General features: G+C 32.3%; 6 protein-coding genes and 1 pseudogene across 7 annotated transcripts; 1 reads left to right on the top strand and 6 right to left on the bottom strand.

The window, feature by feature from the left end:
• Positions 1-8,150: 8,150 nt before the first annotated feature.
• On the bottom strand, positions 8,151-11,181 carry LOC130969059 (delta(24)-sterol reductase). Its single transcript, XM_057894632.1, has 3 exons — positions 11,092-11,181; positions 9,187-10,444; positions 8,151-8,824 (listed from the first exon to the last, which is right to left on the bottom strand). The coding sequence occupies exons 2-3, from the start codon at positions 10,423-10,425 to the stop codon at positions 8,369-8,371; spliced, it is 1,695 nt and encodes a 564-aa protein (XP_057750615.1). The 5' UTR covers positions 10,426-10,444; positions 11,092-11,181; the 3' UTR covers positions 8,151-8,368.
• Positions 11,182-30,469: 19,288 nt separating this feature from the next.
• On the bottom strand, positions 30,470-31,498 carry LOC130965401 (isoflavone reductase homolog; annotated as a pseudogene).
• Positions 31,499-32,078: 580 nt separating this feature from the next.
• LOC130969775 (uracil-DNA glycosylase, mitochondrial) lies at positions 32,079-36,633 on the bottom strand. Of its 2 annotated transcripts, XR_009081915.1 has the most exons (8): positions 36,167-36,633; positions 35,875-36,089; positions 35,158-35,316; positions 34,764-34,794; positions 34,440-34,575; positions 34,058-34,141; positions 32,954-33,526; positions 32,079-32,203 (listed from the first exon to the last, which is right to left on the bottom strand). XR_009081915.1 is itself a non-coding variant. In XM_057895660.1 (7 exons), the coding sequence occupies exons 1-7, from the start codon at positions 36,555-36,557 to the stop codon at positions 33,460-33,462; spliced, it is 1,083 nt and encodes a 360-aa protein (XP_057751643.1). In that variant the 5' UTR covers positions 36,558-36,633; the 3' UTR covers positions 32,936-33,459. The 2 variants fall into 2 exon arrangements, 1 of the variants encoding a protein (XP_057751643.1); XM_057895660.1 differs by lacking the exon at positions 32,079-32,203 and having other exon boundaries at positions 32,936-33,526.
• Positions 36,634-37,667: 1,034 nt separating this feature from the next.
• On the bottom strand, positions 37,668-39,752 carry LOC130965744 (60S ribosomal protein L7a-2). The gene is made up of 6 exons (XM_057890505.1): positions 39,593-39,752; positions 39,223-39,475; positions 38,479-38,648; positions 38,256-38,384; positions 38,050-38,142; positions 37,668-37,957 (listed from the first exon to the last, which is right to left on the bottom strand). The coding sequence occupies exons 1-6, from the start codon at positions 39,593-39,595 to the stop codon at positions 37,826-37,828; spliced, it is 780 nt and encodes a 259-aa protein (XP_057746488.1). The 5' UTR covers positions 39,596-39,752; the 3' UTR covers positions 37,668-37,825.
• Positions 39,753-43,311: 3,559 nt separating this feature from the next.
• On the bottom strand, positions 43,312-47,265 carry LOC130970393 (uncharacterized). Its single transcript, XM_057896469.1, has 6 exons — positions 47,005-47,265; positions 45,945-46,238; positions 45,758-45,824; positions 45,073-45,188; positions 44,089-44,312; positions 43,312-43,719 (listed from the first exon to the last, which is right to left on the bottom strand). The coding sequence occupies exons 2-5, from the start codon at positions 46,203-46,205 to the stop codon at positions 44,091-44,093; spliced, it is 666 nt and encodes a 221-aa protein (XP_057752452.1). The 5' UTR covers positions 46,206-46,238; positions 47,005-47,265; the 3' UTR covers positions 43,312-43,719; positions 44,089-44,090.
• A 4,182-nt stretch (positions 47,266-51,447) lies between these two features.
• Positions 51,448-55,823, bottom strand: LOC130967383 (transcription initiation factor TFIID subunit 15). Its single transcript, XM_057892212.1, has 8 exons — positions 55,656-55,823; positions 55,259-55,428; positions 54,555-54,910; positions 54,247-54,438; positions 53,060-53,143; positions 52,675-52,753; positions 52,469-52,595; positions 51,448-51,911 (listed from the first exon to the last, which is right to left on the bottom strand). The coding sequence occupies exons 2-8, from the start codon at positions 55,376-55,378 to the stop codon at positions 51,700-51,702; spliced, it is 1,170 nt and encodes a 389-aa protein (XP_057748195.1). The 5' UTR covers positions 55,379-55,428; positions 55,656-55,823; the 3' UTR covers positions 51,448-51,699.
• Positions 55,824-63,675: 7,852 nt separating this feature from the next.
• Positions 63,676-65,972, top strand: LOC130965400 (elongation factor 1-alpha). Its single transcript, XM_057890166.1, is given in 3 exon segments — positions 63,676-63,680; positions 65,589-65,644; positions 65,647-65,972. Coding segments are annotated over 3 exon segments (387 nt in total).
• The last annotated feature ends 796 nt before the right edge of the window (positions 65,973-66,768 follow it).

Raw genomic sequence — 66,768 nt, 5'->3', positions numbered from 1 at the left:
AGGAAGTGAGAATGATCCTTTGTCTCAAAGACAAATAGATCAAAGCAGCATAAAAAACTAGTGGAAAGCATGTAATTTTTGTTTCTAATACCGGTTGCTTTTATCTTTTTTTACCTTCTGCTTCTAATTATGTATATATTTTTTTTTAGAAGAAAAGCCATTTAATGTTTTATTCAAGAAAAAAAAAAGACAGGAAAAAAAATCAAAAACTACAACTACGTAAGTTTTCAAAAAACCAAGCCTGTATAATTTTTTTAATGCTTCAGGTGTATTTTGACTTTATTTGGGTGTATTTTAGGTTGAGTCTGGTAGAAGAATCAGCCAATGACCCAACTCAACAGAACATGATGGTTGTGCGGATGGAGACACGTTCACAAACTGAAGGGTTTTCAATGTGAGTTTTACAACTAAATTTCAACCTTATAATCATGAATTTTCACGGAATTTCTTAACTTTATATTTTTCTCTTGTTTAGAGTTTCGATTCAAGTTTATGTCCTTGTGTCCCAGACAACCCCTGTGCCAGCAATTGAACCAGCCCCCGCAAAGTCTCCAAGAGAGAAAATTAGTGAAGAAAGAATAGAAAGGTAAGGAATAATATTTGGGTGTATTTGGTTATTATTTGGGTGTATATTGTCCTTATTTGGGTGTATATTTTCACAATTGATTTGTAACTAGTTTTTTTATTAACATGATTTGTTTTATCTAACCCTGCAGCACTCTACAACCCCCGAAACTTGATGAAAGCACACCCACGGTTCCACCAGCTCCATCTAAAATGTAAGTTTAGCACAATAAAATTTGGTTTTCAATATCATTCGCCTATTCTTATTCTAATAGTATGTTATATGTCAACACGCAGTAATCCAGCCCCAGAAGATACTGCTGCACTGATGATGATGGCCCGGACAGCATCCTACATACCTAAAGAAGGTCCGATGCCATCATTCACCATTGGCTTGACTTATTCAAGCCAAGAAGAAGCATCGACACAAGAGGGGCAGAGGGCAAAAAGTTCTAACACACCAAAACTAATCGAACAATTAGAGAAACTGGTGGAAAGAATTGCAAACAGTGGGGTGAAAACAGCATTGGATTATGCAGAAGGTAAAAGTCCACCGATTGAAAAGCAGAGTGGCGAAGAAATTTTTAAAAAGTTTGAAACTCCTGTGAAGAGCAACGAGATGTCGACTGAAATGAAAGAGAAATGCTATGTCCGGGCCACACGTGTGAAAACATACGGAGATGGAAGCACTAATGAGTATGACCTGGTGTACACACTTAAGGCCCAAGATGGATTCATTTTGTCAAAAGTCCACTTTGCATCTCTGAAAGCTACTACACATATAGAAGCTGAGGTAATATTAGAATAACATTAATGATTTTATCATGAAATGTAACTAGAATGTTGATTGATGTAAATTGATTTGGGTTTTTTTTTAGATTGTCACTGCCATGTGCCTGATCCTTAACAAACAACATTAAAAGATTTCAAGAAGAAATATACTGTTTCTCCTCTGATATTGTGGTAAGGTGTACTTCAATAAAATTTGGGTGTATTTCTGTAATCTATTGGGTGTATTTCTGTAATCTATTGGGTGTATGAAATATTTCATTTTGTGTTTCAAAAATGTTGCAAAACATGGTCATTGAAAATCATCCAAATGGGGAATTCTTATAGCTTAAAACCAAAAAGTCATTTAGGGTCAAAGACTACTCAATGTTTATACCCTTTTTGGATCTCAAAAAATTAGCATCACATCCATATGTAAGTTTTTGTTTCTAAAACTTCTTATCACAATTCTTTGCTTATGTGCCAATTAAACTAAACCACTGCTCAATGTGGACATGCTTTAAATTTTTGCACTTATTTGCTATTTAGAGAATTGGTGGATATGAGTGGCTGATGTAAGAAAGAGAAATTTTATATACTTGACTCGTATCACAAGACGTGTCCCTCCGAAGGCAGAATGAAGCTAAATATATTCGTTGTTAGTTGTTTCTGTGTTTTGTATTTTAATATTTAGGTGTATTTCTGTTTAAAATAAGGTGTAGTTTGTGCTCATTTGGGTGTATTTCTTTATTAATTTTATTCTTATATTTTGCTTTGTTTTTTGTTTTAAGGGATATGTAATTTCGAGAATGAGAGTATATGCTGGAGGAGCACCTCTCAGGAAAAAGGATAATGAAATTGAACCACCATACATTAAAATCTCAGGCCAAAAAATAAGGTATAAATCTTTCACTCTGAAAATTAATCTTTCTTATATTAATTTGCTAATTTATTTTTTTCAGCTATGATTGTGCTATTTATGTAATGAAATGACTTGAAATAATTCAGCCTGAAAATATTAAAAGGGAAAGTATGAGTGAGACAATTAGACTTAGGTAACTGTGTTTAAAACTATATAATTCTCTATTACTTTACTAAATTAACATAGTTGATTAAAAACAATATTCTTTTAAACTATAGGAGGAGGTGGACCACTTTAGAGTAGAATTTGCTTCTCGGATTCTATTCCATGAAATGAATCAAGACAGAGCTGAAGCCATTAGGGGAAGTGATGCAGTAAGATTGTCCAAGCCATCCTCACTATTGTTGAGTCCATATTGTCAGATAGATTCATATGATATTGAGAGTGATTAATCTAACTGTTATGTAGTTTTGGAATAGTTTGAACACTTGTTGTAAAATTTTGCGAATATAATCCAGTTTTATTATAAATTTTTTTTACATAATTAAGCTGTCTCTGCTGTATTCAAAAGCTCTATATTACAGGTTCTAAAAAATGAAGGAAAACAACCCCAAACCTACTATACACCCAAAAAATAGAATTTTACACCCAAAATTCTATCCCTTGACGCTGGATCCCTAAAATCCTAAAGCCCTAAACCCTAAACCCTAAAACCCTAAACCATAAACCATAAACCCTAGACACTAAACCCTAACCCCTAAAACCCTGAACCATAAACACTAAAACCTAAAACCCTAAACCCTAAAACCCTAAACCATAAGCCCTAAACCCTAAAACCCTAAACCATAAGCCCTAAACTCTAAACCATAAATCCTAAACATTAAACCCTAAAACACTAAACCCTAAAACCCTAAACCTTAAAACACTAAACCCTAAAACCTTAAACCCTAAAACACTAAACCCTAAAACCTTAAACCATAAACCCTAAACCCTAAATCCTAAACCCTAAACCCTAAACCATAAAAACTAAATAAAACACTAATTTTTAACATAAACAGCAGCATCTCAAAAAATATTAAAAAATTGATTTTTACACCCAAAAAAGTAACTTTTACACCCAAATAATTTCAATATACACCCAAAATTCTATCCCCTGACGTTGGATCCCTAAAATCCTAAAGCCCTAAACCATAAACCCTAAAACACTAAACCTCTAAACCCTAAAACCCTAAACTCTAAATCTTAAAATCCTAAATCCTAAATCCTAAACTCTAAACCATAAGCCCTAAACCCTAACCCTTAAACCATAAAAAGTTAAACAAAATAATAATTTCTAACATTAAACAGCAGAATCTGAAAAATATAAAAGTAAAATGTCAAACAGAAGAAAATTCAGAAATACACCCAAAACACTGAACATTACACCAATATCTTGTTACTATACACCCAAAAAACTATCCCCTGCTGCTGGATCCCTGAACTGATATTTCATAACATGTTCGTGATATTGGCTGGAATTTGGTTGCACCACTGATGCAGCATCAAAAAGGTTTCACTGGAAATAATAAACTCATATATTAGCAAAACTATTAACAAGAAAATTAAACTCAATCACTATCTATCTAAAAAACATCACTTTTATCTCGTTTAAAGCTTTTGTTTTCTTCTTCTTTAAGGCATTTACAATCTGTTTGTCTAACTTTGAACCTAACCTATTTTTTGGACGTCCTCTTGTTCGAACCCTTTGAGGGCTTTGAAGCTCGTTAACAGATTCCAAGTTGGCATCTTCGTGAGATAACGAACATGTCCCCTTCCTTTTGACTTTTAGTTCTTCCATCTCAACCATCACGTTATCGTACGCACGGTGCAAATGGCAGTAAGCTCCTCAAATTCTGATGTAAATTCGCATATATTTTGCGAACGAAAGACCAATTCGTCAAACCTCTTGCTTCTTGGCTCCAACAGTGGCTTGTCGTGGCTGCTCTTGATGTGTGTGTGCCGCCTCTTTACCTTCTTGCTCCATTGTTCCAATATATATCTCGGTGACACTTGGCTTACTCGTTCAAAGCTTAACACGCTTAGGGCGTGACGGCACAATATCCCTCTTGACTTGAATAATAAACACTGACATTTTACTTGGGCTACAACTAAGTTGTAAGTAACCACAAACTTGTTGAATATTGAGCAGAAAACTTGTTCTCTAATTTTTTATACTAAACAACCTAGAGTAGAGTTCGTTAATCTTGTAATGCAATTCGCCTTGCCTCTGAATTGTGCTTGGACTTCCCTAAACTTTTGGTGAGTGTACACATGTTGAAACTGAGCTTCTATGGAGGATTTTGTTGCACATGGTATGACGGTGTGAAAACCTGCAGTACCAGATTCTCTCTCTCTTTACTCCCTGCTTCCGAGGCAATTATCGTATTGTTTGACAAATTGGATAAGTGAACTGTTCCGGGTAATGAACTTGTTAAAAAATGAATGCATGCTCTCACTCCTTTGTGTGCTTCTCATCCCGGCCCAGAAGTGGTGATCCAGATAAATTGAAACCCATATATGACGGTCTTCGTAAAGATCTGCATAATACACCCAAATCAGACTATATTACACCCAAAAACATGCAATTTACACCTCTGCTACAGAATTTAAACATCATTACCTGAAAGCCACTTGTTGTCCACAAGACCATACTTCAGCAGAAAATCATTCCAATTCCTATCAAATGAGTCTTTAGTATGAGAGTTCCAAACAACTTGACTCATTTCTTGTTTGATTTCTGCGTGTCCCTTGTAGCCGTTTAATTTGCTTGGAATCTTTTTCGTGATATGCCAAATACACCGACGGTGAATTGTTGTAGGCATACAAGCCTTTATAGCCCTTTTCATTGACACGCATTGATCAGTGAGAATCCCTTTCGGAGCATTTCCTCCCATGCAATGAAACCAACATTGAAATAACCATTTGAATGATTCAATATCTTTGTTTTTCATCAAAGCGCATCCAAGAAGTGTTGACTGACCATGGTGATTCACCCCAACAAAAGAACCACAAACTAAATTATACCTGAAACAAATTACGAGAAAACAGAATTAAAATCATTATATACACCCAAATAATGATTTTATACACCCAAAGACATCCAATATATACCTTTGTAGCAGATTAAAAAAACAACACACAAAACAGAATTAAAATCATTATATACACCCAAATAATGATTTCATACACCTAAAAAATCCAATATACACCTTTGCAGTAGATTCATAAAACAACATTAATTTAGCATCATAAACAAGAACAGCATATTACCTGTTTGTATTGTAGGTGGTGTCGAATAAAATAACATTTCCGAAATACTTAAAAGCAGCTCTGCTCCTTACGTCGGCCCAAAATGCCAGCTTAATCGACTGATCGTCCTCGAGTTCAAGTTTGAAAAAGAAATTCTGATTCTTCTCTTTCATTCTTAATAAGTATTTTCCGAATTCATTTGCATCTTCTTATTCCAAAACATTCCGCACTTCCCTCGTGATGTAATTCCTGACATCTTTTTCGATAAAATTTAACTCGCGGTGACCCCCGGTTGTCACAACAAATGATTGGTAAATTTTGCTTGGTCTGATACCGGCTTCCTTGTTATTCTCTATTGTACGACAGACAGACATGCTTAGTTTTTTGTGCTGTTTGAGCATCTCTGCTTGAGCTGGACAGTAAGGATGTGAATGATGCAACACGACCTTCGAATTGATCCAAGCACCAGCATCCTTCAATGTGTGTATATAAATTCTTGTAAGACAATTTAAACCAGCTGTTGGATTTGTCTTCTCGGTCGGAGATATTTAGATTTCCATGTTCCCTCTCTGCTACACGTAATCAATTGATTCTTAATTTAGTTTTCCTTCTTATTTGTGCTCCAAACTCTTGTAGAAAAATCTGCAGCCTTCGAACAGTCCTAGTAAAATTTTGCAGCATCTTCAAGGGTGTTAAAAGTCATTCTAACCTTGGGAACAAACTGGTCATGAACAACACAGAGGGGCTGCAAAATAAACCATGTTAAAAACAAGGATATACTGTAGAGTTTCTGCACGTCATAAAAAAATAACAATTCAACTAAAATACACCCAAATATTCTTGATCTATACCCAAACGACAACAACTCAACTAAAATAATAAGAAAAGTCATAAACTATAAATACACCTAAACTTTCCTAAAATACACCCAAATAATTCTGATCTATACTCGAACGTCTGGTATAAAATGCACAAAATTAATTAAAACTAGTACATTAGATTCAATTCACAGTCAATGTTCACGCATTAATTTCACAGTCAACGTTCACGCATTATTTAGCTAGACAATCATAAACAACTAACTGCATCAAATTCAGATTCAATAATTAACTGAAACTAAATCACACCTTAGGAACTTCATTCGATTCAAATTGAAAATCCACGTCGCCCTGGTTCAGCTAACAATCTGAAGTTGAATCATCCATTATCTTCAAAATAATTTCAAAGCTTGATTTCAGAAACTATGAAAATCGAGAAAATCGAAGCAAGAAAACAGAGAGAGAAACGCACGTATATGATGAGTAAGAAACCAGTGAGAAACGCACGTAAAGAACGAATGAAAAGGCAAAGAGGAACACACGAACAAGATCGAACAAAAAAGGCAAAAAATTCAAAAAAGGAAACGAAATCCTTTGAAAAAAAGAAATTTATATATTCGCGCGTTAATTGATTTAAAAGTCTGTTAAGGGACGTGTGAAATACACATGCCACAAGAGGCGCGTTTAAGGATAAAGAACTTGTAAGACTTGTAACAGAGATTATTCGTTAATAAATATATATTAATTTTTTAAGTAAATTATTTATAAATAGTATAAAGTAGATTAAATATACGACCCACATAACACCAGACTTTATACTAATTTGAATATAATTAAATAAAGATTTTGGAATTGGATCACTAAGTTAAAGTCAGAGAACCACTCATCAACATCAGAAAACATTTACCTTTCATTGTTTCTTCTAGTAGACATTTATATAGTTAACTTTTTATATGCTGTGTTGGAAGCAGTGCACTTATCAAATCTAAACCATTTAGGTTTAGGCTTTGTTAGAATGCTGTTAGTATAAATAAAATAGTTGTAATGCCAATGAAATTCAGTATATAGTAAATATTATTTTTGTCTCTAACGTATTTTTAATATTTAAATTATTTTTTAAAAATTTCTTTTTAAAATTAGAATACAAATAATTTATTTCAGATAATAAATCGTTAAAAATTAAAATTAATCCCGTGAACATAATTAACAGCGGGATAACATTTAATTACTTTTATAAATATTAAGAATGCAAATAACATTGAATTACTTTTATAAATATTAAAAAATGACTTACTCTAGACGTTAAGAACAAAAAACATATTTTATTCTACAATATAAAAGTACAATATATATAGAAATAACTGTAGTAATTAAATTAATTTCATCTTAATTGTATTTAAATTCTTTCTATCAGGAATGGTTTGTTTTTTCTGACCCACTTCTAAATTGTAAGATTTTTAAGGACCATATCAATTCAGAGGCACCGAAAAACTATGTATTGAGTACAATACATGTGAAACTATGTACTGAGTACAATACATGTGAACAAAAGCCATTCCAAGTATCCATAAGACCAAAAATTTATTGAGTACAATACACGTGAATGTAAACCATTTCAAGTATTCATAAGAATAATACAAAACATCCAAGTTTTTTTTGCTAACTAAATCCAACAAGTTTTTGTTAACTAAGTCTAACAAATTAGTCTAACATAACAAAAATCAGTTATGACTCGTATTATTATAAATTTTATTGTTTTGGACTTAGTTTATAACAAAATTTGGATGTATAACGTTACTCTAACTATAAATGCATAATACAATGGATTGGTAGAAAAATGGATCAAATGATATCACACTCAAGCAGTTATAACCAATTTAGTCTCAACTAGTTAAAACAATAATATTAAGTCCACACCTTAACCAAAGACATTGAAAAATCTAGAACAAGATCAGCAACTAAAGCAATAAGAAAATGGATAATAAAATGCCAGGAGTGGCAAAATCCTTAATAAAGCAAACATGAAATAACAAAACCTACTCATCAAATGATCCAAAATTTAAAATCATCAGTCTGTTGGTTGATCAACTTCAGCATAAGCATTTTCAAGGTGTGCTTGCTCGGCTTCTTGTACTTCCTTTTCGGTCTTCCGACCCTTTTTTGATTTGTAGTACACACTCATGAAGGTTCCAACAGCTCCATACTTCCTCCTACAATGCTCATAGAGACCAGCATCAAACATCCTCCAGAAGTTCTTCTCGTTCAGCTCGGACACAGCATATTGCGGCTGGAAACCATGATTCTCGATCAACCATGCCTCCATCTTGCGAACAGCTTCAGCGCCATCAAATACCTCGCCCCTCAAAACAGGACCTGGTGCATAGTAAACTCCCACGTCTGTGTACATTTGAGCAGTTTGTGTATCTCCTTGCCTGCGGTGTAGTTCAAAACCTGGTTCCGGATAAACCATAGTTTTCACAGGCAACTTGTACAGTTTGTGTGGACATAGCCAAATAGGGTAGACCTAATGTATTGACAAAACATAAGAAACAAAATAAGCAGTTAAACCAATTTGATTTATTCAAGAAAATGTGAATTCCTAAGATGATGACACGATCATCTTGAACTGAGATAAAATAGAGCACTATCTCCAATAAATTGCTACTTATCAAAAATAATAAGAGTACCTGTAAAACTCACTCCTCAAATTTTCTAATAAGATTCAACTTCATAGTTTCAAGAAAATTTTAATTCTTATTTTCGTATTTATGAGATAAAGTGTAGGACAAAAACACAATCTTTAATTACTTTATCTAGAGTAAAACAATTTAATTGGCAAAATTCATGCAAGACATTATTAAGGTTGGGAAAAGAGGAGAAAAGTACCTCCATCTCACGGTGAACCCATTCTAATGCATTTCCAACTTTGTATAAAGGAACAAGCATGTCTTGAATGACATGCATGTCGTGGTAATAGTTCCTTATAGCTTCACCTTGAGTTGCCTTGAGCAAAGACACTTTGGGTGGCATCAACCAACCAAAGAGAAACCTAAACCAAAATTGGTCAGCAAATGGGAGAATAAGCTTTCCCTCCCAGTACAAACACCTCGTATGTCTGTGGTAATATTCCCTAGTGGGAATGTATTCAACAAATGTTCCTTTCTTCAGTGCCGTCTCTGCATGTTGATAGAACCAGGGTTTAAACCACCATCCTACACTGTTGATCTTATTCCCCTTTTTCTTAGCCTCTTCTTTTGAAGCATACTTCCCTGTCATGCAGACAGCTTGGGTTGGTGAATAAACCATTGTTTCAACAAAATCTGGCACCTTCTCCTGGTCTCCATCTCTCGGTGCTAAAGAATCGGCATATGCCTGTGCAATGTCTTGCAGATTACCAACAACAGGTTTGTAAGTTAGTTTCATGTACTCCTTAACAGGAATAAGCCTAATTTCGGCAGCAACAAGAAGCCCAAGTGTTCCCTGAGACCATGGAATAGCATAAAACAGATCAGAGTATTCATTGTCTTTGGTGGCTCTAACAAGCCTTCCATCTGCCAAAACAATTTCATAGGCCACAACAGTGTCAGAGAACAGGCCATATAAATGGGAGCTTCCTTCAATTCCATAACCATTAATAAGGCCACCAACAGTGAGATCATCAAGCTCAGCAACAACTGCAAGCGAGAGATTCATTGGGACTGTTGCTCTCGAGATCTGGCCCATGTTGACTAGGGGTTCCACTCTTGCAATCATTCGCTCCTTGTCGATTTCAAGAATGTTTCTGAAAGCAGATAGATCAACTTCAAAATGACGAGCCCTCTTATAGTCAACATTTCGCATCCCAACTGCAATCCATGGTTTACGAGCTGTGCATACGAGACCATCCTTGGATGGATTCCTCTGCTTGAGACGTTTGATGACCTTCTTTACATTCTCATCGTGCTCCTTCTGGCGCGTCTTATATGACTTCCACTCAGATCTCACATCTCCAAGGTATATAAGAAAATAAATAGTGAAGGAAATGGGAAGGACTACGAAAATGACAAGAATCCATCGAAACTGAACAAGATAGTCCACCCAAACCTTCTTCCTCTTCGGACGCAAGGGAGCCTCAAGATCAGACATCACTTTAGACCGTAAACAGCTTCAATTTGAAAGAAAAAAAATATAAGTACACTAAATTTGCACAAATAGAACTCACAAGTATTAAACAGTTACAAAACACTGAAATACTAGAAGTAACATTTATGAAAAACAAATTAGAAGATAACAATAACATAGATCTAATATAAAAATTTATATAACACCATAAAGCAAAACAACAAAATACTCAACACAAATTTTCAGCTCAGAGGAACTGCTTTACTACCTTCTCCTCAGAAGAAAATAAGAAAACAGAATCGTTAACGATTCTTCATTAAGTTACCCTACTTAAGCAAACTAATAGGTATCAAATCTCTACACATATATAAATAATTCAAGAGAAGTTTTAAAATTAAGCGAGAAATAGTTGCATGTGTCCAGAACAACCAATATTTAACAAAATCCAAACACGAGCTATAAAGATCTGAGATTTTACGATAGAAAATATAACCAAAATAAGAACAAACTAAAATCATGCAACTACTACATTAACAAAAATAACTGTTTTTTTAAAGAGTTTTAGATATTTCTCAGTAATACATTAGAAATTCAAAACAAAAAATTTCAGATTACATTGAAAAAATCAGAATTATAACTACACTAGGAGTATATGGAGTGAGAACAAGAAGAGAGAGAAAGAGAGAGTACCTGAATAGGCGACGAAGTGTGTGCAAGTGAGAGTAGATTGTGTTGGGGTTTTAAAGCGAGTTAGGGAGTGAACGAACAACTCATTCTCATTGACATTGAGGGCGAAATTTTTTTCCCTGTTAATAAAAAAAATTAGAGATCTATCATTAATTATTATTAGACTATATATTATTATTTATAAAATGATCAATTAGTTAGCTTTTATTTTCTTGTTAGCACCTGGATACATGTATATAATGTACTCTTGTGTACTCCTTTTCAAGTTTTTAATATAATTTTTTTATTTCCCAAATATTAATTTAAAAATATTAGTTACAAGCAAAAAACATTCGTCAAAAATAGTTATTATGTATTGGTATATAAATATATATTTTATATTATAACATATATTTATATAAATAATTGATTTAATAGTTAATTTTATATGTATATCTTGATTGATATTAATACTAAATATACAATAATTTTGTGAAAAATTTATTTTTTAATTAATAAATAAATTATTGTCAAGAAATGAAAAAAAAAATTAAAAATAATTTTTTACTTAAAAATTTTGTTTTTAATCATTTTTATATATGAAATAAGGAAGAACAAATTGTACTTTATATTTTAATTAAATTAAGTTAATGAATTATAGTTTTATTTTTTTTGTCTATAATTATTGAAGTCTAAAGATATTTTAATAAAGGAATAGAGAAAGTTTAAAAGACCTGCACTTTTATTAAAATTTGGCCACTATTTAACCAGTGAAAAAAAAATGAATAATTTTATACTATTAAATAAAATTTTACACAATTAAAAATATTAATAATAACTAATTAATGATTATAAATCACAAAATTTATTGGTTCTTGATATTTTTTGAGAAACTAACATAAAAAATATTATAAATTAAACTAATAAAATTGAAATAAAATGCAAAAGAAGGCCACCAATAAAGAACTAAATATAGAGATATTTTGGATATTAATTTTATCTCATATAATTAAATTTGACACATTTTTTAAATTAAATATATGACACATTTTTTGGTATAGATCTCATCTAATTTGTATTGATTAAATGCAACGGTACAGTCTAGAAACTTTTACACACTATTCTACTCACTTAGTCAGCTGTGAGTGTGCGACTGCATCACTGTAAGATGCATTCCCATGCAACAAATTGGCTGACACATGTGCTTACTCAATTTGGGGCCCAATGATTTCCTTTGCATGGTTAGGTTACTGTTTAAAAATATCTCTTATTTCAAGAAAATTAATCAATTATAAAAATGAGTAAAATTCATTCACTTGTTTGAGATAAGAGATATTTTAAAGTGTTAAATTACATCATTTTTTTCCTTTTGAAAAATATAAATATATGATAAATTTTTACCAGAAAAATATTTTAACAAAATGATAAAAACATAAAAAATTATATTTGTATAAATTTTTATATAATAATAATTAATAAGTTATATTTTATTATTATATAAAAAACAAAGATTTTGTTCTCTCTTATATTTTATGAATTAATTTAATATAAAAAAGGAAATATTTGTATATAAAGTAGTACATATAATATTCCAAAAAAAATTTGAACATGAAAAATCACAAACTTATCTATCTATATTTTATGAATTAATTTCATAAGATGTATTTTTATTGATTAAATACTTAGATCAAAATTATATATTATAATTGTAACGATAGAAATTGTTTCCGTTAAGTTTCATCAAGATTATATATTACCAATAATTTAGATAACCAATTTTGACGATGATACTTTAAAGAGTGTATAGTATCAATTCTTATGTGTATAAAAATTACGACAAGCAAATTTTTATTAACATAAAATTTTATAAATATAATGTACAGTAAACTCTTTTAATGAAATAATAGTCGCTATAGAAAATTACATTAAATAAAATATCGTTTACACTATATAAAATTTTAGTGCTTTAAGAGAATTTTTTAATGTTAGTTTGGATTTATTTTTTTGAATGAAAAAAAGTTATTTAAAAGAAATAAAATATTTTTATTCAATTTTAAATTTATTTGAATACATTTTTTTTAAAAGTAAATTATTTTTTTCCTAAAAACTAACAATATCTTACTAAAAAAACTGAAGCAAAAGATATTTTTAATATTTGAAAACTTTTTTTAAAAAGTCTATTCAAATGTAAAATAATTTTTGTCTGTTAAAAAAAATATCATTTTAAAAAAGATAGAAAAAATAAGTACTTTTTTCAAAATCTAATTCAAACTAACTCTTAATTTCGTAATTAGGTTCTTTTTAGTATAAAAAATATTAGAGTTAATTAGATATTTTTTGTAAATTAAAAATATCCACAACTAAGAATTTAATTAAATCTTTGACCATATATATTTTGAGAAAAATATTTCATTAATTTTAACGCTTTTGACATAAAAATGAAATAATTATAAAATTAAAAATAATGTAATGACCCAATTGAAAAAAAATAAATATAAAGATCTAATTACAAATTTAGTAAAATTATAGAAACAGATTAATTAAACTTAAAAAAAATGAATACTGCCACTTAATTTTGATAATGTTATTTTTTTCTAAAAATTTATGCAATATATAATATAAAAAAATTATATATAAAAAAATAATATTACAAAAAATAAAAGTGAAATTATTATTTTTCATAAAAAAAATACATATTATATTGTAGCCTGACACCAGGGAAAAAAAATATTCTAGCCTTGTTAGTAACGATCCTTTGTTTGTGAAAAGATATATATTATTGTTAGTAACGATACTATATTACCAAAAAAATGTATATATGTCTATTTTATTTATATTCTTATTCATTAATTATAGAACACTTATCTAAAAAAATATGTCATACATTCAGTATAATTTAAGATTGACTTAGTTTTTTTTGTGAGTTAGATTGACTTGGTTTAAATGTGCTAAATATTTTTAGATTAACACATCTTAATTTATATGTTTATTAAGGTGTCGTATATTTATATACAAAAATATGACTTAGTTCAAATGTGGTAAAATCTAAATATTTTTAGATTAACACGTCTTAGTTTATATGTTTATTAAGGTGTCTTATATATTTATATATAGAAAAATACTTCTAGTAGAACTCATGGTTTTTTTAAAACAAATGAAATTTAAAAAGGCAAAAGTTAATAGAGTAAAAACATAAAAAGAAAAATTATAAAAAAACATGACTGAAGACAGATAAAAAAGATTAGAATCCCAACGAGAAAGGGACCGGCTAATCAGATTCGTTGGCTATCACATGGAAAGTTTTCCCCTCCCATGTGAATTGAGGACAACCTTACAATTATTTTTTTTTATTTAACTTTATTATTTTTAATTGGTAACCCACTTTTGTTCTTTATTGAAACTCAAATTTGAAAAATTCTCCCATCTGGCCATCCATCTCAGATCCCTTTGATATGGCCAGCGGGCGACATCATAGGGTCCAGCCCCACCAACCCTCAAATAAGCAGACATATAAAATTGGACATTTTTATGGTGTGACAATTGCTACAATACTTATATGTATTGGAATTGCAGGATTTGGGTAATATGACATAATGAGATTTGTGGAAAAAAATAAAAATAAAACAGTAGGATTAGTATGCCGAAAAAAAAAAACTCAAATATAGGATCCACAAAATTTACAGTCCTAGTTTGTAGTGGAAGGAAATGGTTGTTTAAGTTGTGTATTGTTTGTGGTGCATGAGAGAAAGATCTGTTTAGGAACTGCAACGGTTTTAGGTTACACAAATATTAATAAAAAAATAAACTACTAAATTAATAGTTATATTATTTAAATCATTTTAAATGTAGAGTATAATTTTGATATAATTACACAATTATCCTTCACATGTAAGTCATTTATTTACAGGTATAAGTTTATATAAGTCATTTATATTCACGCGCTCTGCACGTTCTTCTTCTTCTTCTTTTTTTTCTCCTTACACTTCTGAAGAATTACTATGTGTTCATAACACAAAGCGGAAAAAAAGAAAAAAAATACTCCTAAAAATTTATTTTAGGTTTAAATTTTATTTTAGAAACAATATATAGATCAGATCTAAATACCTGGGTAGCTCGTAAAAATTACTTTCTCTTTCGATGGTACAAAGACGCTATGCGTATCCACACCGAGACCAACCTTTGCTGTCAACTCTTTGACCAATGGACATTTGATCTAAATTGAAAATCTTCTTGCAACTTTATGCATACCATAAAATTTTTCTCTAAGAATTAGACTTACATACGTTTATATTTGTAGAGGTAAAAGAATAAAATACTTGTGTGTTATTCATATTTTTCCTATACTCTTGGTATACATATATATAGTATGAGATTTGTTACAAATTTTAAGTTTGAATCTCATTTTAAATTTAAATCATATCTTGTTATTTTTAACTTGAATCTTTCACATTTATGAATCATATCATAACAATTTAAAACAGAATCAGTTAAGATCTCATCCAAACTTATAATTTAAATTTAGAAATAGAATAATTAATTATTTTCAAATCTCATTTAATATTCTCAATTATCATGCTATTATTATATTCTTGGTGCTAACAAAGAATACAATAATATTCCATTTGAATTAATATAGTTATTTATTTGATCAAAACAAAATAATAATTAAATAATTCTATAACAAAGATTAGAGCATTCGTTAGTGTGTGGCCTCATAGGTTCAATACTAAGCGGAGAGTAAATTAGTCATACTAAATTTACTAATCAAAGTTGGTGTCTAGCAACACTCCTCAACGACCCGATAGTATGAAGTAATGTATTTTTACTAAGAACCTGAGAAGAACAAAGTATAATTTCTTCCATCTTTCCAACTCTTAGTTAACCCTTAGAGTATGGTTTAATTGTCAAACCCTAACTTGTTACCATTATTATGATGAACTGTGAATGACCTAAGAAACTTATTTTTTCATTCATTCAATCTCATTGGCCAAGGTTTTATTTATCCCAGTCATTATAATCATAGAACTCAAACTCTTTATCAAGAGTTAACGGATTTTTTATTGACTAATCATTAATTCTACAAGTATTTAAATCACACGCAATGTCCATTCAACTAGCACCATAGGGTATTAGGTGTCCGGAATCAAAGTATAATAAATACATGGTGAATTATATGGTAAAGATGTAAGTTTACAGATTTTTCCTTTTATAAGATAAAAGAGAGATTGAGAAAGCTATAACTCACATTTTAAACAATAATAAAATAATAAAAAATAACTATAAAAGGAATTTATACTCTCTATATACAACTTTAATCTGTATAGTAGAGTGTTTCTAAATACATTGTTAATTACTATGATAGTCGTAAGTCAAAAGAATTCTATTACCATGTTCATTTTTGAGAATATTCTATTGATAAATATGCGGTAATTATAATCATTAGGATTCTCAAACTGAGTCAGTTCAATAGTCGTATCTCTATATCCATCATCTATACATATAATTTAATAAATGAGATCTATTAATTTTCATCCAACAAAGATCATTATATATATATATATATATATATTCAAAGATCTTATTATATTAATATTTTAATATAATAACAATAACAAATTATTTGAGGCATAATTGACTGAATTGTGGTCATATTATTTAGGCCCAGTTTGAGTAATCAACTTAATTAAGCTCCTTTTGATAAAATAACTTAAACAATAAATGACTTTGTTAAAAGTAATTTATAAATAAGTTATTTTGTATTTGGATTTTTAACTCTAAAAGTGCTTATTTTATAGAAATATGATGAAAAGTAAAAGTATTATGAGAGATGTCATTTTTTTTTTAACTTCTCTATAAACTCCTAAATAGCTTTTTAGAAAGTTACAATTTGGTTTTGAAAATTGCACCAGACATTAATACTACTACTTTTCATAAGTCAAAAGTTAAAAAAAAATACTTTTAAAATCTCCCAAACGGGCCCTTATTCCCAACAACTTCGTCTTCTCCTTCTTCTCCTTCTTTTTGTTATTTTTTTTCTTTTGTTATCGTCGTCACCAACACCACCACCTCCTCCTCCTCCTCCTCCTCCTCCTCCTCCTCCTCCTCCTCCTCCTCCTCCTCCTCCTCCTCCTCCTCCTCCTCCTCCTCCTCCTCCTCCTCCTCCTCCTCTTTTTTCATTGGACTTTTTCCTCCTTCTTCCTTTTCCTCCTTCTCCTCTATCATCTTCATCATCATGATCATTATCGATACAACATCGTCGTCTTCTTCTTATACGTATTGTCATTATTGTTATTGTCGTCATTGCTATTGTTATCGTAGAAATTTTGTCATATTGATGACGTTGCCTGATCTAAAATTTTTGCTATAAAATTTTCTCAAGTTTCTTCTTATTTTACTCTCTTAACAAGAATAACAAAAAGAAAAACACCTAATGCTGCATAATTACTTGGAAGAGGATGAACCTACATTCATTCAACTAAAAGAAAGAAAGAAATAAGGAAAAAAAGAAGAAGAAAATGCAGTATTAGAGAAAATATTTTTGTGTATTTGCAGTAAATTTCAGTATAAAAACTAAGACATTTATATGTATTGTTTAAGAATTTTTGGCGAATTTATACTAATAAATTTTACATAATTCAAAACTCTTCCTCTTCCTCCTCCTCATGTTCTGCTTATTTTTCTTCTGCTTCTTCTTCTTTTTATCATAATCACCATCTTCTTTTTTTCTTTTCTTAATCATCTTTCTTTTTTTGTTTTACTTTATTAAGTTTCTTTTTGTTTTACTCTTTCTTAACAAGAATAAAAACAAAAAAAAAATCAAACAAAGAAGAAGAAACACATAATGCTACAAAATTACTTGAAAAAAAATAAACTTACATTCATTCAACTAAAAGAAAGAGAGAAATAAAGAAAAAAATGTAGTATTAGAGAAAATATTTTTGTGTAATTATAGCAAATTTTGGTGTAAAACTAAGACATTTATATGTATTGTTTAAGAAATTTCAGTAAATTTGTACAGATAAATTCTGCATAATTTAAAACTCTTCCTCTTTCTCCTCCTCATCTTTTGTTGTTTCTTCTTCTTTTTTTTTTTTTTTATCATCATCACGATATTCTTCTTTTTTTTATTCATCTTTTTTTTTGTTTTACCTTCTCAAATTTTTTCTTATTTTACTTTTCTTTAACAAGAATAAAAAAATCAAACAAAGAAGAAAAAGAAACACATAATAATGCAAAATTGCTTGGCAGATGATGAACTTACATTCATTCAACTAAAAGAAATAAAGAAATAAGAAAAAAAGAAGAAAATACAGCATTAGAGAAAATATTTTTGTGTATTTGCAGTAAATTTCGGTGTAAAACTAAGACATTTATGTGTATAGTTTAAGAATTTTTGGTGAATTTATACTGATAAATGCTGCATAATTCAAAACTCTTCATCTTCCTCCTCCTCATCTTTTATTGCTTCTTCTTCTTCTTCTTCTTCTTCTTCTTCTTCTTCTTCTTCTTCTTTTATTCATCTTTTCTTTCTTATTTTACCTTCTCAAATTTCTTCTTGTTCTACTCTTAACAAAAATAAAAACAAAAATATCAAACAAAGAATAAGAAACACATAATTCTGCAAAATTACTTGGAAGAAAATGAACTTACATCATTCAACTAAAATAAAGAAAGAAATAAGAAAGAAGAAGAAGAAGAAGAAAAAATGCAGTATTAGAGAAAATATTTTTGTGTAGTTGCAGCAAATTTCGGTGTAAAATTAAGACATTTTTGTGTATTGTTTAAGAATTTTCGGTGAATTTATACTGATAAATTCTGCATAATTCAAAATTCTTCCTCTTCTTTCTCCTCATCTTCTGCTGTTTCTTATTCATTTTTTCGTTCTTATGTTACCTTCTTGTTCTTGTATGGATACCTGGAGGGAGAGCTCAGTCTCTGGGAGTCGACGCCGAGCTATTGCTTTCGGGGCCGACCTTCAAGCCTTATGATAACCCGAGCTTTTCTCCAAGAGGATGTCCAATTGCGTAGAGCTTTGAGCAAGAAACAGGGGGGAGTGTACCTGCAAAGGCACTCCGAAGCTTAAGTTAGTATTGAGAATTCAATGTGTCCTTTAGATGAGAGATCATACCTTTTTGTAGGTGAAAAGTGTATGAGTCTGTTATGATTCTCCTTTATTGCCTGTATTAAAGAGTAATAAATAAGGTAAAACATTTTGTCGGACGTTTCATTTCGTGAATCAATCCGTTAAGCTGAGTTGTAACGCAAGTGGCTGATTTGAATGATGGAAACGCCGATTTAATGATTGAAATGCCGATTTAATGATTGAGATGCCGAACTGTAACGTCGTCTTTTTGAGTAATGATCTGAATAATGCCGAGTTATGAGTGATAATGCCGATTTATGATGTTGAATTTGTAACGACCGGATCACTTCTAAAAAGAATACATAATGCTACAAAATCAATAGAAAGAGGAGGAAAAAAGTGCAGCAATAATAGCAGCAATAAAAAAAACGACGAAGAGGATGAAACACGAAGAAGAAGAAGGAACGCGAAGAAAAAGAAAGAATACCGAAAGAAGAAGGAGAAGAAAGAAGAGGAAGAGGAGGAACGCGTGATACAAACGTTGGAAGAGGAATGACGTGATTTTACGCGCGCATTATGAAAGTGGGTTTTGTTAGGTTACGGTTAACTTGTATAAATTTGTATGTCAAAAAAATTTGTATGTGTAATAAGTATGATAATTACATTCATTTTTTTAGATGACTATATACGTAGTCAATGTAAAAGGTAGTTATTTTTATTGATGTGATGTTACGTAATTATATATATGTGTAAAACTACTTTACACTGACAGTGTATTAAAATTAAATTTTTTAAATATATAATTTATGTTTTATAGAAATAGTTGATTGTTTTATACACATAATATGATTGTGTGTGTGTTTTATTTTTTTATTTTTTAAACGTAGAATGACTGACTTGGAATTCTAGCCCAAATCCCTTCCCGTTGTATGCATCAAATTCAAAACTGTGGAAATGTGTGCGGTCATGACCAGAACAAGCCATCAAATCGTTTTTTGCGCATCATTAAAACTGAATATAAAAGTGAGACGTTGGAAATTTAGAGTTCTTGAATTAATAGTTTGAAACTGATTGAATTGAGATTGGAATTGGGAGTAGGATTGGAATTTGGATTCATAATCTCCCTGTCTCCCTCAGCTTCTTTTTTTTTTTTTTTTTGGTCTTTGTCTCCCTCAGGTTAATGCGGTAGGGAGAATTGGATAATATATGTTTACACGCTTATATATAAGCAAGAAAGTTATGAAAATAAAATTGCTAAGATTATTATTATTATTATTGGCTAGTATATGAGGAAGTAACGTCCATTGTGTTAGTTTTTAGTTGTAGCGGATAAAAAGTAAAAAAGGGGATTGAAATGGATTAACATAAGGAAAGTATATGAGAATAAGAGATGTTTGGAAAATTTTAAAAGTAATTTTTTTTAGTTTTTGACTTTTGAAAAATAGTAGTATTAATGTTTGGTTCAATTTTTAAAATTAAATTGCAGCTTTCTACAAAACTATTTAAGAGCTTATAGCAAAGTAAAAAAAATGACTTCTCTCATAATAAATTTTTTTATCATATTTCTTTTAAAATAAATATTTATAAAACAAAAAATTTAAATATAAAATAACTTATTTATAAACTATTTTTAATATAGATATTTATTGTTTAAATTATTTTTTTAAAAGAAACTTAATTAATATATTTATTCAAATTAGATCTTAGTCATGTAAATGACAGTGGTATGTCTCATAGGAGATAGGACTTAGATGTATGATTGTGGTGGTTTTAGATGTTTCATGGATATTCCATAATTTTTAATGGAAAGTAAAGTTATTTTTTATATAATTAAAATGCTACAAAAAAAAGAATTTATCATATGCAACAAATATTATTTACAAATTTCATGGATATTCCATAATTTTGCTTGAATAGAGTACTCTATAGTTTTGTATTTATTTATATAAGAAAAAATTATAATTAAATTTTTTTACATGGTAGTTTCGTAATTATGAACATTTTTGTTTTTTCAGCTACAACTAAACACCTTTTGAAAATATTTGCATTAAATTAATATTTTTTTATTTATAAGATCACCCAAAATCTATTTAACAAGTATAATAATCAAAATGTCAAATCCAAAGTAAATTTTTATTTTGATCTTTGAGATTTATGCGATTATTCATTTTAGTCTTTAAAATTTAAAATTTTTATAGTGATCCCCAAATTTAAGTTCGGACATCAATTTGGTCTTTCAACCATTTTCGATAATAAATTAGCAAATAAAGTACTAAGATGACAAAATCTTGCCACACTAGACTCTTCAACGATTTGATGACATAATAATATTTAATTTTGGATCTTATTTGGTCCTAGATCCTAACTTTTTCTTCTTCCTTTTATTCCGCAGTCTGCACCGTCTTTCTTTCTCTTCTCGCTTCCCCATTTCTACTTCCGTGTCTACACTGACCCATTTTTTTCTCTTTGACTTCCTCTCTGCCTTCGCCTATTCTACCGTGCTCCTTTCTCCTTTTTGACACGATCTCTCCTTTTTTCATTGTAATATACTTTCATTGATCATGTCATTTGTTTGATGGGGTTTTTGATCAATTTTAAAAGAGGTTCTTAAAATAAAAAGAGTGTCTCATTAATTACGATAATACAATAGATATCTTCAATAATTATTAGTGAAAAATTTAAATCTTTATTCATTTTATTTTAATGAATACAATTATTCCCATTCTTTTTCAATGGACAGAGTTATGGCACATATATTGAACTCAACACAGTAACCATTTACATGTTGAGTAACTTATAAACACTTGAGAAGGAAGTCAAAAAGTACATCCCTTAAAATGGATGTTTTCCAATTTATTGGAAACTTATTATCACACGTTTTACAGCATAAAATGCATGCAACATTTGACTATAGAATTTTTCATTAACAATGACTACAGTGCTTGATGAGATTTCTTATTATGTATGGAAAAATGTCTCTATTATCGAAGTAAGCTAGTTCCACCTGAAAATAAGACAAATGAAATGCATTAAGAGAAGAAGGTGTTGCAGCAAACAATAAGCGAGTAAATACCTATAGTTGTTCTTGAGATTCACGCAAATACTTAGAGTAATTTCTAAAATCCCGATTTTTTCTCTTAATGCATTTCATTTGTCTTATTTTCAGGTGGAACTAGCTTACTTCGATAATAGAGACATTTTTCCATACATAATAGAGCTACGAGCACTCAAACTGATTCTTTGCCATATTTTAGGTGATGACTCATCACCGGAGTGCTGACATGGAGTCGGATTGCCAAGCTATAGTCGTCTTGTTCATCTCTTCTTCTTCTTCTTCTTTCATACACTTCTTCCTGTTCTCACACAGTTTTACCTGGAGCTGCTACTCATGTCGATGTTGGGTGGTGGTAGCACTACAGGTGGAAGCTCTGTTCGTTCCTCATCTAGCTGGAACCGGACTAGAACGCAAACGAAGAGCAGAAGATCGGTCCCGCCAGAATAGTGCGGCTGTGGCTGCAGGCCAGTCCTCAGATGGTTTGGATAGATTCGAATCCGAACAAACCATTTTATGGCTACCCCAACTATAATGTGGATTAGAATAATTACTCATACACTAACAATTAACATCAATTCACATATAATTACTCATACACCCACAACATTCAATCCTATCTTAGGGTCAACTAGTCTAAGTGTCCAGAAACATTACATATTACATAAAGGAATCCGAAACCATACCTTGGCTGATTCTCAAATGCACCAAACACCAAAATGAAGCCACCAAGCTTGATCCAAAACCTCAACCAACTCCAACCAACACCAAAGCTCAAACTAATAACACATATATATACCAAAATCAAAACCTAAGATACACAAAACAACTAAATATAAGGGTTTAGTGAAATCTTACCTTACTCAATGTGATTAGGGGTAAAATCCAACATTTACTCGCTACTAGAGATCACCTAAACAACCAAAACCAAAAAATCTACTCAAAACCATAACCTCAAAAATGCAGAAATCTAGGGCACAAAACTGGAAAGAGAGACGCAATTTCTTACCAGATTTGCTTAGATAGAAACGTAGAGCTCGAAAAGAGCTTCGCGTGGCTGCAAACAGCTCGTCAATCGGAGCTCCGGATTAAAAGTTATGGCTTCCGGAAATAGAGGATGAATAGTGTCATCCATCTTCTCCTCTCCTCTCTAAAAAACCACGGCCCTCTCTCTCTTAGGGCTGGAAAATGAGTTCAAAGCTCATTAAATGAGTTTATATAGGTTGGGTCTTGGGCCCGGTCCAACCTGTTGACATTTTTGGTACGTTTGGCCCACTTTGGGCCAAAACCTCTAAAATTAGTGTCCGATTTTTTATTCTAAATTATTTTTATCCTTTCAAAACAATAAATCACTTTTCAAAATATTATTTTCCAAAATACGCAGTATTGGATAGAGTAGAGCTGGTACTGCCTGCTTAAGTGTCAGTACGCATTTTTACAGAAACTTTTCGAAAGAAGTACATTTTTCAACTCAGAAAAATTCATTGAAACCAAATATCACATTTATATTTTCAAATTAAAACTTCTAAATTTTGAATCTATTTCGGGCACTAAAATTACTTTATTAAAACGGTTTTACGTGAAAGCGCAGGTTCTTACATCCTCCCCTCCTTAAAAAGATTTTCACCCTCGAAAATCCAAATCACACGATATGATATATCTATACATATATATACATATATTCCCCACTAAGCACCCTACTTTCAACGTTGCTAATCCAACAAGTTGGCAAGGTACCTCGTTCACCATCATCCTACCATGTCGACGTTCTCTCCCGCCAACTCCTCCATAGAATAGTTCACTCGGATAGGCATAAAATGAGCGGACTTGGTTAAGCGAACCACGATCACCCAAACCACATCATAATATAAGCATATACCTTTTGCATATCTGATATGAAGCAGCAGTCATGATCTTTATAGTAACCCAAGTCCTGATGAAGTAGCTCAAGAAGTCATCTCCATGTCTCTGTATTCTCTACTCTCACAATAGCCCAAGCTATCACATAGATATGGTTATTTGCATCTAACCCCACGGCTGACAAAATTTGGTCACCAAACCATGTCTTCAGGAAAGCACCATCTAGACCTATCAACGGATGGTAGCTAGCCTTGAACCCATTTTTACAGCCGCTTAAGCATACATACATCTTATCAAAGGTAACTTCACCATCTGGTTGGGGGTGGTGCATATTTGTACAATGAAACTGGGATTAGTCTTCAACAGCATCATACCATAATCTCTAACCATCCTATATTGCTCTTTCTCACCCCCATACACTACACTTCTGGTATCCATTAATGCCCTGGATATTGAATTCTTATTCAGTGTCAAGTCAAACCGTGTCTTGAAGTAAGTTGTAGCCTCTCAATGTCTAAAATTTGGATACTTTCTCACCTTCTTTACAAGCTTGTTGCATATCCAATTCCTGTTGGCAGCCCTATTCTTGTCCTCTCTTGGGCAGGTGTGGTCGTCGTTGAAGGTCTTAATTTGCCAACAGGTGTCTTCATGGTCTCTTGATGCATAAGTCACCCATGGACACTCTTCGACCTTACACACCGCCCTGCACCTTATGTTATTATTTTTTACTAGCTTTATGCTTCTACCCTCTTGGATTGTGTATTCCCTCACAACTTCTCTAAATTTTCATTTCGTTCCAAACTTCATGCCAACCTCAAGATGCAGCTCTCCAAACTTTGCACCCTTCCTAAATAGCGGACTTGCCTCTTCAGAATTATTTCCATCCTTCAGCTCATCTTCTAAATTTGGAGGCGTCTTCATCTCCTCTAAGTGCCAAAAATTGGTGCCATCTGAGTCAACACCTGGATCTAGTCCATCCTCTGTACCTTCATAAACACAACCCACAAACCCAAGGTCAACTTCAGCGTCGCTCACCTCTTGCACCAAACCGTCATTTTCATGTAATATCTTCTCCTTCCCTTTACCTAGTGGATTAGTATTTCTCTTACCCAACATTGCATGTACCATGTTTTTCCTAATCCTACTCCCAGTTTTAGTCAGAATCAGAGGAACTACCCTCATCCGGACCTGGTTTAAACAGGCTATCCTCTTTACTGCCAGAGGAGTCAGAAGATACATTAAAAGGAATTTCATTATTAAACACTTTACTCCTGAATCCTCTAGCAACTGACCGTGTACAGGGTCTCCTGAAAATACTTGATCTTTTGGACAGTTTCTACTTATCGCTCTTATCAGATTTAGTGCTCTGACTGGGCTTCATGGGCTGGCTGATTTTAGTGGGCTTGGTGGGCTTTGGGGGGTTGGTCGGATTGGTTGTCTTGGGAGGATTTGCGTTTTTTTAGGCATCTTGGTTTTGGAGTGTGATGATTGTGATTGTCGTGGAGATGTTTTATTTTTTTGGGGACTGAATTTGCAAGAACTATTGGGTACAACCTTTGGGATAGGAGCAACTATGAGTGCATTAGTCTCATTGAGTGGGGGACTCACATCAGCATCTGTACCTGCATTACACCCCTCTCCACCATTGTCATCCAAGTACACAACTGTGTTGTCTCCCTTTAACACCTCCGACACTGACACTCCATGCTCGAAATATACATCAATCAATCCCTCATTTGTCCTAGCACAATTCACCATCTTTCTTATCTCTTTGTCACTGTTTACATTTCTCAACCCATTATCCAAGCCTTTTCCAGGAACATACCACCAGCACTGTTTTATGTCATTGTACCCAAGCTCCTTATGATAGTTCCGTATGTAGAAGACATCTAGAGTATTAGTGTCTAGATCACCTAAACAGGCATTGTTGTCCGGAGAATATACCATAGAGCCTTCTGCAATTTTTTTGAAGTCACTTCCATGATGAAACATGATGTCCAACTTATCTTCCATCTGCAAGAAATTTTAAATTTTTTCTTAGTACAGGCAGAATTTGAAAGCCTACTAATGTATTAAAAAAAATTATTCACCACAAGAAAATATATTTTTCCAATCCTTCATACAACTCCCTGTTTTATCTTTGTTTCATTCGGGTTAAATAGAGCAACTCCACAAATTCCAACCAGCCTTCAAACCCTAGACACTACAATGACACCAAAATTTCAGAACCTCAACTACACTAACAACTTGCATATCATCAACCAACACTGTATTAAAAATACAAAGTAAAAAAAGGAAGGTTACCTTGAGTCTGATCAAGTCAGAACCTCGTGTTTATGGTAAAGGAGGGGAAAAACGATAACAACTTCTGGTCGGATTACTTCTTCTCTCAAATTTTTCTAAACCCAGTGAATACAACCCTACGGCTACGCCATTGATGGGGAGATGAAGAAGAAGTCAGAGGGTGGAAGAAGAAGAGATGAGTGAAGTGAAGTGTTTATGTTGGTGGAGAAGACTATTTTTCATACTAAATAACACCTAAATGGCATCGTTTTTGGCTTTCAAGGGCGCCAAACCCAAAACGACGACGTTTTGGACCCCTCCCACGTAGCAATTCGAGGCCACGTCAGCGTTCCGGTGATGAGTCATCACCTGAAATATGGCCAGGGACCAGTTTGAGTGCTCAGAGCTCTATCTGGAGGACTACAATAGAAAAATCGGGAACCTAGGAATTGCTATGGGTATTTGCGTGAATCTCAGGAACGACTATGAGTATTTACTCAACAATAAGCATATTATTATAGAAAAATAGTCGAGTGGAAGATACAACAACAACAACAACAACAACAACAACAACAACAACAACAACAACAAAGCCTTGTCCCACTAAATGGGGTCGGCTACATGAATCAAACGACGCCATTGTGCTCTATCATGTATCATGTCTACAGAGAGACCGTTTACATGTAGATTTCGTTTGACCACCTCATGGATGGTCTTCTTAGGTCTTCCTCTGCCTTTCGCCCTTTGTCCATATTCCATCTCATCCACCCTCCTGACTGGATGTTCTATCGATTTTCTTCTCACATGTCCAAATCACCTGAGACGCGATTCAACCATTTTTTCCATAATAGGTACTACTCCAACTCTCTCCACCTCTACTCCAACTGAGTGGAAGATAAAAAAGTAAAAAAGGGAAAGTGAGAAAAAAAAATAGCAGAGAGTAGAAAGAAAATGAAAAAGAAAAAGAAAAAAAAAAGATTTTATGAACTAACTGAAATTTAAAATTAAATGTTGTTATATCATCTAATTATTGAAGAGTTTGGGTAAAAAAACCCAAATAAACCAAGTTGAGAAATTTATTACCCAAATCAGCCAAAACAAAAATTATTTCAGTAATCCACCAATGGCCATTTATATATAATTCGAATCAATATGATTCGAATTACAAATGCATGTAATTCGAAACAACTTGCTTCGAATTACGTTTGAATGGATATGCATGTAATTCGAATTGACTCGATTCGAATTAGTAGGCTCACATGACTCTATAGAGTTCGAATCATATTGATTCGAATTATTCAATGTTGGTGACACTGGGTAATTCGAATTAAGTTGATTCGAATTACTAGTGAGTTGCCTATATAATGCTACGTTAGTTGGATATATATCAACTTTTATTTTTCACATTCTTACTTGGATAGTTGGATATATATCTTATAGTTGATACTATTTACTGTATAATTTTATTTTTCTAAAAATAATATATATATATATATATATATATATATATATATTGATGATTACACAATTTTATAAATATTTAAAAAATATTATTAAAATTAAAATTATATTTTTTATTATTTGATAATAAAATTAAAAATTAAAAATTAGGGATTAATATTACTAGGTAGCCAGTAGTTGTAGTGGCAAATTTGTACCCTAACAAAAATATTAGAGATTAATATTGTTAGGTAGACAAAAAAAAAAAACTAGAACTTGTCTTATTTAATATTAATTATATAAATTTGGTTATAGAATATTTCATTAACAAAATTAAATAGTTAATTTATATAAATTAACAATTAATTATATAAATTTTGTTAATAAAATATTCTGCAACCAAATTTATATAATTAATGCTAAATAAGGCAAGTTTTGACTATTTTTTTGTCTACCTAACAATATTAATCCCTAATATTTTTGTTAGGGTACAAATTTGCCACCACAACTACTGGCTACCTAGCAATATTAATCCCTAATTTTTAATTGTTAATTTTATTGTCAAATAATAAAAAATATAATTTTAATTTTAATAATACTTTTTAAATATTTCTAAAATTGTGTAATCATAAAAAATATATATATATAATATTTTTAGAAAAATAAAATTATACAGTAAATATCTTTTGTATCAACTATAAGATATATATCCAACTATCTAAGTAAGAATGTGAAAAAAAAATTTGATATATATCTAACTAACGTAGCATTATATAGGCAACTCACTAGTAATTCGAATCAACTTAATTCGATTTACCTAGTGTCACCAACATTGAATAATTCGAATCAATATGATTCGAACTCTATAGAGTCATGTGAGCCTACTAATTCGAATCGAGTCAATTCGAATTACATGCATATCCATTCAAACGTAATTCGAAGCAAGTTGTTTCGAATTACATGCATTTGTAGTTCGAATCATATTGATTCGAATTATATATAAATGACCATTGGTGGATTACTGAAATAATTTTTGTTTTGGCTAATTTGGGTAATAAACTTCTCAATTTGGTTTATTTGGGTTTTTTACCCGAAGAGTTTGATATAATAAGAGTTTGCCATCTTAATATTTTTTTTGCTGATTCATCACGGTACCGGAAAAGATCGAAATGTCAAATTAATGCCTAAACCTAAATGGAAAACTACTATGACAAATTTTAAATTTTAAAAATCAAACTAAATAATTACATAAATGTCAAAAATTAAAATAAAAATTTACTCGTCAAACCCATAATTTAGTAGTTAAGTTCCGACATTTCATTTGAATTGGAAGCCGTTGTTCAACTCTCATCTTTTTTTTTTTTTAATATAACAATATATAGATAACCAAGTAATGAAATTATTGATTTATTACTTTTAAAGTACCTACCACAAAGATTTTACCAATAAAGAAAATCTACACGTGTTCATATGAGCATTTTGTATGCATACAAGAGTAATGTGTCATTTTCTAAATACAATTGGCATAAAAGTAGATAAAATATATTAAAAATATAATTTAGTTTTGATGTATCAGTATAAAATAATTTTATATGTGTATTTAATTATGTAACATCACATTAATAAAAATAATTATTTTTTATATTAACTGCATAAATAATTATCTAAAAAAATAAATATAATTATACGATTATATAAAACGTTTATATTATTAGTACATTAAAATTAATTTCATTAAAAATAATGTAATGAACTTATGTTTACAAAAACATCTAGCAATCAAAGAAATTCTATAAGGACATTTGCTTATTCAGCCATGAGTGGACAAAAATCGTTTGGGAGAAATGAAATAATAGAAAATGTTGCTTAGTCATATCCTCTATTATATATCAATGTACATTTTAGTTTTAAAATACTATTTTATCACGTGTATATGTTTTTTGTAATTTATAATGTTTGAATCCAAAATTTCTTTATCAGAGCAAAAATATTTACCATGTTAACTAATTTTATGTATGTTATTTTTATACATATTTTCCGAGTAAAATAGTTAATTAATAAATTCATTAATACTTATTAATACACTAATAAATAATAATCCAACAATCAAAGACGGAAGTTAGCACACTTGTAATACAATTAACCATAACTTTTTTCTTGAATTAAATTTTAAAATAGTCTCTGAAATTTACGAATTTTATCGATTTAGTTCTTAATTTACTAATTGTATTGTTTATGTCTTCGACTTTGTTAAAAATACACCACGTTGGTCTCTCTCCACATTTCTAGCCAGTTTACCTATCACCAACGATGACATAACACTGACATGCTACGTTGGCATATATAACGGCTAGCTGAGGTGGCAATTAGAAATATTTGACCCATTGTGGTCCCTCTACCTATTTTTAACCCTAATTTTAGCATCTCATCTCTATCGCTATTCATCTTCTTCTCTTTGCTCAGGAACGTTCTTCTCCTACTTTTTTGTTGTTACTCTTTTAAAACTGAAAGCAAAATCATGATTAGATGTGCGAGTCAAGATCAATGAATGATACGTGAAATTGCATTGTTTAGAATTAGAATGATGAAACCCTTAGAATCTCAATTGAGAAGTTGTGGTTAATGGTCTTGAGAGCTTTTCATATTGCCCTATTGCACTTAAATCCAGAACCAAATGCTATTTGCTATACTCTACCACCCTTCTTGACCCTTCTGTTGGCTTCTGTGTAAGCCAATTCATGCCATAGAGATAACTGCAAGTTCTTCTTTAACTCATCCAAAATAGTCCTGCCTCCTGCATGGATGTAAAAAAGTTCAAATGTAAGTTTGAAATCTAGAATATATGCTTTGACTTTCGTCTTTAAAAATTTCTTGACAACCAATGTTGCAAAGAATAGCAACTGCTCAGATGTTGGAAGCACAAGAGGGCTTAATATAGTGATGTTGGTTTTCAAAGCATCCCCTGCAGTTGTCATAAGATCTTTTCTCTTTTGATAATATGACACCAACTTTTTCATTGGCATCATTTTCTTGTTTAACGCAGTTAAAGCTCTTGTCTTCACTGGCCTTGTTCGTGCAAACAGTGTGAAACAATTAGTATTTCGACCGTCTCCTTGCGAGAGAATGTTGTCGGGAGGCTTGAGGTAGAGAGTCATGTTAAGGGTGCGGGGGCCATCGATGGTCTTTATAATGTAGGTGGCGACATCGTCTTCATCGACAAAAACGGCCTTGAGTGTGCCATCTCCGAAGAGGTGGACCTTTTTTCTGGGAGGCACAAAAGACCCCATCTGAGACAGGTTGTCCGCAAAGTAGCCCTCAAATAGGTTAGTGGAGATGTACATGAAAAGGATGTTTGCTTCCTCTATCGCCTTCCTCACAACCATCTTGTCCTCAAATGTCACCCTTCCTGGCTCTAACGCGTTCCACATTCTTGCTGGGTCCAGTCCAAACTCCAATGACAAAAAGTGCTACGGACATACAAGACTAGACTATTAATTGATTGATGATGAAATTAGAAACTAAAATGAATTGAATGAAACGTTGATGTTGCCTGCTTTCTTGATGGCATTAATGAGGTTGAGCTGCAAGTCAATGCTGTGGTTCCTGATATGGACACCAGAGATGGCACTGATGACAACATCCACCTTCTTGACGGCATCTACAAGGCTCTAGTGGTCGGAGAAGGATGCCTCTATGAGGTGGGTAACATCCAATCATGATTTTGCTTTCAGTTTCAAAGAGTAATAATAAAGAAGCAGGAGAAGAACGTTCTTGAACAAAGAAAAGAAGATGAAGAACGATAGAAATGGAATGCTGAAATTAGGGTTGAAATAGGCAGAAGGACTACAATGAGTCAATAATAGTTCCAATTACCACGCCAGTTAGCCGTTATATACGCCAGCGTGGCATGTCAGTGCCATGTCATTGCCGGCGGCAGGTAAATTGGTCGGAGAGAGGGACCAACTTAGTGCATTTTTAACAAAATCAAAGACATAAACAATACAATTTATAAGTCAAGAACTAAATTGATACAATCCGTGAATGTCAGAAATCACTTTAGAGTTTAACTCCCTTTTCCTTCATATATAGCTTCCTTGTTTTTACCAAGGTCATATTCCTTAGTGGTTACAAAATACAAACTCGGACGATGGCATTCGTGTGCTTTGTAGAGGGGATTTAATTTCCTCGTGATGCTTGCCCAAGTGTCCATAGTGGTCCACCTAACTAACTCTCAACAAAATAATAATGATAATTACAAGAAAATTCAACTTCCCACGTGCAAACGGATTCATGAGAAAATTTTGTATAATTCTTCCTTTGGGAGCATACATGATATATTTGATTGGCACAAGAACTTGTATCTCTCAAAGGAAATGCCCTTTTATTCGCTTAACTATTTCACGATCGGTAATACCTAGCTGTAATGCTCATAACATGTGCACTGACGTAAGAGAGCAATATATAGAGAGAATATTCGAACCAATAATGCATTAATGCATTCACATCGAATCCAGTGTTTTCAACATTCATATATAGATGATGTTCATAACATCGTGTTTTAGAAGCTCTTATTACATGTTCCGTATAAATAAAGGCTGGATCGTAAAATACGGTACTCTTGTGAACTAACTAATTAAGATAGCCAAGTTTACAGAATTGTCAACAACGCGCTAATTTTTGAAAAGAGAGATACACCTCAATATTATAATTTTATATTTTTTAAAATTATGGAAGAAATTTAGTCTAATTTTTGTATCTTAAAATTTTTTATTTTTTTAAAACAAAAATTGAATGATCCGGTTTCAAAATCGAAAAGTCCAGTTATGCAAAAAAAATTTTAGAACACCACATAAATCAGTAAAATAGAAATCAGAGATCCAATTTCAGCATTTTTTATTTTTTTAATTTTTTTAAAAAGTAAATCGGATGATCCAATTTAATATTATAAAGTTTGTAACTTTTTCAAAATCAAATCGATGCATCCTATCATCCTGTATATGGGATCACCGTATGAATGAGATACAATTTAAATTTAGCATACATGCGAATTACACTTTTTCTTTTCCAATAAAAAAATTACTTTGCACAGTTTTTTATGCGCATTTCAGTATTCCATGCTACAGGAGTAGAAATAACATAATTTAACCAAAGTAAAAGCATTCACCTACATGTCCAAAGTTGAATAATCTTACTGAAGCATATATGCAAACCGTTGCTTAACAGAACCATAATCATCAGCTTTCCAAGTAATTACTTGCTAGTCCTTTCACTTATTCTACACACAATATTATGCAAGTTCAACACTCAATATACTCTGGATATTTGCGAGCTTTGATAACAAATATAGAGGAAAATAAGTGTTGCATGTCCTTTTAAGAATCTCCCCCCAAAATATATCATTCGTTGATATTTTAGCATAACATGTATAACACAAGACATCCATTTAGTATGGGAGAACATGAATAAGATAAAATACTATATATGTCGGGACTGCAGAATCTCCTAGCTGACAACACTACAGGACCAAAGTATCGACAAAAAGCATCTTCTGTCATGATCGACTTTGAATAAACAGAATCATCTTTACACAAGACCCAAGAACTTGAACCAAACTTCAAAAAGGTTTTGATGAAAAGGAACAAAGCTTTGGGCTTCAAAGTTCAAACACTACATATTATAGTTGCCAATCTATGGGATCTATGCCCCTTTTCTCCAGAAGCTGGTTTGTGCGAGAGAAGTGCCTGCTCAGATGGATTCAGAATACACAAGATAGAAAGTAAGCATGAAAACTGGTTTAGGGGGATGATAAACAGATAACTGATTAAGGTGGTTTTCAAAATATTATTTTAGTATTATATGAGATCTACGTCTCTGTTCATTTAAGTGGAAACCAAAATATGGCTCAATGTCAGTGGAACAGAATATGAAACAGCTGTTTCAGATCACCCGCCATGCAGATGAATAATGAAAACCACTGGTGGAGTAGGAGAAAAGTGAAAAATGTATTTTAATACAATAATGCCAAGTTGATGAAAGAGATTAAAAGAAGGTTTGTATTTTAGACTGTGATGACTAAATAGTAAATATATTTGCACTCTCCACTTAATCAACCAAGCACGATGTTAACACTTACAACTTCCACTTTAGAACTCAGCAGGTCCTAGTATAGAGCATTAGTGTTGTGTACATTATTTACCAATTCAGAAGTTCTTCTTGCGCTCATTATTTACCATATTAACACAAAATTAAATTATATTTCAAAACAACCTTACCTGCACCCAAAGAAGCCTCTATTTGCAGACAAACCAGAAGGATGTGCAGCTTGAAGTATATGATGTTTTGTTGCATCAATTAACCTGAGTATGCACTCAATACAAGCTCATCAACAAGTTTTGCAGAAATTATCTTCCAGGCAAGGAAAGCAAATAGTCCAAATTAGTTTATAGAAACTCTTCTGGGAGCAGCTTATAGTTTTATACAATATAGATGTACATTTGCACAAAAAAAATGCTTGTCATCTATTTCTGAAAAGAGACAATAAATACTTGAAGTTTAATCTTTCTGATCAAGCTGACAACATAAACCCAGGATGCCGACTCTACATTTAGTTTCTAAAGATTGTAAGCTTTTAGTGTTATATAATAGAGGTAGTACCTAGATTTCTCCCGAGCAGAGTTGCCCCACAACAGAAAGACAACACCTTCCCTTTTCTGTGAGATTGTTTTGATAACAGCATCAGTAAATTGTTCCCATCCCTTTTTTGCATGAGAGTTTGCTTGATGTTTCCTGACTGAATTCACAAAGTATTTGTTAAAAGTCAACACTTCAGTACAAGCATAAAACACTAAAGATAGGTAACAACAATATCCCACTAGATTAATCTGCAAATAACACAGCAAAAAACAGAACACATATAACTCAACAAAATAACTGATTGCACGTTCACTAAAAAAACCAAAAAAAAAGTATAAATCTAACCTGTGAGTACGGTATTAAGTAAGAGAACACCCTGAAATGAAAATAAAGGTCATTGAACATGTATTAAGAAACTAATTCACTGAGTAAAGTTTGACACTGTTAAAATACATGCATGGAGTGACATGAAGGACAATTTGACAAAGTTTTGTTGAAATGATAGGCACCATTTGCGGTTATTATTCTCCAGCTATATTCTTTACTGCAATCTTTGAAAAACTCTTCAGAGACACAGGGAGAGAAATGTTTTTCCAGTTGTTTCAACAACAAACCAATTCAATATAGTCGCACAGGTTTGTTGAGAACTTGAGATTGTTTGAAACAAATAATGCCTATCTATACAAACACCAGCAAGTAGTTCGAGCTAAGAAAAGGGGAACAAATTTGCAGCACTAACCTGTACAGCCCATTTTTCTAGATTTCCATGACGTGGAACTGAACAACCAAGATCTTCTTTGAGCTCCTTAAATATATTTACCAAACTGGAAGGAACTTTCACGCCCTCAGGGACTGAGAATGAAAGGCCCATTGCTTGACCAGGTCCATGATAAGGGTCCTAAAAAATAAATTGCTTAAACACTTTTTTGCGAGCCATCACTGAGATTAGAACTCTGTTATATGATGATAAAAGATCACGCAGTTAACAAAGTGAAGGTTCCTTACAGAATTCGAATCACTAGGGCTTACCTATAAATATTACCAAAATCCAGACTTTGGTAGCCACAAACAGTTTAAAATTATTGGTCATTCGTTATTTCAAAAACAATAATAAAGTCTCTGATCCCATAACAAATTTAAAATGACAAACTTGTCACTCACCTTTCAGAAATGGATGACAAATTAGTCATTTTGTACAAAACCAGAATCTGTACATGTAACAGAGAGGGCAACATTTCCGCTAGTTTGACCAGTGAAAGATAAACTCGTCAAAGAACTACTCTTTTCTCCAGTGTTATATTATATGGTTAAAATTATGAATTCAGTAAAAGAAGAAAAGAAAAACCTATTTTTATACCCTACAAACTACATTAACCTTTAGCTATTTATTTCGATCAAGAATCGTTCATTTCAAAAAAGAACTCATAGCACAATAAGGTTAAATTGAGGAACGAACCTGTCCAAGGATAACGGCCTTAACCCTATCGAAAGGGGTAGAGTTAAGAGCATTGAAGATGAGGTGAGAAGGAGGATACACAGCATCAATGTTGCTATTGCAAATCTCAGATTCAACAAACTTTGAGAGGCTCAGTGCATAAGGTTTCTGGAGCTCACCAGAGAGTGCTTCCAACCACGTGTCCTCCACCAGCAGCTCCTCCAGTTTCACAACACCTACCACCGCGGTAAAACGACAACGCTATATAACCAAAACGACGTAAAGGCATCAATGTGAAAGTGAAGAAAAATACCTTTGGAGTTGGAGACCTTATCCAGGCATATTTTGAGGTTGCGCTTGGATTTTGCGAGGTGCTTGTTGTAATCGACGCGTGATTTCTGGTCAACGGAGAGTGAGGCGGAGGAGCCATTGGCGTCGTTGGAGTTGGGGATTAAGAGTGAAGTGGGAGTGGTTTTGATTCGTTTGGAAGGTGGTTGGAAGAAATCCATTAGGGTTTTGGAGGGGGCCGAAGAAGAAGACATGTCTGGTTTTTGGAATTGGGAATGGAAATGAAAATGGCGGGTGAATCTCTCGCTCTCTGTAGATGGCGGGAAAGTAGTAAGCGGGTTTATATAGGATCTACGGATTGAAATGTGCCTAGCCCAGCCCCTCAACATGCTGGTGAGCTGATTGGTACATTTCATTCTACAAAGATATTAGATATACTCCTACTCATACGTATTTGTACATGATAATTTGTGCAACAATGAATTTTAATTATGTGTGACTGCATTACTAAAAGGGAATAGGGGAGGGGAGTGGATAACAAGATATTATCGTTAGTAATACAAAATATGTTAATGAATTATTTGTTTGAACTTTGAACCGTTATGCTTTCTATAAATTTTGTTGTATCTTAATGCAATTTTACTGCTCTTTGATTAGCAAATGGAAAAAAATTAGAAGGAATTTTTTTTTGTCACAGAGACAATATTTCTCTTTTTCTTTTATATTTATATTTCTATCTTCACAATAACTCAAATTTTCTTGCTCTTTTTGTTTTCAAAGTTAAGAATAAAATTCGAACTCACGACCTTTAGATGAATATGAAGAGACTATACCTTTTGAGTTATAACTCGTTAGCTCATTTTTTATTTTGTTAGATGATTGTGGTTAAAAGAAATTAATTCGGCAGCAAAACCAAACAAAATATTCATCAATTTTCTTAAGATTTATGCGACAACAGTGTAATCCCTTTATTTTATACATTAACACCGTGTATACTGTATACATAAAAACCATATCTGATCTGAAAGGAAGTTTAAAGCAAGTTACTTGACCCCAACATAGTGAGACCTCGCTTGAATTAGCTAACATCATGTGCAAACTAATAAATAAAACAACATTGGAGTTCTGATTTCTACCCAGGATGCGACTAATTCAGAACAAAATATAGTGGGCGACACAACGTTTTCATTCATATCCTTTCCATATATACCGCCGCTTGATTTATTAGTTGCTTCGTCTCAATTCAACCTAAGTTGTTAACTCAAAGCACAGCATCCAAGAAATAGTAATCTCAAAAACGCAGGCAAATCTAAAAACGAGACCCGCGTTAGGAGAAAACATAAGGATCCACGAGCTCGTTAAAATTTGGCAAGCAATAATATCTAAAAACAAAGCAGACGGTATCAAGTTAATATTGTAACTCGAACAATTAAATTTGGATCTATACCAATGTAAGTCATCTTTAGATCCACGAGGATGTGAACGGCTAACTTGTTTCCATTAAGTACCAAGGGGCGGTCGAAAAATAAACAATGAAATGCTCAGCTCATTTGAAAACCAAACGTATATATTGTGACAATACAAAGAGTAGTCTCCCAAAAATATCCTTAGATTTAATTAAAAGATCAAAGGTAGATTAAAACACAAAAATAGCAACTCTAAAGCAACAAAATATAAGAATACTCTAAGACATCCTCTGAGCAGCCTCCTTAGCAAGAAGCCTCTCCTTTGCCTTAGTTTTGGCTTGGGATTTAGAACCCATGATACCGCCACCCCATTTCTTTCTGTACTCATCATACTTGTCATTGAAGTTAGCCTGGAAACAAACCAATACATAAGACACAATCAGTTTTCTTGAGAGCGTGAATATACAATAACTAAGATAATTTAGTTGAAATTAAACACCACCTTGATAGCCTCTAGGACCCTGCTGAACTCTAATTTGTCTTCGTTCTTGACACTGGTCAAGCACAAAACAGATGCCGTTTTCTTGTGTACAATCTGTAGAGTAGATACAAATTGAATCAGCCACAAATAGGGTTGTCGCAAATAACCACTAGTGTCAACGAGTGTGTGAAGTCACGGTTGAGAGAAATGCAGGTGGGTGGACTTACCGATCCAAGGCGAGCCTTGCCCTTGACAATGCAGTATGGAATTTCCATCTTCCTACACAATGCGGGAAGCCAGACAACCAATTCAATTGGGTCCACATCATGAGCAATCACAACCAACTGAGCTTTGTTCTGCAAGGAGATAGCTTTTTAGGTCAATAATCAATATAAAAGAACATTAAGGTGTAAAAGCTGATGTTATTCCATGTAAAAAATAGAATACAACCTGCTCAATAAGGTAGGTAACGTGATTGAGACCATACTTCACAACAATAGGCTTTTTAGCTTCAACGGTTTTGCCCTCAGTCTCGGCCTGGGCCCTTTTCAAAAGTCGCTCCTTCTTTTCAGCTTTATCCTCTGGCCTGTACTTCAGAAGTATCTTGAAAAGGCTGGTTGCTACATGAAAGATCAACAAATGTTAATGAAGACCATAACTAATGCAAACAAAAGAAGTATAAACCCAAAGATATTAACAGACACACTAATACAATTTCGACCAGTAATGAACATGTAATGAGCTACAGTAAATAAACAATGCCACTCATGAACTATGCAAAGTTCAAATGTTAAATCAAAATTGCAACAAGAACGAAACAACGAATGTACTTGTTAAATATTGAATCATTACAGTGACAGCAAGATAATACATCAAGCACACTAAAGTCACAACACACTACTCGGCTATTAATAGTGAATTAAGCAAAAGTAATCATGCTCACAAAATAATGTTTTAAGATGTAAACTGACGAGAAGACACAATAATGATGCAAAGCAGTGTGGTAAGAATAATTACAAGGCCTTGTCCAATGCATGAAACAACAATTTTCTAAATAGCAAGGTATCCAATAAAAGCTACGATTAACATAAAAAAAATTTCTAAATAAATAAGAGGACATATTACTACACTTGAAGCATTAAACAAACATAAAACAAGGCAAATGAAACAAAATGGAGATAACTATTTACGCACCAAGGTTCTTGTCAAGGGTCTTGGTGAACTGGTTCAAAGCTGGTGGAACCTTCAACCTCTGCTTGAGGATCCTCTTCTTCCTCTGGATTTGTACGGTCTTAGGCCACTTCACGAAACGAGTCAAATCCCTCTTTGGCGGCAATGCTCCTCCGATCCCGAACTGCTTAGGACGCTTCTCGAACAACGGGTTCGTAACCTTCTCAGGCTTCTTCTTCGAAGCTGGAACTGGCGCTTTTCCACCTCGTTTAGGAGCCTAAGAAACAGAACATGACAATGAAAAACAGTAAATCAGTAAAATTCCAAAGCTAACTGGATGAACAACAAAGGCATAAAGGACACCAATCTTCTTCTTCTTCGTGTTTTTCCTTACCATATCTGCGTTGCAAGCTTCTCTCACTGATTCGGCTTCTGCAAAATGCTTGCTGCTGCAAAACTAAAACCCTAGTTTTCGTATTTATACTGTTAAAATAAATTGGTTGAATGCTACTAAGGGTCCAAAAGTGTGTGCAAGGCCCTAAACTGAGAAGGCCGATAGAATGAGTTCACAAAAATGAAGACCAAAAAACAGGATAAATTCATGACCAAAAAAAAAGGAAAAAATTGAAAATTTAATACTAAAAAAAAAAGGAAACTTACAAATTAAAAAAAGGAAAAGTCTAGGCCAACAACTTTATTGAATTTTGGCTAGCATATAACAAGTAGAGAAAAGTGAGTCACTGGATGAAATCTCACATCAATCTTACACCATTAAATCAACATTTATGGTTATTTGATGGCTACCAATCACAAAAGTTGATAGCCCCCTAACATTGCTCTTAAAAAAATTCAATTATTATTAAACTGACGAAGTTCTCAAGCCCTTAACTAACTGTTCATTTAACAATTTTATAAGAAATTTTAAGTGAAAATATGTACAATAAATTATACATTTTTTGGTTTAAAATACCAGGTGTAAAAATAATAGAGTATGAATGAGTAAATTCAGAATAAGAAGTGTGAAAAGAAATTATGACAACGAAAAGAAACGGAGTTAAGCCCTACTTTAGTTTTGGGATTGGCAAGTTGTACTAATTTGGTATTCAAGTTTTATCATATTAGACATATTAAAACAACATTATACATGTTTTGGCGTTAAAAGATGACTAAATAATATTATTTCAGGGTTTGAACAATATTAAAAGAGAGGTATAACGTTTTGGTATTTTTCAAATCCTCAAACGACTTCATTTAGTGTCTTCTTTAACGCCAAAACGCATACGACGTCGTTTTAATATGTCTAGCACAATAAAGGTTGAGCTACGTCACTAACTGTGTTAAGTTCTGACGATGGAAGATACACAAAGAATTACTGATGCACTTTTTTTAATTGAGAGATCAAATTGTAACAATCAAAAAGTTAAAGACCAAATCAATATAATTTGCCAATTTTAAAGACAAAAGTGAAACTTAACTCAAAAAAACTATTATTGAAATTATCAAAGGGAAACAAATTCCAGTTACATACATGCATGAGCATTCATAAGGTTGTGAGATTAAGTATGTTTTTTCGTGTGGGTACCTAAGATTAGGGGTGTTCGCGGTGCGATTTAAATCGGTTTTGAGTTAAAAATTCATTCGATTCGAATACTAGTTTTATTTGCGGTACGGTTTGGATTGGATGTTTTTTTTATTTTTTTAATCCAATCCGATCCGATCCAATTTTAAGCGGTTTGAATTGGATTGGATTTGCGATTTTGTAAATTAAAAAAATTAAATATATATAACAATTCTCAACATCAAATTTAAAATATCAATAATGACATAACAAATCTCAACAATATCTTAAAAAACCAACAATAACATAACAATGGAAATAAAGTTCTAGGTTAGTTAAAATAAATAAATAAATAACATTTTGAACATAAAATATTTATTAAATAATAATAATACATAAATAATATAAAAATGTATAATAAATTGAACATGTTATAAGTATAATTGTAAATATAATAATAAAATAATAATATTATAATACATTGTGCGGTTTAGATTGGATTGGATCGGTTATGAAAAATAGATCCGAAATCCAATCCGATCTAGCGGTTTGCAAAAAATATAATCCAATCAAATTTAAATTAATGCGATTTTAATCGATTTTTAGTTTAGATTGAATTAGATGAGCGATTTAATTTGAATTGGTTTAAATTTGAACACCCTACCGAAGATATGTGAAAAATTCAAAATCAAGCATCTAAGATTGATGGGTGAATATTGTTACTCCTAAATGGATGGCAATATCACTTTTTATAGTTTTATTTGCGAAATATTATTCTTAATAAGAAAAGCACATCTGGAACAAAATCTTATCAAAATAAAATATCAACCTTTCACTATTATTTATTTTTTCATCTGCTTGAGGTGTCTTTTAAACTAAAACAAAAGCACCAAGCTCCTGATTCTTTTAATATTATCCTTGCGGTCAAGCACTTATGTTTCTGGCTTGAAAATGTTCTAACAATAGTTTGGGACATCTAATATTCTATTTTTGTTATAGTGAAAAATAAAACTTTTGGATATAAAATTACTAAAAAGCACAAGCATGATGATACAAATAAAATCGTAAACAATAAACCACTTAAACTCTATTTTTAAAATTCAACAAAACCATAATAATTAATACTTATTTAAAGTACATATTGGTTATTTAAAAACATTTTTGTTACTAAATCATTATTCTGTTCATATTTGTTATATAATTCAACTATTATTTAAATAAATTATTTATTTATATTAATTGATTGATATATGTTTTGTTATTATTTAGTCAAAATAAAGTGCCTAATTTAATCGTTTACGAGTTTAATACTCCATCTACAAATTAAATTGGATAAAGTACTAAATTGATCTCTTACATTTGGGCATAATCCTCTTTTAGTCTTTAAAGTTTAAAGTGTCCTATTTAAATAAAAAAAATTATTTAACTTCAATGTAGTCCCACCATGAGGTCAAAGTTAATTAATTAGCGGAATGTCTTATATAACAACATAATATGAGAACAAGGTTGATAATCTGGATAACAATTTCAAACTCCAGTGGCACAAAATGCATCATTACATTTATTTATCATACTCTTTAGTTCTATAGAAAATAAATGTATTGATGCATCAACGGTTGATTTTATGCCTCTAGAACTTGTACTTGTTCTCCATATTATCGACTTTATTTTTGTTCTAGACATTCCGTCAATTATTTAACTTTGACCTCACGGTGGGACTATATTGAAGCTAAATGAAATTTTTTTGGATTCAAATACGACATTTTAAATCTTAAGGACCAAAATAGGATTATACCTAAATGTAAAAGACTAATTTAGTACTTTATTCAATTAAATTTGTTATATGCTTTTCAACATATGCCTTTACCTTTCAGATCTAATCTTAATAGCCTACATTAGTAGAACACGGATGTTCAGTCTTTTAATTGAACATTTTAGATGCGACCTTTGTTTGAAGTATCGCATCTTCTATATGATTGAAGAAGGAAGTTTAATCTATAGAAGTATTCAAACACAGGTTGAACACTTGAACATGCTTGGTTTACTGCTATTTGAACATGCTCGGCTTACTGCTATTATCTTCTAGTCCATGTACCATGTTATGTGGCATGCTAGATGCTAGTGCTTCTCTTCGGAAAACCTGTTCCTCTCTATTCTCGTTTAGTTGGATTATTCTAAAATTTCGGATACTTAGTGACGGAATAATAATATCAAGCTCAGGTTCAATGTGTAACTACTTGAACTTGAAAGGTTACAAACACTTTATTACTCTTTTAGCAACTTAAACCAATGTAGAACTAACAGTTTACTAATACTTGATTATTATTTAATTTTTAACCTGCTTTTTGGTATATTAAATCACCTGGATAGTGCATAAAATCTTTCTTATAAAGTATCTATAATTGAATCTAATATAAAATTGACACGGTTTGATTGTTGCATCTTAAAAATCTCTGATTTTATATTCAGCAAAAGAAACATATATTCCCATTTGAAAAGCCCTTGCAAGTTGCAAGCCTTTTGTTCAAGTAAAGGACACCGAGCAGAAGCACGTATAATAATAATAATAATAATAATAATAATAATAATAATAATAATAATGCTGGCAACTAAGAGATCCTATTACTACACTCATAGGGGTATTAATATACACACACAAATCCCTTGAGTCCAATATTCAAGAATGGGTCATAAGCGGCCTCTGGCCACATATTGTCATCGAAGATTAAAAAAAAAAAAAGACTGAAGAAGGAGGGTTCACAATTTGAAGCTCTAAAAAACTGAGCAAGGAATTTATATCTGTCAAGGAAATTTGTGTAATTGACATTGATATTATCATAAATTAAAGGAGAGAAACAGCTACTTTAACAAATGATAAAGCTTCTGCCGTGGGGAACAATATCAGAAACAGCCACTCAGAAAATTCATCCACTCCCCACTCTAAAAGAGCTGTAATGCAAATCCTGTTGCATGTCAAAAGAGCAACTAAGTAAATATAAGAAAAGGATCATCAAAAAATTGAATAAACATAATAAAAGGATAGTAGCATACTAGCACAATATGCATGTCAATAAGGGAATTTAAAAAAGTGCGCAGAAGATATCAGAAAACAAGAGGCCATTATTTGTCTTTTGTTCAGCAGAATAAAAAGAAAAGGCCTTGAAAGTTCATTAAATCCATCATCCAATTTAAAGAACACAAGGTAGTTTCAATCAACGTGCTGTAAGTTCTAAAAGCTTAGTTTGCAATGCCATACAATCACCAATGCTTATGCAGAAGAAACAAAAAAGCACTTGAGAAAAATGCATAAACCTCACTGAATTTAACCATACCTTCAGCTAGTCGATGGCAGAAAAACCCTTATAAGCTCCTTCACAGTAACCCTTTTTCTACATGTAGGGCATTTACTCTGAGCACTTATTGCAGCTTTGATGCAACTCTTACAGAATATATGACCACACCTTGTTGACATCTCTTCAACCAGGGGACCCATGCATATTGGACAGTTGAAGACCGGCTCCTTTGGAGGTTCAGGGGCCTTTTGAACAGGTTCCCTCTGCAAAAGTAATATCCAAGTCAATACAGAACTTTGAACATGGAACATTCTCAACTGTCTTTAAGTCTTCTATTTATTTATTTATTTATTTATTTTTTTCTCAGTACATTTAAGGCAATGAGGTTTGAATCTAAAACCTCATGCATGCTACACAAACCCCTCAGGCGTCAGGCCCTCACCATAGATCAATCCTAGTGGTTTAAGACCTTTATTTGTTTAATTGTTTAAGGCAATGGTCTATTATTGATAGCTGATCAAATTTGCACTTTGGAGGCTAAAAAAGTACATCAATTGGAAAGCACAAGGTTTGTTTGGTAAAGTCTTTGTTTTTAAATTTTGTATTTTCAGCTTCCATAATTTTGTAAAAAAAAAATGAAGACAACAAATCTTGTTTTTGTTGTTACTTTCTCCTTCACAACAAGAAAATGAAAATTGACTAAGATTTTTCATGTAGCATGCTGCAAAAGAGAACAATTAAAACTAACATATCTTTCCTACATGGCAATAACTATTTAGGCAGCCTAACCCATAGGGAGTAATGTAGGCAGCCTAACCTGATGCAAGCATCAGTAGCTGATCACAGGGCTTGAACCCATGACCCTTAAGTTCACATGGAAACAACTCAATTGTTGCTCCTATGCTCCCATTCACCAGGCTGCCGTTATCTGATAGCCAATTTATTTAGTAAAAATACAAGTTGTTGAGGGCTAACGAAGCAATGCACATAAACAAGACTTGTAGAAAGTGATTTTGACTTTACCATAGAACTGCTACTGCTTTCCAAGTTAATGTAAAGATCACAATTAATAACTGTTCGACTTGAGGACTCTCTTCTGCGTTTGTTGCGGCAATAGTTGGTTATCCTATTCTGATCTTCTGCAATAGTCATGAATGACAGAGAACCATCATGATCAATAATAATAAAAAAACACACTGTTTAGAAGATTCCATTTCATATGTAACAAGTACAGAAAGCACCTAGCACCTAACCCTTACATGTTGGAACCAGCAAACTGATACCCAACAGATCATAGAGAATGAATGAACAAGATAATCAGCATGATATGATGTGGCTGGCAACAACATTTTTTCTTTCACAAGTTATAAGATACTAATATTTAGAGCTTAAATACACACTATTAATTGCTACTGCAACTTCTAAATTATAAATAATCTCTAGCTATGTAAAAACCATTGAATTAGATAGTGGTGTTCATGGACCCTGCACAACTTTAAATTTGGTTACCATTACATGGCTTAAACTAACAGATCTTCAATTGAAAACAATAGACGTTGTAACCCCAAGTCCCCAACGGCATAATAAAGCATCGGGTAAAATTTAGGTCAGTCGCTGCCAGAAAATGGAAATGCTTGAACTCAATGTCAAACAATCATTGCAACTAAGAAAGCATAGTGGAAGTGGGGTAATGAGTTTCAGCATTCACCTAAATCCACATCAACTATAGTCCTCTCACGATTTCTTCTCGCATTGTTTCTGGCATTGTTTTTAGCCTATGGCCAAAGGCAAATGAACAAAACAAGATTAATATTCACCAAGAACATCTTAGAAATACTGAAAGAATTGTAAAAACAAAGCACAAGGAGAAGGTAGTAATGTAGTAAAGTATAAACCTCAGCAAAAGCCCTTGGGCTAGATTCAACAACATCATCATCAACAATGGCCTCCACATCAATTGTTGCAGGCTGTGCTGGCTGTGGCATCTGTACAGCCTGCTGTTGCTGGGAAGCTTGAACTTGTTGGGGTTCCACCTGAGTTGAAGGTCCTTCCAGCTCACGATTCTCACCACCAGGCTCCTGATTAAGGTCAATTTCCAAACCTGTCTTCCTCCGTCTGTAACTTTTTATAGCCCCCCTGCCTGACCGAGTGCTCATCTTGGTACGAAATTATCTTATGCAACTCAAACCCTACAAAGTCCAATAACATAACAGCATAGAAATTAGAATATTATTCCTCACAGAAGCGGTTATCATAGGCAGTTCTAGGCGCTTAAAAGAAGTGATCTTTATGGTCCGAATATATAAATTATTCGTTTTAAAAAAATCAAACAACCGATGATCTCCAAACATAAGGCCTGCTCTACTGTGTACAGCCATTCAGAGGCACCACAGTAGATAAAATTTTAGTTTAACTCTAATTGATCTCCTTCTTATAGCTAACTTTCAGTATACTACAAAAGGCAAAAAAAAAAAGGGTCTGCAGAACCCTAAAGGAGTTCAACTGTTTATGCTTGCCAATACAATGAGTTGATTCAGTGAATGTTTAGCGAGAAAATTGTGAGATTTCAGTACTCAAGTTATCATCTGTATACCAAAACCCACCAATTAATTTACCCATAGTACGATAACAGGTCCCAAACTCCCAATATCAGCAACTAATCGCTGATCAGGGGAAATAATAATAATAATAATAATAATAATAATAATAATAATAATAATAATAATAATACAGATATTAGCACAGATTAAACAAGAATCAGCACGCAGAATGAGAATCAGGTTATATATTCAAACACCTTTCCACACATTAAACCGGTGCGCACAAACTGAATAAAGAGTTGATAAAAAAATCGAAGGAAATACCGAAAAGTTTGTCGTCAGCGATCGAAGGAATTGATCCGGGAACCCTAAAACAAACAGTGGGAGAAAGAGAAAGAAAGAGAAGGGAACTTACCGGCGACGAATCGCAGTCGAGAAAGAGGGTGGGGTGAACGCAGGGGGTGTGCCCTAACGATAGAGAGAGGAAGAGAGAGAAGAACAAAAAAGAGAGGGGTTTTATTTATAAGGGTTGGGAATTAGGGGATGTAAGAGAAGAGAGATTGTGAAATTGAAAAGAAGGCAGGGGGATAGAGAGAGAGAGAGAGAGAGAGAGAGAGAGAGAGAGAAACTGTTGCGAACGGAAAGAAGAGGAGAGGAGGGAACACGGTGGGGGTGGGATGCATGGAACGCGCTTTCCATAGAAATTGAATTGAACGAGAAAGGAAATTTTTTATATTTTAGAAACAAATAAATATTCTAATTATGTATTCTTTGTTTTGTTTTTTATTCATATTGTGAATTAATTTTAAATTTAATATTAATATATTAACAGTATAAAAATTAATTTTATATAATTATTTATTTAAATTTACGTATTAAAATTATTTTTTAAATATAAGTTTTATATTTAATTTTTTTATAAATATAATAATATACTATTGGTTATTTGTGTTAAATTTTATTCTAAAGCATAAAAATTAATTGATTTTATTTATAAATTATTTAATTAAAAATAATATATTTATTTATAATATAATGTTAACGTAGGAAAGTTATTAATTAATGAGAGAGAGAAAATCTAAAATAAAATTGCTTTAAGATTTGGGAGAAAGGAGGAGGTATTGGCGACATGGCAGTTCCTTATAGCCGAACCTTACCCACATGTGTTATTACTTATTACCCCCGTGCCTATTTCAATTTTAATTTTGTTACACAGTAGAACATTTCAATTTCGATTTTCCTCTTCTTTTTTTTTTTTTAAGTAACACCAATATGGTCAATTCAACTTTGATTTGATTTTCAAAACTTCACTCTTCTCCGTTCTATTTTTTCTTTTTCCGTTTTTTCTTTCTTTTATTTTACAAGTCTTTTCCCTTTATAATATCGCCTTGATTGGTACGTATTTATTGGATTTAATTTTGTTGGATTCTGGATTCAAAAAATTATAAAAATTAAATTATTATTTCACATTTTTATTTATGAAATGCATATAATATTGTCGAAATGTGAGATTAGTTAATAGGATAAATATTTTATGTTTGAAGTAAGAAATTTATATTTTAATTTTAACAATAAAAATTTTTTTATTAAATAAGTTAGACAACAGACTTTTAAAAAATATATAAAACGCATTAGGTGAGTAGGTGACCCATGACCCCATTTAATTTAGAGTAATTATCTAAATCAGTCCTCAAGAATTTTAAAATTGGACATTTTAGTCCTTAAAAAAAATTAATACACATATCAATCTTCAAGATTTCACTCCGACAGATAAATTAGTCTCCTGTTCATTTTCCAACAAAGTAATTACCCAAATCAGTCCCTAAGAATTTTAAAAACGAACATTTTAATCCTCAAGAAAAATTAATGTACAAATCAATCCCAAAGTTTCTTTTCGTTAGACATAACAGTCATCTGTTCAAAAATAAAATAAAATAAAATTATTATTATTATTATTATTAATTGCATAATAATATTGTACTATAACTTTTTGTAACTTTTTGGACAAAAATAATGATAAATTTATTCATTAGATTCTTATATATAGGGATAAGTATTGTTTTGGTCCACACGATGAAGGTCGGAATCGAACCTGTCCCTGGTGTATATTTTGATTTAAAATCATCCTTAAAGTCGTATTTGAATTTAAAATAGTCCTTTCTAATAACATTTTTTAATTTATTCCTAAACTACCCCTATAATAAAAAAATTATATAATTTAAAAAAAATAAAAGAAAATGCATTGGGGGGAGGAAAAGGGTATAAAAAGGGGAAGGGGGAAGGGGGAAGGGGGAAGGGGAAGGAGGGGAGGGAGGACGGCGCCGGCGGCGAAGAGAGGGAGGAGGGGAAGTGGAAGAAGCCAGAGAAAAAGAGGAAGAAAATGAAGGGGACGCGGGTTCGGGGTGGGGGAAGGGGAAAGGACGCGGGGAGGGGGAGGGGGAGGGGGACGGCGGCGGCGGCGAAACTTGGAGCCGCCGTCGCCGTCGTCGTCGTGGTCGTCGCCGTTGGAGATCGCAAGGGAGAGAGGAGACGCAAGCCACTGCCGCCTCTGCCTCGCCGCCTCATCTGCATCGTTTTCTGCTTCTGCATCTTGCTTCTATTTTCTTGTTTTCTGTTTTATTGTTTTCTGGTTTTGTTTTTTGATTTGGTGTTGTTTGGTGTTGTTGCTGTTGTTTGGTGTTCTTGGTGGTGGTGGTGTTGGTGTTGTGGTGGTCTTGCTTTCTGATTTTGCTTCTTGGTTTGGTGTGATTTGGTATTGTTTGGTGTTGTTGCTGTTGTTTGGTGTTCTTGGTGGTAGTAGTGGTGGTGGTGGTGGTGAGGATATTTTTGTCAAAAAAAAAAAATTAAAAGGACAATTTTAATACGAAAAAAACGTTAAGTATTATTCTAAATCAGAAATCACGTTGGAGACGGGTTCGATTCCGACCCTCAACGTGAGGGACCAAAACAATACTTATCCCTTTTATATATAGTCACTCAATAATAATAATAATACTAATAATAATAATAAAAAAATTATCACATATTATTCTACAAGAAATTCAAAATTAAAACTATTTGATATTTTTATATTTAATATAATTAAAAGGTGTCCTATATAAAAAAAATATTTTTGTATTAAAAAATATGTATTAAAAGAAAATATTTTAATTTGGTTTTATATTAAATACATGTTTCTTTTAATACAAACATATTTTTTAAAATAGGACATCTTTTTTATTATATTAAATACAAAAATATCAAATGGTTTTAAACATATATTATTATTATTATTATTATTATTATTATTGAGATATATATGTCACATAAAAATCTAATGAATAAATTTATCATTATTTTTGTCAAAAAAATACAAAAAATTAGTATAATATTATTATGCAATTAATAATAATAATAATAATAATAATAATAATAATAATAATGTTATTTTTTAAAGGAGGACTGTTATGTCTAACGGAAAGAAACCATGAAAATTGATTTGTACATTAATTTTTCTTAGAGACTAAAAATGTCCATTTTTAAAATCTTTGGGGACTGGTTTGGATAATTACTTTGCTGGAAAATAAATTGGAGACTGATTTATCTGCTGGAATAAAATATTGGAGATTGATCTGTGTATTAAATTTTTTTTTGGGACTAAAATATCCAATTTTAAAATTCTTAGAGATTGATTTAAATAATTACTCTTTAATTTATGAATCTAACAAATCAAAAATTAATTTTATTGCAAATTTAAACTTTATTTATCGATTTTTCGTTTGTCAATGAGTTATTGTATTATTAATATTTTGGTAATTATAACTTGTGGACAACAACTATTGTTTTAACATTTTTTGGATCATGAGATAATTTTATGTGTTTTGTTGATATTTAGTGGATTTGTTATATAAAATTGTATATGTTTTCAATTTCGTACTAATTCTTTTCTTTTATTAAGAAAATGTTCAAATACTCAAACTTGCTACTTGGCCGGGTCTAGGTCTACTATATATATGGTTTAGATATTATTTTTTAAGTATAATTTTAAGAATTTAATTGTGATGACGTAATATCACATCAGTAAAAATAATTATCTTTCATATTAATCGCATAAATGATCATCTAAATCTAATTATGTAACGTCACATTAGTAAAAATAACTACCTTTCACATTAATCACACGACTGCATAAAACATTTTACACTATTAGTGCATCAAAATTAAACTCTAATTTTAAAGCTAATTTATATTTATAACTTTATATACTATAATTGTAAATATGATTATGAACATGGTTAATATACTAATAAACTATAAATTATAAATTCTAAAATATATTTAACATTAATTTAAAATTATAAGTTTATAGCTTTTTATTATAATTCATGAAACAAATTTTTAGGCTTATTGTATCTTTAAACATATCAATCTCAAATATGAAAGAATGCATATAATAAATAATAGATATAAATTTAGACCACATATTTACGCTATAAATCAAATTCGTCTTAATCTAAAACCCATCGTTTTCGCCACTATATGCAGAATAAAAATGCTATATGCTATATACATACTAAAAATCAACCACCAAATTAATTATTATATATTTATGTATAAATATATTATATTTCAATATGTATTTTATACATATAACCAATTTCATAACTAATTTTTAGTGTTCCTTAACATAGTTGCATGGAGAAACACTAACCATTAAATGAGAGAGAGGAAAAAAGACGAACATTCTCAAACAGAAATTTTGTCCTTGCAAATAACAACCAATCTCAAAAAAAAAACAAAAAACAAAAAAAAAAACAAAAACTCAAAGATTCTACAAATGCTAAATGCCAAGTAAAATGGGCGTTAATGACACTCAAAATTCAAGCAAGCCGAAGGCGAACATTCTCAGACAGAAATGTTGTCCTTGCAAGTAACAACTAATCACATAAAAAATATATCGAAGTTTCTACAAAAGCTACATGCCAAGTAAAATGGGCGTTCATCAGATGAAATGATGTAAATCCCCACATGAAAGGATATGATTCAAAGCAATTGGAATCCTTACACAAAAAGACCCAACACAGGTTCATCATAATAGCCAATCCATAAAAATGCCCTTCTACATCTAAGTTTAGTGACGATGCCTACCCCGGTCCCGGTCTCGATCGCGGCCATAATCTCTATCTCGATCATCGTAATCCCAGTCACGATCCCTTCCCCTGTCCCTCTCTCTGATCCGACTGCTTGGCCTCTCTTTTTCATTTCGATCTCTGTTCCTGCTCTCCCCATCATTACGATCTCTCACCCTGTCTCTACTTCTTTCTCTGGAATCCCTGTCAATCCCTGCCATTGGTATTTACATCGTCACTTGGTTAATGCCATCCGAACCAATTCATAACTTCATTTGAACTCGTCAATGATCACCAGTCACTGCGTCATAATAACTTAGCTCTCTTTTGATGAATTAGGTATTCTAACTTGAAACTAAGAGCTCTAAATATCCTCACAGGACTTAACAATGAGAGCCAAGTTAACAAGGCAATCCTCCGTAAGTCCTTGCAATATTCCGAAACTAACAACAACAATAACAAAGCCTTATCCCACTAGGTGGGGTTGGCTATATGGATCAAACAACGCCATTGCGCCTTAACAACCACTTTTATTTAGTTTTATGTAGGACTTTGGAAGTAGAGTCCAACAGTTAACTGGTATATGTACAGCAAGATTACCAACAACCACTTTAAATTTAGTCCTATGCATGGTTTGAAAGGAAAATCAGATATAATGACAAACAACAGTTGACATAAAGTCTGAGAAACAAGGCTGCTAAAAAGGGAAAATGAAACTGAAATATCAAGAGGAAATATAAAAGATATGTGATCATTAATGTATATGAATACCTAGGTCCTCAACCTCCCACCCAGCACGCCCTGAACCAGGAAGCACTCTTGCAGCTTCAGCCTGCTGTGTTTTAGCACGGAATTTCTTCTTAAGATTTCCAAATTCATCATACAACTCCCCATCATCCTGACATTAAACAAGCAAGATCATAAAAACCAGGGTAACATCCATAACTTGTATGAATCTAACTTTTAATCAATCTTACTTCAGCTTCCCGCCTACGACGTCTAGTTTCCTCAATTTCTTCTTCATCCAGCTCTTTGTAACCTCCACCTCGCCCTCCTCTGTTAGGTTAGAGAAAACAATCCATAAGTTAGCATAGTCATTCTGACGGTTTCATAATAAATGAAGTGAAACGAGATGAACAGTAAGGTGGACATTTAATGCAACATCATAATTAAAATGACGGGAAGAAGTATGATATGGCAAATATGTTATTTTGAAATTTCTAATCAAAATAAACAGGACTAACAAAGAAAAAACTGAATCAATAACTGAAACTTCGTTTTCCTATAAATTGTCAGTGCAAACTAATCACACAGTCTTATATCTCCTATCACCAGAGAAAGAGAATATATTGGACACACTACCTTACACCACCCTCATTGTGGCCAGGCTTATTTGTATTGCAAATATTGCATTTAGTCCGCTTCGCCCAATTGATGTTACCACACCTAAAGGAAAAAGAGCACAAGAAACAGAAATCATTACACTGAATTAATATTTGAAAAAAGAACTACAGGGACACGTTTGTGTCCAAGTTTGAGTGTTAGGAATAACTACCACAGGCAATGTGTAAAAATAACAAAATACATGTGAATGAATAAATTTTGGGAATAACAAAGACAACAGGTGATGATAGAAATCACCACAGATCATAACCAACATGCATAACCTCCTTGCCGCCAATAGTTAGCAACAATGCCACCTATATTGTAACAACTGGAATAAAAATGCAGCGAAAATGTAAAATCAACTGTCCCGTAAGGACAGATGACAATTAGAAAATAGGGCCACATAACCATAAAAAAAAAAAGGATAACACACGAGTCAAAGGAATAATTGCTTACCTCACTGGTATTTTTTCGAATAAAACCAGAGGTCAATTTTAGTGTATCATCCTATAATCTATAGCTAAACACAAAGTTGTGACAGAACCAACTGACCTCAATTGAATTTGGAAAGGCATCCAGATTTACATTCGGTCACACAATTATTCCTTCCTATACAAGTTACAGATAACTAGAATAGCAGGGGCTCTTTGTCATGGGATGCTAAGACTAGGTTGGGATATGCCAAAACTGATATTTAAGACAAAATGCACTGCAATATGGATCCTATACATAAGGTGGCATATAAACTTTCTCATTAAAATTGGCAAATATCATGACGCTAAACTTATTAAGTGCAAAAGCATTCACAATGAATCGGCACCAAATAAGGGAAGCAGTAACACCTGTTTCAGTCATCTTTATGCACATATACAGGTTAGGTTATGTACCATACATATGAACATATATCTCACAATCATGTACCAATCTACCCTGTTTAAAAAGTTTGCCTAAGCTACTTCCTAACCATTATAAGAAAACATGTAATAAATTGATGAACGTATGTAGCTAAGCAAGTAATCAGCATGTTTTGTACTTAATGAAACTCTACAAATTATTACTCCTAATAAAATTGAATTTAAAAGATAAATTCTGAATGAAAACTGGTTATAGAGGAATTAGACAAAAAAGAAAGAGAATGTGAGAGCAATGTGTATAAATCATACATTGGACAAGGCCAGTCATTCGGCCCAAAGAGTCCCCCGGTAACTGGACGGCCAACACCCCCTGACTCTTGACCTTGACTGGCACGTCCCTTGCCACGGCCACCACCCCCAGCAACACCAGCAGCACCAACTGGACGAGCACTTCCACAGCGATTGCAAGCACCACGAAAAGCAAAATTTACATTGGAGCAACTGATATGAGAAGAAAAATGGTTATTCTCTCCACACTCAATTGTTTAAGGAAAGAGTGAAAAACATAATGTAAAAGAGCAAGAAAGAGCTGCTCACCAATCTCATATATCACAGACCTGGTATTCGGACACAACCAATCGCCCTCTTGTTGCCAAGCCTTGCCTGAAGAATCAATTTGACCTCTACCTCTTCCACTACCCCCATTAACATCTCTAGTAGTTTCCTCTAGCCCACCAACATTACCAGCAACAGCCGGTTCTGCCACCGAATTATAGGCTTGCTCATCTTTGTTTTTTGACTCAGCTATAAAAACTCCAATTGTACTACCATGAAAATCCTTGTTGTTAAACCATTCAACAGCAGCTACAGCGGCATGCGGATCTTCATATGTTACAGTCGCATCTCCCTTTGGTTCATTAGTCTCTTTGTCTCGATATAACCATATTTTAGGCCTCCCGGTCCGTTTATCTTTCTGCAAAACATCAGATGAAATAGGACCGATTGTTCAGAAAGAGAATATCATGCAAAGGATATAGAAGGGGGCAGAAATGCAATAAACATCAATCAATTCATCAAAAATTCCAAATTATTGTGTGATTCAGTCTTCATATTCATATATATATAAACCCCAAATAAAACCTTGCTTTGCACAGATTAAAATAACATCATTTTACATACAAATACATTAACAATATAACATCAATATTATGTATTAACAAAAGAAAAGGCAAATTTCCGTTTTTTTTATAATAATAATAATAATGAAATCAAAACAATAAGATAGTACAAATTTTGAAGTATAGGTGCATCCAATCCATACCTTGATCAAACCAATGGTGCCAAAATACTCAGCCAACATGGTTTCGTCAGTGCCAAAAGGCAAGTTGCATACATACACAGACCCATTCGAAGGAGGAACTTTCCCTTGATGGCTTGCCATTAGGGTTTCAATTTCATGAAACAGAATCAACAGTGAACCACGACAGAGCCCTAACAAAACCACACACGCACACGCAAATTAATTAAATAAATAAATCTTGAAATAACACTAAAGAAGCTTCATCAGTTGAAAATCGCAGAGTGCACAAGTCTAAAGTATCGCAATCTTCAATACATCAATTGGAAATGACGATTGAAGCTTGCGTTTTGGCCTCAGGAAAACGAAATTATTGCGGAGTAAGATTTAAAGAAAGGGCAAATGGAAATTGAGAAGTTACGCGGAACTGGATGAACGAATTGACGGAAGCAGAAAGCAATAGATCTGTGAGTTTGTGATGTCAGGGTTGTCTTCTTCTTCTTCTCCTCCTCCTCTTGCAGCCACACTACTCCTTCTGTTCTCCTCACTCCGCCTCAAAACTCAAATGCTAATCCTTCTTTATTGCTTTTCTTTCTTTTTTTTTTTCTTTTCTACCCTCTTTTCTTTTATTTTTTTAATTAGTAACAAGAGAAATGCCCAACAATAAATTATACTCTAAAAATATTTTATAGCAAAATGAGTAAAAGAAATTTAATATGGTTGATTGATAAAAAAAATATCTTTTTCTTAATTTCCTTTTACAGTTTAGACTTTAGAGCAACTTATATTTTTTTTTATACATTTAAATAATATGTCGTCATCCAAATTCAACTAAATATATCAAATACCAATAAAAATTACTCTTATTAAAAAAAATATGATTACATATGCTACATTATTATTGTTGTCGTCGTTATTTTCTTTTTCTTTGTGTTTTCTCTTTCTTCTCTTTCTTTTCTTTCTTCTTCTCTTTTTCCTTCTTCTTCTTCTTCGCGTATTTTATTCCTATCGTCATTCTTTTGCTGCTGTTATTATCGTTATTATTGCAATAGAAAGTGAGGAGAAAAAATTTTAAATTGTGTAAGACATCGAATTCAAATGCATCTTAATTCACTAAAAAATAAACCAAAATTATATAATGATTCCGACATAATTAACTCAGAAGTGAACTGAAATTACATAATGATTGCAACTTAATTAACACAGAAAGAAATAAAAGTTGAGAACAATGATAAAGAATTTGCATATTTGAGAAGCAATGGATGTTAATAATAAAATATTTTTAAGATAAACTTAAAAAATTTTACAAGTTCAACTGAGTAGAATTTAGCTACAATAGAATAAATTTTTTTAAAAAATACCTTTTAGAGAAAAAGAGTATATTCATGGTATCTTATATTAAATTCATAATTCATATTAGAACTGTTTGGGAGATTTTATTTTCTAAGGTTGTGAAGGTTGATGAAATACTTTTTTTCCCTGTCTTTGTAAAATATTTTAAAAAATATTCATTGTATTCGTTATTTTTTATATTTTTTTATTTAATTTTACTGATTTTCTAAGACTTTGTTCAAGAGCTAAACTCAAATTGAACACATAAACTCATAAATTGTGTTAAATTTGAATAAATCAAGAAAAATTTTGAGAAAATGAAATAAGAAGATGAAGATGACGAATAAAAAAAAGATGAGAAGAGTAGAAGATGAGGAAAAATAGGAAAAAGAGTTTTGAATTGTACAGGACAACAAGTCCAAATGCACCTTAATTCACTCAGAAATGAATCGAAATTATATAATAATTGCGACACAATTAACTCATAAATGAACCGAAATTACATAACAATTGCGACACAATTAACTAAAAAATGAACCGAAATTTACCATAATGATTTCGACACATAAACTCAGCTCGAAAATAAGCACATAAACAAGACTAAATCATGAACAAAAACACATTTAAAATTAATTTTGCATCAGACAATGTCATTATATATATTTGATATTTTATTCTCTTTTTCTTGGTTTTATTCCTCTCAAAAAAAGAGTAAATAAAAAATAATTTTTATAAAATAAAATAAGAAGGTGAATATGAAGAAGAAAAAATATGATAAAGAAGAAGAAGAGGCAGTAAAAGATGACGAGAAAGGATTTTAAATTATGCAGGACAACGAGTCCAAATACACCTTAATAAAGAGGAGAAATGGTTTTGAATTGTATAGGACAACGAGTCCAAATACACTTTAATTCACTCAGAAATGAACCAAAATTGTATAATGATTGCGATACAATTAACTCAGAAATGAACCGAAATCACATAATGGATTACAACACAATTAACTCAGAAATGAATCGAAATTACATAATAATTATGACATAATTAACTCAGTTCGAAAATAATTACACAAATAAGACTAAATCATGAATAAAAACACATCGAAAATCAATTTTGGATTAGACATCATCAACATGGCAAAAATTCAATAATAACAATAACAATAATGACGATAACAATAACGACAATATGTATAAGAAAAATATGATGATAACGATGATGATCATAATGATGATGGTGGTAGAGGAGGAAAAGAAAAAAAAAAGAAATTCAAATGAAAAAAAAAAAGATAAAGTGTAGTATTATTAGTGATAATAATAACGAAAAAAAATAGTCAAGAAAAATAAGAATAAAAAAAAAGAAGAAGCGATAACAAATACGTGAATTTAAAATATTTAATTAGATTTAATTAAAATTATGACTTAAATGTATAAGTTTATTATATAATTAGTGGTTAGAAAAATGGATTAAAAAAATTTAATATGGTTGAATGATAAGCGAAATCCAAAATCCAATGAAGATTATGGGAAATTTATGCGAACAGAGGAAAAAGTAAAATTGCCGAAGATATTTTTAAATTAAAAATTTGTGCGGCAAAATGAAAGTTTTAAATTTTTGAGAAAGAAAATTTGTCGAGGTGAATTGCCTTTATAATTTTCAGTTTTTTTTTTTTTTAAATATCAAGCCCATGTGCGAAACTGCGAATTGGCTATTTTTTATTTTTTGTTTTTCAATTATTGATATCTATATTTTAGGTTTATGTTACATATTCATTTATATTATGCTCTATGCTATGACTGTGATCCATAAGTATCTTTGTCTTTAAGGAAATTTGACTAATGAGTAGCTAGCCTTAATTTCCTTTATTCTTCTATTAATTATCCCTCATGATCACCTTTTTGTTTATTAGTATGTAACATTATTTAGTTAGAAATTTGGAATCTATTTTATTTAAATTTTTTTATTAAAATAAGTATTTGAGTAAATATCTAATTCGATTTCTGTTTATTTTGATGAAAAATGAAGTAATTTCTATAAAAAAACACTTTAGGTTTTAATCTTTTTATTTTGGAATAATACGATTTTTTTGTTAAAAAAATTATTAAATAATAATAATAATTAATTTTGTGAGAATTTTATTTGTATTTTGTGGAAGTTTTAAACTCTCATAAAATTCTTTTTAACAATATAACTAATTATGATCGCTACTACCACTATTTTCTTCATCTTCAATATTATCATTTTTACCTCTATTATTTCTATTATATAACTATACTTTATCATCGTCGTTATCTCTTCTACTATTATCATCACCAACATTAATATTCTCTTATTTCATTTCCTATTCAATATTATTTTTTATTTTAAAAAATATTCGTATTACAATTACTTTTTTTAGATATTATTTCCATCGTCTTTCTCCACCTTAACCATTATAGGTGAAGGAATTTTTCAAAAACAAACTTAATAATAGTTTGTGGAAATTTAAACTCGCATAAAACAAATTTTTTTTATTTAACAAATTTTTTAACAAAAAAATCGTATTGTTCCAAAATAAAAAGATTGAAAGTCAAAGTGTCTTTTTTTGTGGACAAAAATCGTTTTGTTCTTCATGAAAATGGACCAAAAACAAAATTTGGGTGTTTACTCTAAATATATTTTTTTTTTTTCAAAAGTAAGTTAATTGCATTACTTGATAGAAGTGATACATAGTCATACGGGGACAAATAAAATAGCAATGAGATTCTCCAAAATAAAGCCATACACGATTAAATTAGACTAAATCTTTAAAATAATCCCTCAGATTCATTCAGAGCTTTCACCATTTTAGTCCCTCAAATAGACTTTCTAGTACAAGCAAATTAAGTACTGAATTGGTTCTGACTTGCCATGCCAGACACATGGCTAAACAACGTCATTTCGTTTTGGCACTTAAACATGACGAAGAGGAATAAGAGTTTATATGATGTGCAATTCATTTTATTTTTATTCAGTCTCCAAAATGACCATGTTTTTGTCTTATTTAAGATTTAAAACGAAAATATGCTATTTAGCCATGTGTCTAGCATAATAAATCAGAGCTACTGAGCTCAGCATTCTGTTTGTTGACTCAAATCGAAAAGGGTTCAGAGACTAATATAGTGCCTAGAGTTGGATCTCGGGAATCAATATAATGAATTTTGAATCTAAAGAACTAAAATAATAAAAGTCGTGAATCTCAAGGATTACTAAAAAAATTTAATCAACTAAAATATAAATTAAAAATTGAAAAAAAATGAGAAACTCTAAAATGCTACAGAACTTAATTCTGGTTAATTTCCCCCCAAGAACTTTGTAAGTAAGATCAGAATTTGTTGGGCAGAAGTCTTTTCACCTTCAAACACTTTATTATTTTGTGTTATCCACTATCACCAATTGAGAGCAGCAAAGAAATTGAGGGTATCGTTCCAAACTCTCTCCACTCCAACGTCTAATAGAACCCGGAGCCACCACGCCGCAAAAGTTGGTTCTTCTTGTAGTGAAGGTGTTGTAAGAATTGCGAATTAATCAATCGATTAATTAACGTTAAATATAATAATTTAATTATTCGGAATAGGTTCAAAATTTTAGAATATTAATTAAAAAATTTAAATATGATATTTGGACTTAGTAGATTTTTCTGAGTTGAAAAATATAATTTTTTTGAAAAATTGCGTAAAAATACGTACCGGTAAATTAACCGACAGTACCGGCTTAAGTCTGTCCGGTACTGTGCGAGAATAATTAAAAACAGTAGAAAACCATAGAAAGATATTTAGAATTAAAAATCGGACACTAATTTTAAAGGTTTGGACCAAAGTTAGGTCAAACGGACTAAAAACGCTAACAGATTAGACCGGACCTAAGTTGGACCTAAACCCAACATATAAATACACTCACATGAACCCTGACACAGCTCATAACCTCATTAAACACCAAACTTGCAACTGCATTGAGAGGAGAGGGAGAAGAGAGCTAAAACACTATTCACATACAACTTCTGGCGACCATAACTTGAGCTACATAGCTCTGATTTGTGTACCGTCAGTTGCTACACGAAGCTATCGTCGATCCCGTTAGTTTTATCTAACCAAAGAGGTATGAATCTCGAAAATTCCTGCCCAGTTTTCTACTCTAAGAAATTCAAATTTTTGGGTTTGGGTTTTAAGTGATCTTTGTAATTTTGGGTGTTTAGGTACACTCTAACATTTGATTACTATTTGGTTTTGACCCAATCCATATTTGGTAAGGTGAGCATACTTGATCTCTTGTGATTTTGTGTATATATGAAATTCTAGGTTTGATTTATGGAATTTGTGTAATTTCTAACTTGAATTGGTCTTGTGTGGAGTATATTGGTGACTTAAATTGCTTGAAAGTGGACTTGGTGACTTGGTTGAGTTTGAGGGAGCTTGTGGAAGTTTGGTGGAGATCAATTTGGTGATCTAGTGCATATTGGGAATCAACCAAGGTATGATTTCGGTTTTCTCTATGTAATATGTAATATGTAATATCTCTGGACACTTAGGCTAATGACTCATAGGATAGATTTGGATTGAATTGATTGTTGGATTTGATAATGCATGATGGTGTTGTTAAATTGATAATGTGTGATGATGTTAATGCTTGTGATAGTTTTGATGTGTTGAGATGAAAATTATGATGAGGTATGATAAATGAAACTTATGACTAGTGGGATTTGGTGCAAGTTGTTATTATTGATTATTGATATGCAAATCATGGAATTGTTGAGTTATAAAGGTGAAATTCATTGATAGAGGTGTTGAATTGATCGAAATATGATGGAAGGGTAAATTATAATATTTAGTAGTGTTTTATGGTGAGATGGGCTAGGCTTTGATTTGATTTCGTTGTAAATTTTGAAGTTTTGAGCACTTGGTGAATTTTGATAAAAATAGATTTTTAGTGAACTTTGACGGATTATATCTTGAGGTATAGTTTTCGAAATTGAACGATTTTTATATCAAATGAAAGATAATTTAACAAGTTTTAAAATGGTTTAAATTTTGTGGAAATATAAATATTGTAAAAAAAGATATGATCGTTGAAAGTTTGGTGTTGAAATCTGAATTCTGTGAATGTTGCAGAATTTGTGATTTCTGGTTTGTGTGCGCACGCATAGCCTTGTACACACGCACATCCTGTGTGTTTTTGAAAGTGTGCGGACGCACACTCATGTGCGCTCGCACACACAGGGCAAGGCTTGCTGTTGAGAGCGCTAGCACGCCCTGTGCGCGCACACAACCAACGAAAATTTACAAGCTGTGCGCACGCACACGTTGGAAGGTACACCCTACGCACGCCTTGTGCGGATGAACATAGTAGAAATATTTACTTCTTGTGCGTACGTACACCTATATGCGTACGCACATGTCTTGAAAATTCTTCTGGGCATGCACACGCATACCCCTTTGCGTACGCACACTGCCCTATTTTTCAATAAAAAATTTGTTTTCAACTGTTTTATCTTTTAGACAAGCTTGTAAACTTTTGTGACACTTATATAAGACTCATTGGTTTATTTTCGGGTATCATAACATAGGAATGGTCCTAGGAGATTTAAGTTGGTATTACCTTGAAAAGTTAGAGAATGGAGACTTAGGTTTCTGGTGTACTGAGGATCGATTTGGTGGAGTGAGAAGGTAGAATAGTATATGGATTGAGAGACTGATGAACTAATGAGCTTGGAATGGAAATTATGAATTTGCAGTGGTTGAGAGGAGTTTGGGACTCTGAATAGAGTGATAGATCCATGATATATTGAAAAATAATTTCTGAAAACTACTGAATCACTGTTTTATACTGAGATTGTTGAGCCGCTATGCGCCTGGCAGGGACGGTTTGGTTAGATCCCGCCTGTTGAGGTAGCGGCGGCAGCGTAAGGGCGGTGGTTCGTCTTGCTTACGTTGAGATGTGAGGTCCGTGGCAACAGTATCCCGCTCACATACCTTCGGATCACTAGAGAGTGCAGGCACAAAATCCTGGACGGTGTTCCAAGCACCATATCTCGGGGGTTCCCATTATGATTCCGAAGGGCGACATCTCCATGGAGATGTGTCGGGTTGGCAGTTGAACCAACAATGTGATATCACAGTCTATAGGACAGACATTCATCATATGCATCTTTTATATGCTTGCTTACTTTGCCGACTTGAATTGTATGCCTGATTGTATAACATGCCTAATTGCCTATTTGAATTACTTGACATATATGCCTATACTTGTATTTTACTTGCATTGTAATTAATTGTGCTTTTCTACTAGGATTGAGGAGACTCGGTAGGAGGTGGGGATGAGATCGCATGGCGGTTAGGCTGGTGAAGACTGTGGGATAGTGGTGAGCTGATAGTTAGAAATCCCTTAAGATAGTTTACCCTATTTTATATGTTAAGTTCTAAAGTTATGGTTTTAATTTTAGTTATGCTTTAAGCTTGAATCTTGTATTGATATGAAGCTTTAGGATTGCCTCTGGCGTTCCGGGGTCTTATATCTTACATTACTGGGCATTGTTACCATATTGAGAACCTCCGGTTCTCATACCATATTCTGTTGTTTTTCAGATGCAGGTCGCAACCCACCTCAGTGAGTTGCTTGATGGTGACAGAGCGGAGGACCTTTATCATGTTTCGGAGTCTCTTAATTTATTTTTATTAGTTCTCTCACTTTTATATTTTATTTTGCCTTAGAGGCTTACTTTATGAGAGATATTCTGTATAAGTTGTTTTATTTTTAACACTCTGTATGTCAGTAGTTAACTAGTCGACCTAAACTCTGCGGGCTGTGTCTAGTATCTTATGATCATTATACTCTTATATTTCGTTATCTTTTACCTTTATCTTGTGCCTTAAGTTTGTAGTTTCGTGTGAACGTTTGTGCTTTGTAATTCTGTATTTAATCTTTTTTTTTTCATCGGGCTTCTAGAATTATTATTCCTCCTATATATATATATATATATATATATATATATATATATATATATATATATATATATATATATATATATATATATATATATATATATATATAGCCTTAGAATTGTCGTGGCATCTGATTAATCTTTGCTTTACGGCATGAGGTAAGGCTCAGGATAATTAGGATGTTACAGGTGTCAAATTCGAATCCACTTCATTTCAAGTTTTCTGAGTAGGGTCGCACCACTGAAAGTAATGGGTGATGGTTTCCAGCGCTGTTTTGCATGAGACACAACAACGGCATCGAATGGAACAATTGATAAATGAGACTAAGAACATCTAATATTTCACGCACAGATCTCCATAGAAATATTTTAATTTTTGTTAACAACTTTAGTCCCCAATTTTTCCTCCAAATCATAGAGTTTTGCATAATTGCAGAGAGTTGTTCAATTGACTCGTGTGTGAAGCTATATGCTACCAGATAACCAGATGCTACATCATACATCTTTTTCGAGTTCAAAGCCCAGCTCACAGAGTCATTCCCATCGTCATTCAGCTCAATGGAGAGGATTCAAGAGCTTATTCCAAGGAAAAAAATTGATTCCTAAATCTCTCTGTTCCATCTTCTATCTGAGATTAGTAGATCTTTCACTCTATTGATTCTTACAAAACTATTATTGCTAGGTTGATTGCTGAGATTGATATGATATGGGTATGGGGGAGGTGGGGGGAACCAGGGATCGTGCCAAATGTTAATCTCTTCTCCTGACCCAATGTTTCACCTCAAACATTTTTCACTACTTTTTGACCCTCCAAAATGATCTGCCATTCCCAGGATGAGTTTACCCCTTTTTTTAATCGTTAGTGGTGATTTATATATGAAGTGTTTACCCTTTAGCATTCAACTAATAAGAGCGTTAATCCTAACGGTCACTCTCTAGAATTGCTTCTCCAATAGAGCCATATTTTGAGCTCGCAAGTCCTTAAATGTTAAACTACTTTTTCTCTTGAGTCTTATCATTTTGTCCTGACTAATTCATGTCATTTTTTTTTCCTGATCCTCTTTGTTCTCACTAGAATTGTGTCAAAATCCTATAAATTTCATCTAAAAGAGAGTCAAATAACTTAAAACAGAATAAAGTGTTTAATCAGAACATGTCTTTCACCTCCTAACAATAAATTTTTCTTTCAAGATTAAACTTTTTTTCTGAACCTTACCTTTAAAGAAGTCATTGAATTGACCTTTCACAAGTATAGAATAAAAAACAGTAAAACTAGTTCTTTGATCCACAAAATTCATCTAACATCAAAATCTCCTTTCCATAATAAATCATAAAAAATTTCACTTAACTCTATCATAATTCTTATTCATATCTAATTTAAGAACTATTTTATTCTACAAGCTTGACTTTTTTTATTTAAAATAATGCATGCACTCATAAATTATTAGAGTATTGTTAGATATTAACCTTTTTTTCTTTCAAGTAAGCGTTTTTCATTTTTACAATTGTTATAATTTGATATCTTTAGTTTTTTTTTTCTTTGAAAGTAATCTTTTGATTCTGTTTCATTTCAACAATTTCACGCTGAATCTGTTATTATTTTGCTTTTGTAACAAAGTATTGTGGAAAGGTATTAATCTTGTATTTAATGTTCTATTTTTTTTTCTTCTTCGGTCATTATGATTTGTTAGTTTTGATTAATACGTAGACCTGTAAATTATGAATCATACATTAGGTTACATTATTAACACTCGTTACCTTTGTACCTAAACCCTCTCTTTCTTTTTCTTATTTTTTTCCCCTTATGAAGTCTCTAACTATATTTTTTTCCCTTCATGCAGCAATAGAACATATTCAAAAAATTAATTGTCATGTTATTTAAGATGTATTTATATACGTGATTTATTTATCAAGTTTGTATATATTGAATTTTTATTTTGTTTTAATTGTACGGTATCTTAATTAATATTAAACTGCTCTTTTACTTTAGTCCATAACAACAATAAAAAAGTTTTATGATCCACAAATTCAGTCTAATAAAATACATAAATTCAATTATAATTTTAGTCTTTATTATCTTATCTTATGGTTCACCTCTCAAGTCATCATCATGAACCACCCTGGCCAGGCCAAGGTTATGCTCCAGTCCTTGACTGCCACACCTCACACATTGCTGTCAAGTTTGCTGAGCTCCAGACCAAGATTGATAGGCGTTCTGGCAAAGAGCTCGAGAAGGAGCCCAAGTTTCTTAAGAATGGTGATGCTGGTATGGTGAAGATGATTCCCACAAAGCCAATGGTTGTTGAGACTTTTGCTGAGTACCCTCCACTTGGAAGGTTTGCTGTGAGGGACATGCGTCAAACTGTTGCTGTTGGTGTCATCAAGAGCGTTGAGAAGAAGGATGCTTCTGCTAAGATCACTAAATCTGCTGCCAAGAAAGCTGCCAAATGAACCGTGCGCATTGTTGTCAAACTCGCGAGTTAACTCGTAAACTCGTACGAGTTTACGAGTTTAGGTAGTGGAATCGAGTTAACTCGGACACAAACTCGTTTCTGGGTAGACTCGGGTAGACTCGGATAAACTCGGTCAAACTCGCGAGTTTATTCACGAGTCAGCGAGTTTTATTTTGGTTGGGTTTTTTGCCATAACGGCCCGTTTTGGGCAAAGAAAAAAAAAAGAAAGGCTGCAAGGGAGCAATCCACTAACCCAGCTAACCCTAAATCCCCTTTACTCGCACTCACTCTCTTCTCTTCTCCAAGCTCTCTTCTTCTTCGCGTTTCATCGTCAACAGTCCATCCCTTGCCGCCGTCCGTCCCCGATCTGTCGCTGCCGTTCGTCGTTCGCCGTTCCCCAAACCACCGTTCTCTCACTCTTGCTCTCTCACTCAGCTCAACACACTCTCACTTTCTCGCTCCCTGTTCTGCATCGAAGAACGCAGATTCGTGGAGTACATCAGTCAGCACAACACAGCGACACCAGTGTCAGACACGCTTCCGTCGGTCGTTGTGGAGCACAATTCCGTCGGTCATCGTGGAGCACAGTACAGCAACGCGTGAACACCAGTGTCAGCTACTCAGCTGAGCCTACTTCATTCTGCCATCTCAGCCTTCAGGTATGTTTAAAAATAAATTAGTCACTGAATTGAATCAATTGATGCATTTCGTAGTTGTTACTTGTTAGTGTGAGTTTAATCTGTAATTTTGGTAGTTGAATAATGGTATGATTTCTGCCATTTTGATTCTGAAAT

This window comes from Arachis stenosperma, chromosome 3, assembly GCF_014773155.1.
Source record: "Arachis stenosperma cultivar V10309 chromosome 3, arast.V10309.gnm1.PFL2, whole genome shotgun sequence".
NCBI classification, from domain to species: Eukaryota; Viridiplantae; Streptophyta; class Magnoliopsida; order Fabales; family Fabaceae; genus Arachis; species Arachis stenosperma.
Note: the sequence above shows the minus strand (reverse complement) of the source record. Positions and strands in the feature narration are given on the sequence as shown.

Bases quoted from the DNA above. Each gene is read 5' to 3' on its own strand.
- LOC130969059 (XM_057894632.1), bottom strand. From the start codon at position 10,425: ATGTCTGATCTTGAGGCTCCCTTGCGTCCGAAGAGGAAGAAGGTTTGG. The intron at 8,825-9,186 runs GTACTTTTCTCC...TCAATACATTAG, and splicing joins GGGTTCACCGTGAGATGGAG to GTCTACCCTATTTGGCTATG.
- LOC130969775 (XM_057895660.1), bottom strand. From the start codon at position 36,557: ATGAAATGTACCAATCAGCTCACCAGCATGTTGAGGGGCTGGGCTAGG. The intron at 36,090-36,166 runs GTATTTTTCTTC...CCGCGGTGGTAG, and splicing joins TAAGGTCTCCAACTCCAAAG to GTGTTGTGAAACTGGAGGAG. The intron at 34,142-34,439 runs GTACTACCTCTA...GTGCATACTCAG, and splicing joins TCTGCTCGGGAGAAATCTAG to GTTAATTGATGCAACAAAAC.
- LOC130965744 (XM_057890505.1), bottom strand. The intron at 38,143-38,255 runs GTAAGTCCACCC...TCTACTCTACAG, and splicing joins GCAAGGCTCGCCTTGGATCG to ATTGTACACAAGAAAACGGC. The intron at 37,958-38,049 runs GTGGTGTTTAAT...GTTTGTTTCCAG, and splicing joins GGGTCCTAGAGGCTATCAAG to GCTAACTTCAATGACAAGTA.
- LOC130970393 (XM_057896469.1), bottom strand. From the start codon at position 46,205: ATGAGCACTCGGTCAGGCAGGGGGGCTATAAAAAGTTACAGACGGAGG. The intron at 45,825-45,944 runs GTTTATACTTTA...CTTTGGCCATAG, and splicing joins GCCCAAGGGCTTTTGCTGAG to GCTAAAAACAATGCCAGAAA. The intron at 44,313-45,072 runs GTAAAGTCAAAA...TTACTTTTGCAG, and splicing joins AAAGCAGTAGCAGTTCTATG to AGGGAACCTGTTCAAAAGGC.
- LOC130967383 (XM_057892212.1), bottom strand. From the start codon at position 55,378: ATGGCAAGCCATCAAGGGAAAGTTCCTCCTTCGAATGGGTCTGTGTAT. The intron at 52,754-53,059 runs GTAGTGTGTCCA...CTAACCTAACAG, and splicing joins CACAATGAGGGTGGTGTAAG to AGGAGGGCGAGGTGGAGGTT. The intron at 51,912-52,468 runs GTATTCATATAC...TACCAATGGCAG, and splicing joins GTGGGAGGTTGAGGACCTAG to GGATTGACAGGGATTCCAGA.